The 71738-nt window shown below is 42.9% G+C and overlaps 3 protein-coding genes and 3 pseudogenes across 4 annotated transcripts in view; 4 read left to right on the top strand and 2 right to left on the bottom strand.

The window, feature by feature from the left end:
- The window catches only part of LOC136455947 (uncharacterized), a 12244-nt gene extending 308 nt beyond the window's left edge, over positions 1-11936 (top strand). The window contains exons 2-5 of one of the 2 annotated variants that reach the window (XM_066455676.1): positions 1-79; positions 2899-3491; positions 6697-6872; positions 11169-11936. The exon at positions 1-79 is cut by the window's left edge and continues 5 nt beyond it. In XM_066455676.1, coding sequence (XP_066311773.1) covers positions 58-79; positions 2899-3491; positions 6697-6872; positions 11169-11652 — 1275 coding nt within the window. In that variant the 5' untranslated portion in view covers positions 1-57 and the 3' untranslated portion in view covers positions 11653-11936. Of the gene's footprint in view, positions 80-2884; positions 3492-6696; positions 6873-11168 lie in introns of both variants that reach the window. The other variant, XM_066455677.1, reaches the window with a different exon arrangement.
- Positions 6890-11158, bottom strand: LOC136455948 (uncharacterized; annotated as a pseudogene).
- A 1927-nt stretch (positions 11937-13863) lies between the features above and the next one.
- LOC136455946 (probable glutamate carboxypeptidase LAMP1) lies at positions 13864-19602 on the top strand (annotated as a pseudogene).
- Positions 19603-33933: 14331 nt separating this feature from the next.
- Positions 33934-38425, top strand: LOC136458100 (leucine-rich repeat protein 1-like). Its single transcript, XM_066458097.1, has 6 exons — positions 33934-34343; positions 35507-35578; positions 36530-36673; positions 36794-36865; positions 36957-37028; positions 38039-38425. The coding sequence occupies exons 1-6, from the start codon at positions 34123-34125 to the stop codon at positions 38106-38108; spliced, it is 651 nt and encodes a 216-aa protein (XP_066314194.1). The 5' UTR covers positions 33934-34122; the 3' UTR covers positions 38109-38425.
- Positions 38426-39007: 582 nt separating this feature from the next.
- LOC136458099 (probable anion transporter 1, chloroplastic) lies at positions 39008-43085 on the bottom strand. Its single transcript, XM_066458096.1, has 10 exons — positions 42488-43085; positions 41828-41935; positions 41595-41750; positions 41016-41231; positions 40692-40901; positions 40465-40602; positions 40127-40228; positions 39929-39994; positions 39667-39751; positions 39008-39577 (listed from the first exon to the last, which is right to left on the bottom strand). The coding sequence occupies exons 1-10, from the start codon at positions 42830-42832 to the stop codon at positions 39480-39482; spliced, it is 1524 nt and encodes a 507-aa protein (XP_066314193.1). The 5' UTR covers positions 42833-43085; the 3' UTR covers positions 39008-39479.
- Positions 43086-52874: 9789 nt separating this feature from the next.
- Positions 52875-57600, top strand: LOC136460504 (protein ZINC INDUCED FACILITATOR-LIKE 1-like; annotated as a pseudogene).
- Positions 57601-71738: the final 14138 nt, after the last annotated feature.

Below are 71738 nucleotides of genomic sequence, written 5' to 3'. Positions count from 1 at the left end.
GTGGCGCCGGGGGAGCTCTGATCCGGATGGTGCAGCGCCGCGGGATCGCCCACGGCCATGATTGATCGCGAACGAGCAGGTCAGAGATCTCTTACCCTAGATCTTGCTCTGTAACGCCATTTCCAGTATCGAAGGTCGCGTCTTGCGAGTGGTAGTGGCGAAAAGATGCGATTTTTCGTGGGTTTTCAGCGGAATTCTCTCTTTCTTTGTGTGGGGCTCCGGTCTTTGCAGTCTCACTGAGTGTGTAGATATTTAAGTTGCAGTAACTGCGTGAAATGCTATACTAGAGATGCCATTGTGCACGGAGGTGGTTTATTTTGCTGCAGAGTTTGGTGAGTTTGGTTGTGTGCTGGTCTGAGAGCTGGTGCTGCTGGGATTGGTAACTGATGGTAGCATAATATGTGATGGAATTCACTGAATGTAGTGCTTCTTGCGTTTTGAGTGCAAGTTTGGTAGGAATAATTTTACGTTGCTGCTCACTGCTAATGGGGATATGTTTCAAAGTTTGTTACATTCAGGACCATAATAACGTTTCAGGTTTGTTACATACCAACAGATCAATGGCCACATCCGACACCCCTACCAAAAACACCCATCGGAGTTTCAAAGTTTGTATATAAAAGAAACATAGCCCACGTCACACAGAACACCACGTCCAAGGCTATGCAAAGTAAACCACGCTAGGAAAACCAAAGGTATCATCCATGCTCAGATCGGTTCCTCATCATTGATCATGCCCCATCCATTGTAACTCTTGCTGGTCTGGTCACCAGAGTCGATAGCGACAGCTCTGAACTGCTGTAGGTGGCGAGTGGGGCACAGTTACTCCCAAGACTTGACCAACGAGAAGATGGATCGCTACAACTTTTGCATACCGCACCATATGCCATCCTGAAAACACAAAATGTCTGAGCTTCCAGAAAGGCCCCACATCGCTGTGGAGCTAAACACATTTAGCACCCCATATGCCTTTTCTCACAGATCCAACGTTTTGCATCTGATTTAAAGTCACAACACTTCAGCTAGCTCCATCCACACTTAAGAGGCTACTAAGCATCCAAAAAATAGGTGGCAACATTGAAGTCAGTTTGTACTAATGGTTATCTGAAATGTTCTTTAATAATTTTTGTCTTGCTGGCTTGCTGCTACTATGCTATCACTGATTTCATCAGAGTGTCCTTGTTTATTTGTTATGATGTTTAGCACTAGTAGTGTAGCTTCTGCATCATGTTAAAAGAAGCTTGCACTAAAACCTGTCCCGAGGATGATTTCTCATGCAAACAAGTGTTCTTGAGTTTTCATACGCAGCAAAATCTTTGTATTGATTTGGGGGAAATGTGCTGGCTTTAGTGTTTTTTAGCGCCATGCTTTAATTTCAGAATTATGTGGTAACTTAACTAGGTTTGGATGAATGTTTGAATTGGTTGTTTCAAATCATTTTGCTTAACCCTGTATGCAGCCGAACAAGCATTAGCAATATGAAGGCCTCTTTGCTAACTGCTATGCCACTTAGCTTTTAGTGCGTTAATTTAATATATGCGATTCTTGCAGTTTGTGAAAAGATATACTATGCTCAAAAAAATTATTGGGTGTGCGTTGACACAAATTGATATGAAGTGTAGCTGCTTATAGTACTTTTTTTTCTTTGATAGAGAAATTGGTTGTATAGTGTCATATAATAGGGATGTGGGTGGTCATTTCACAATGTTTTTTTTGCTTGATCTAATATTCTCATGGTTAGGGTGCATGGTGGGTTGTGGACAAACATAATGAAACGGCGGGAGTAGTCAGCAGTTTGTCAGCATTAGCAACTACATGTAGCCACTTTCGGAACACATTGCTCATTGCTTTGAGGTCCAGAATTCCCCTGCTTCTACCTCCATGTTTCCTACAAAAGGATCAGTAGCAGTTCTGTTTCAATGAGTTTCTGGCCCAAATGTTATAGGTGGGAACCACAACATATCTATGCTACTCCTTCCAAAATACTTTGATAACCCCATGATGATCCAAATGATCCTTTTTATTTGAGCGCTTAACAATTGACCTGTGCTTCTAAACTTAACCTGATGTTTGTAACATTGAACAGAAACTTTTGGATGCCTCCAGAAAAATTGTAAAGCTCTGGATCAAAGCTTCACAAAACTCACATATTTTGCTGACAGAGCTGAAGCTTTAGCTAACATACTAGAGTTCAAATACTTGAAACATCACCTAGGATCACAGCATAACTCATCAATTACCTTTTGTGATAGAAGCTGCTGCTAGATATTAGCCACCAAACCTTGTGTTGTGGACCGGTCATTGTTACAGTTGACTTTGATTTTATGATTCTTTTGACTTTCCTTTTGCTTTGACAGCCATATGTGCTTGGGCCTTGGTGTACCAAGGGCAACTTTAGTGTTTAGAACAATCTCTTACAAACGTAGGACCCATATGAAGGGTGCTAGCTTGGCAAAATTTCTCCGGTGTTTAGAAATTCAGTTGGTTTTGGAATAGGATCCACCCAAAATGATATTGAAAACAAAAAGTTGTATCCTCTCTCATCCCATAAAGTCTACCGACATTAAAAGGCGGGCCCTACAAAATTTGATTCCCTTGCATCGGTGCCTATTCTAGCTTAAGGCGCTTTCTTAGGACATAATTCAAACTTTGCTTTTTAATTATAGTAGAGATGCAATCATCTCTATTTTGCACCTCTCTTGCAACACTGTCGGAGCTGCCCTAACAATGCCTTTCTATTCTTGGTATTATTTTTTTTCTTTGGTTGAATCTTTAAATATCTGGTCGCAACCTTAATTATATGCATATTAAATGTTCTGACTTCATGCATGGTTTTATTTCACAATCTTAATTGCACTGTTTCATCATTTTCTTATGTATGTAGTTTATTTGATGCAGAGGAAATGCAAGTCAATAATGAGGCACCACTAGGGTGCCTCAAGCCAAATATTTCTCAGTATAACTCTCCAGAGCAGAGAGGTGGAGTTGAAGGGTTTCCTGAGAATAATGAAAAAAGGAATGATATCGTTGCTGCGGAAAAAATCTGGGAGGCGTCTCCTATTCCAAATCAAGGCCTTAGCAGGCCCTTCTACCGACAAGAATTTTATGCCTGGCCATATATTTATTCAGATTATCAAATGGTGCGTCAGCCACTACCTTATGGTTTTGACAACCAATTTTATCAGATAAATAGGGACCACGGTTTCCCTATTGAGAACAGAGTTCAGTATCTTCCATTCAAGATGCTCCCTCAAGGTCACCCCCATGATGCGCAGCTTCAGGAATTTCAGTATTTCGTGGTTATTGACTTTGAAGCAACCTGTGACAAGGTGAACAATCCATTTCCACAAGAAATCATTGAGTTTCCATCTGTCTTGGTTAACAGTGCAACTGGAAAACTCGAAGAATGCTTCCAAACATATGTTCGGCCGACGTATCATCAATTTTTGACCGATTTTTGCAAGGAGCTTACTGGCATACAGCAGATTCAGGTCAGTGCATAATTTGAATAATCATGAGGTCATAGTTCTGAATAAGTGTCATCATGATAGCTTAAGCTAATAGAATTTTGTGTTTTTGACTGACTAGTCATATATGTACTCAAGTGTATAGAAAGCAAGGAACCAGTTATTTTCAATGCAGTCTCGATTGTACAAGTTGTATAAACACACAAATAGCTTACTCTGAATTTCAAGCTACCTTTGGAAATGCAGATTATGTTCATCCTTTAGATGCTTGCGAAGTTAAAGGCCTGTTTATGACCCATAGTTTGTATGTGTGGTGTGGCAACAGGTGGGACCAGGAATTTGAGATAATAGGGGCTAAACAAATCAAAGAAACAACATTAGATGCATGGCCGCATGGGGACATATGGTGCATAAACCAACAAAATTTCTTGATACCATAAGGACTAAAGTGCATAGAATAGGAGCATGAGTGGGGCCACGGTCCAGCCAGCAAGGCTAAGCAGCAGTTGTTTCCCTTGTGGCTGTGGCACCAGTGGCCAGCTACAGAGAGGGCGTGATGCATGGCTACGGGAAGGGGCGGGAGAGGAAGGGTCATGGACTTGCTGGCGGAGTGGCAGGCTGGTCCTATCTTGCTCTCCCCCTTCCCCCTTTCTCCTTTTTCTTTCCTCCCTACTTTAGCATCTCGTTTTCTCCATTTCCTCTTTATGTTAGTATGGCGTTACCTTGCCTCGCCTCACAAGAACAGTGTTGTGAAGAGGGTAGGTTGCCATGCGTCTCCTTATACCTCCTTAAGGGCACTGCTTGGTAGCTAGTGAATTTCTTCAGAGGATTTTGCTAATGCTTTTGAAATGATTTTTGAATCAAGACTCGGGACTGACCTATGTAGGCTCACATTTGGATTTGTTAAAGAAGATTTGCTAAGTCTTTTTATTTGCTTGAGAATAAAAATAAAATAATTAATATTCTGTTAGCCAATTTGGGTATAACTCAGTCAGAATTTATAATCATGCGACTACATGGTGAGGTTCAAGTTCTTGTAGTTCCTACTAATATATGGGAACACGGGATGCCTTTTGACCTATATGATCTGGTGCTACGCGAGTTTACTCTGATTCGTCTTTTCTGTTTGAAGCTTTATTACCTTTCTTTGGTATTTGAGATTTAAATTTGGCTACTATAATTATTCTGTACTCTACGTCATTATATATACTGACTACTATAGTTTTATGAAAGCGTTTCTAAAGACAAATCAATGAATCATATATACTTATGGTTTTTATGTACCCCACCTTGTGGAAAATATTAATGTTCATACTCTAGAAATCTCACGCCTAGGCTAAGACGGCAAATAAAAGAAAGAGTTAAAGGCGATGGTGTGTGTCGCCACACACTACTAAGTCGACACGCCATCGTCATTGCTCGTGCCGCCGTTAAAGTCGATGTCCCACATCAAGCAAGCCTCTGCCATGCAGGGCAAGGGCAAGTCGCTGCCAGTAGCGGACGCATGATTTCAAGATCGCGTGTACATAGATAACCAACACATTGTCATATATAAAAATTTAAAAGATCTGAAAGCAAAGGGTGAAATACAAAGAGTTCTTTAATCCATACACCTAAAGTCTCAACTAACTAAAATTACAATGAAGTCGATGAGGGGGCTTTTGAAAATGAGAGATGTTTTCATTCGTATCATGTAGGAAAAATTCCTTCTCTATAAATATAATCAAACAACCATTCAACGCCAAAAATGCTCTTTCAACACTTGCTGTTGGAACTAGTAGCCGCAGGACTAAGGGTTTATTTGTACCTCTACTGCATAAAGATGTTAGAATAACTACATTTTTTTGGTTGATTGAGTTCCTACAGTTAATCTACTGAACTGACCACACCAAGTCATTAACACATGAATCAATAGCATCAAGACAACAAATATGAACTAGAATTAATGAATTGCCAATGCGCCCTTCACATGAATCTTTGGTGCCAACTTGCTAAGTTGTGGGCTCCCATGCCGCTTACAAGGGCAACGTGGGGTCCGTGGAAAAAGGGTCAGCCAACTTGCTAAGTTGTGGGCTGGTGATGCATAACTCCTTCAAAGCAGCCCTAAGTCACTTATTAGGGGGCCTTTGGGCTTTTGATTTTTTGTTGTAGCCATAGTGACCAAAATTACTAAGGAAATCTTGAAAGATGCGGCAGCCTGTGGGGTCCATCCTTAGTGTGGAACAGTAGCCCCTTTTTCAGGGACAGAACTTTTGGACTTTTTTTTGTCATGCTTTCAAGATGCTACCAATTCTTGCCGCCTTTAATCCTCCGTATATTGTGACACCGTGTGCACTTCAGCAGTTCAGCTCAACCTATGTGCTTCTAGTTTATGACAAAATGAGCTTTTGCGGTTTGGTTGTGGACATGTGGTGCATGTCAATGCCATTTGCTGTTATATGGAGTATGGACCTTGTGAAGAGGTTGTGTGTGGTAATTAACAGTTTTTAGCAGATGCTGGTTGCTGATTGGACAAGCCAGCCATGGTAGCCCATACTTGACATTTAGGATATTAGTGGTAGTTGGTGCTGGAGGAGCAAGTACTTTGTGTCCTTTTCTGAGCAATTTGTAGAGTGATGTTATTCAATGATGGTACGATTAACTAAGGAAGTTGTCTTAAAAAAAGGAGCTAAGGAAGTTGTCTTAAAAAAGGAACTAAGAAACAATTGACCATTATGATCATGCAATTCATAGTGTTCGTTTTGTACCAGCCACTGATGGGTACATAACAAAAAAGTAATTAAGTACTTGTCACAGTGTTCAATGTAACATATAGATATCTTTTAACTAGAAATTGATCCAGGAAACTTTAAACTATATGGAAGTCTTCCTTCCCTCTTCTGAAAGAAAAATATAGCACATTAGATTTGATGACGATGTAGCATGCTCCTTAGCATTTCAAGGTTAGCTGATAATAAGTTCTTACTAACTGATCAATTTAATCCTTCTATTATTTCATTGAAATATTACTATTATAGTATTATTTATTATGTATTTTGGTTATTTCTAGTTGGAATGTTGGTGTTGGAGTTTTGGAGTTCAATATTTGTATAGTAAATCCAGTCGACAAATAAAGAGGTCACCTTTGTTGAACACAATGGATATGCGAAACCACTGGTTCCATGGCATTATTGTTGTGCCAGTTTTGAATATTACTGTTGTCATATGAACACGATCCATGCATGTGTAGGTGGACAGAGGTGTGCCTCTAGGTGAAGCCTTACTCATGCACGATAAGTGGCTAGAGGACAAGGGCATCAAGAACACAAACTTTGCTATTGTGACCTGGTCTAACTGGGACTGCCGTACAATGCTGGAATCAGAATGCAGATTTAAGAGAATCAGGAAGCCCCCTTATTTTAACAGGTAGCATATCTTGTTTATACATGGTAATAACTTAGTCAGTTGAATTCTCAATTTTTATTGATCATTATTGAGGAAAATTGTGTCTTTCTAGTGATGGATTATGTGCACTGTCTGATGCAGTGTGTATATCATAGATTTAGGGTTATGGGTCATGTAGGATATGCTAATGACTACTATCCTGCTTCCACGTGTGCTTTATGAAAATTGCAGATTTGGCGTAAATTGGCATCCTGAACTTGAATTTTGGTGGGTTGCCACTCCAAATTTCAATTAGTGCGCTAGCCACCAATTTTGGTGCGTTAGATTTTTTTATCCAAAAAGTCTGCTGCCACACAGTGAACTGTACTAATGACAAATTGCAGAAACTGGAAAAAAATAGAGTTTTTCCAAATTGATCTCATTGATATTCATTTCTCCTGTCTCATTTCGAGCACCACGACTTCCAAGTAGGTTGTGAGTGTGGATTTTGTATGCTAGAGATGTGGCATCCCTATTAGCAAATTCGGCATGTTGCAATGTTTCAAAGGTTAATCTAGAGACCACAACTGTAGCGCATACAAAGCTAAATAAACCTGCAAAAATTCAATTTCAGATTCATCCTTGATGCTCAGAAACAAAATGGACAAGCAGTCAATCCAGCGTTGTTTGTCATGTAGTAACAATATCCCTTGTGGTGTTTGATGAAATCTTGAATCAAAGATGAATGAACTTGAATTTTTGCAGGTTTACCTAACTTTATGTGTACTACATCCACGGGTTTGGTAGATTTTATTGAACATTGCAACATGTTGGATTGATCATATGTTTGTTAAAGGTGATCATGATGCCCTGGTCACGAACCCCTAATTCCCACATTATGTTTCATTCACATGAGATATACATGACATTTGGATACTATAATATCTAAATGAACTGTGTGAATTAGGGCCCTGGGTAGTAATAGTGTGCAAATTTAATCTGTATCTTCTATCTTTTCATGCTTTGTAACATAAAAGTGAAGATGCGCGCTGTTTATTTTCGTCTTTGACAAGCTTGAATAGATAAGAGCCAGATTGTTAGATGATCTACATCAATTTTCAAAAAAGTGGGTGAGTGGTTCATGATTGTGGTTTCTCCTTACCTTCTGAAATATAATTTTTTTCAATGGGATTTTTATCTATGTAATTCAAAAGCTTCAATTTGCAATAAGGTAACACTTCCCAGCACCTCACACCACAAATGTGTGCAAGCTCACTACTCGTGCTAGAGGTTTTGTGGATACTTCAGGGCCTCACATAGCACAGGTACAGCTAGATGGCAAACACCAGACAGGCTCTGATGTTGGTGCACAGTTAGTGGTGTACTGGTATGTTATGAAACCTGTGCGCCTGTCAATGGTGTCAATATAAAATTCCCAAACCACTTAAACTCTGGTTGTTCTGAGTCCTGTCAAATTGTGCATTTACACTTATATACGTATCAGGTTGTGCATTTACCAACCTCTACAATATTAATAATCTAAAGAAATAAATTACACTACTCGATCTCCATGAATTTTATGATAATGTATATACAAATTTGTAATAATTTGCAAGGGAATTTCATTTAATCCCCCGAAAGGTAGCTTTGTTTCTAATATACGCTGCTAAGTTGAAAAACTGTATTTAGCACCCTATATCTCTACTAGCATTGCAAACCCATAGTTCTATTTTTGGCAGGACATGTAGCTTGCAAAGTTAAAATAAAAACCCAAGCCATTTTATGCAATGTATAACTTATTGAATTGAAACCCCTGTGACAAAAATTGCACTTAAATGAAAAATGTAGCATCATTTCTGTCGCCTTGGAGCTCATCCTGCACCATCCGTAAACCCTAACACTATTGCAACAACCCAATAAAACAACCTATTAGGGGAGCCGTGTAAGGTTTTTCTGCTGTCCAATCTGCATGTCTTAGCCACCTTTGCCACTGTTCGAATCCCCAAGGTGTTGTTTTGCAATGGGAGCAGATATGTGGGGAGTGTTAAATGAACTATTTTAATTTATATAGGAGGGTGTTGCAACTGGTACTGAAATATAGGCTGGCATTTTCAATTTTCTGTATTTTGTAAGGACATTTTCAGGCATATCTACACAACAACAACAACAACAACAACAACAACAACAAAGCCTTTAAGTCCCAAACAAGTGGGGGTAGGCTAGAGTTGAAACTCAGCAGAAGCAAAAGGTTCAGGCACATGAATAGCTGTTTTCCAAGCACTCCTATCTAAGGCTAAGTCTTTGGGTATATTCCATCCTTTCAAGTCTCATTTTATTGCCTCTACCCAAGTCAACTTCGGTCTTCCTCTGCCTCTCTTCAAGTTACTATCCTAGCTTAGGATTCCACTACGCACCGGTGCCTCTGGAGGTCTCCGTTGGACATGTCCAAACCATCTCAACCGGTGTTGGACAAGCTTTTCTTCAATTGGTGCTACCCCTAATCTATCACGTATATCATCGTTCCGAACTCGATCCCTTCTTGTATGACCGCAAATCCAACGCAACATACGCATTTCCGCGACACTTATCCGTTGAACACGTCGTCTTTTCGTAGACCAACATTCTTCACCATACAACATAGTAGGTCTAATCGTCGTCCTATAAAACTTGCCTTTTAGCTTCTGTGGTACCCTTTTGTCACATAGCACACCAGATGCTTGGCGCCACTTCATCCACCTTGCTTTGATTCTATGGCTAACATCTTCATCAATATCCCCGTCTCTCTGTAGCATTGATTCTAAATATCGAAAAGTATCCTTCCTAGGCACTACTTGACCTTCCAAACTAATATCTTCCCCCTCCTGAGTAGTAGTGCCGAAGTTACATCTCATATACTCAGTTTTAGTTCTACTGAGTCTAAAACCTTTGGGCTCTAAAGTCTCCCGCCATAACTCCAGTTTCTGATTCACTCCTGTCCAGCTTTCATTAACTAGCACTACATCGTCCGCGAAAAGTATACACCAAGGGATGTCCCCTTGTATGTCCCTTGTGACCTCATCCATCACTAAGGCAAACAGATAAGCGCTCAAAGCTGACCCTTGATGTAGTCCTATCCTAATCGGGAAGCCATCCGTGTCTCCATCACTTGTTCGAACACTAGTCACAACATTTTTTATGTATTTTTATTAAAAAATGGATAGTCAAATTTTAGAGACTGTTACTGCATGTATCACAAAAGGTAGGGATATATTAATAGTGCAATGGCAGGATGTACCTTGAGTTATAATATCACTTCATACAGTTTACTGCAGTGTGAAATATGGCCCCTTTGGAACACAGGAAAATTTCCTGTCCTGCGTTTTTCCTGTGAAAATGAACTGATTTTCCTGTATGATTCCTGTGAAATCCCTGTGTTCCAAAGGGGCCCTAAATCTTTTGGTTCCCATGGCATTTTGAGCTTATAACCATGTTTCTCACGTTTTCTTCACCTAATCTTCTGGTTCTCATATCATTCACACTTATAGTCATAACACAGAGGATGGCAAAAATTTATGTGCAGTGTGCTCAAATACATGCTAACTTGAATTGGGTACCGATAGTTCATTGTAAAGCAGGCGATGAAATGCAAGGCACATTTTATCGGTCATCCTTCCTGGATTTAATGACCAGGAGTGATCCTAAGATATATATGCTTAGAATATGTAGTCCATAGTAAGATTTCCAAAGTAATCAATAAAGAAGAGTATTTGTAATAAGTGAGATAGGGAGTGAAGTGGTCGCCCTGGTACTGGGTACCCAAAACCAGGGGCTAGCGGTTTTGTGGGGTCTCTCTACTATACTAATTCTAGAAAGAAAAATTGGATCAGAAGCTATTATGCTGATCTTTTCAGGGCAGTCCTTGGTATTTTTACAGGAAATGTTTTCTCACAATAATATCAGGATCCTTTTTCAAAAAAATGTCAGGATTGCTCACGTATTTTTTTTCTGCTATAACTAAATAATGAAATATGCAGATAATTTAACTTGGTGTAATATAAACCTAGTGCGAGACTACATTTTAGTAACGATCTTATTTGATCTGGATTGTCAATTGGATATTTTTTTGCTTGTTATTTTATGTCTATTTGTTGTATAGAATAGACATCAGTTAGAGCTAAACAATCTGGAGCTTTCACGCTAAAGGTGATTATTAACTTGTTTACCGCCATTGTGCCGTCTCATGCTAATGAAACTTTTGAACTCATTATGAGTGAGGCACATCTGAGGCCATGATCTGAATCTGAAGGTATCTTGATTATTATTCTAATTTTATAAGTCTTTTGAACAAATTTTGATCAGGTGGATCAACTTGAAGGTACCTTTCCAGGAAGTGTATGGGGATGTCCGCTGCAACCTGAAGGAGGCAGTCCAGTTGGCTGGCCTTACATGGGAGGGGCGTGCTCACTGCGGGCTTGATGATGCCCGCAATACTGCTCGCCTCTTGGCACTTATGATGCACCGGGGTTTCAAGTTTTCTATCACCAACTCACTTATGTGGCAACCTGCTCCACAGTCAACAACTTGCCAATTATCCCCCGACCGCTCTCCAGATCCAGTCCAACAGCAGCACAAACCAAAAGAGATGCTGGGATCTCCTGTGCAGGTTAACCCATACGCCACCTCTGCAGGGAAGGACAGAGCGATGTACTGTTACTGTGGAGCGCTGAGCAGGTGGAGCGTTGTGCGCAAGCCAGGACCCATGCAGGGACGGTACTTCTTTGGATGCGGAAACTGGACTGCCACGAGGCGGGCGATCTGCCCATACTTTGCATGGGCCTCGTGAAGGGGGCTGCAGTGCAAGCAGATCTCAAGGGCAAAGGACCTGGTGCTTTAACTAAGGGAGGCGCTGCTCATCCGCTGCGCCTCCCAATCCGTATATATTATGATATAAATTTGCTCATAAGACAATGGAAGTTCTCTAGGTAGTGTCTAACCTGTCATACTGACTTCTGTCGATAGAAGAGAATGGGGGCCAGATGCTGCTTAGGTGTGATCTATCCATGAATAATCTAAGTTTGTGGATTGCTGTTTTTAACTTAATGGAACTCGTAGGTGTGGTTTGTGCAACTTGAACTTGAAGGCTTGGTTTGCAGTTGTTCAGTGAGTGTTGAAAATATTGATCAAATTGAAGGTGGTTTGTTGCTGAAATGGTAATGGAAACGCACAGGAAACAGGATTACGCGGACATGACGATGAATCGGTATCTGATTGAGCTGAGATTGGAGCCTTATCGGTTTTGCTTAGGCCTTGTTTAGTTAGGTGAATTTTTTGGCGAAATGGTACTGTAGTACTTTTGTTGTTATTTGACAATTAGTGTCTAATCATAGTCTAATTAGGCTTAAAAGATTCGTCTCGTGAATTTCGTCTAAACTATGTAATTAGTTTTATTTTTTATTTATATTTAATGTTTTATGCATACGTCTAAAGATTTGATGTGATGGAGAATTTTAAAAAATTTTATAAAATTTTGGAACACACTACCTTAGTGTGGTATCGGTTAACGGGGACTAGATTGCATGAAGGTGGAAACAAATACTCCATTCAGAAATGGTAATCATATTTGACTTGAGGAAAAGTCACTTTATATATTTTAACCAACAATTCGTCAAATTGTATGAAAGTTTAGAGCATAAAAGTTACATCAATAGATTTGTGTTAAAAGTGCCCTATATAATACGATTACCACTATCAAAGTATAACCTGGTTTTGGGCAAGTGTTCACATGCGAAGGAATTAGGTCTGGTTTAGTTCCTCCCCTAAAGTGTAGTTCCTATCACGTCGTTATGTTTACACATGCATAGAGTATTAAATATAGACTAAAAAAAATAACTAATTGCATAGATTGCGACTACTTTGTTTGATGAATTTTTTAAGTCTAATTAGTTTATGATTTGACAACGTGGTGCTACAGTAAACATGTGCTAATGATGGATTAATTATGTTTAATAAATTCGTCTCGCGGATTACCAAGGACTTCTGTAATTTGTTTTATTATTACTATCCGAACATTTTCATATGATACCCCTATGTGACACCTGGTGTGACACCTCTAAACTTTAGTCTATGAATTTAAACACCTCTTGCTGGCCCTGTTTTATTCCTGGCACTCGTTTAATGTGGTGGATCAGCCATATGCCTGGTTAGATGTTACTGGCAAAGCAATATGTTCATGCTAGTGCTCCTACCGAGTGAACAAAAATCCACCGATCAATTGACTCTTTACAAAAAGGAGGTTCAGCGATGATCTTTAAATGCTATAGAATTGATTTTATCTTGGAAAAGAAACTGCACACTAAGGTTATTTTTCAGTGAAGGGTTTTATGGCCCCGTTTGGCTTACTCTATATCCGACTTGTTCGGCTTTTTTTTTTTCAGCCGGAACAGTGTTTTTCTCTCACAACATTTCAGTCAGAATAGTGTTTTTAGCCAATTTCAGTCAATATTCAACAAGCTGAACAGGGCCATATGAGGTTGTTTCCCAAACTACCACATCATGTAAAATGAAATAAAAAATGAATAAAACATACTATCCTGAATGTATAGTTTCATCCACAAGTTTCATAGACATTTGATTTCATGACTTATGCAGAGTTAGTAATCGTACCCAGAGGGTTTTGTTTAAATAAACTCACTCGTCTCTTCCTAAAAACGATGCTGTCATAAAAAACACCTATGTGTAACGAAACTCAACTCAGACTGACCTAACATGTCGCATGTCGCATGTCGCTGAGGCCTAAATCGCCTTTTAAACAGGGTCAACGGTCCAGCCAGACACACACGTAGTGGTAGCACCACGTACCACTATGACACCTGCTTCACAACAAACCACAAGCATCCCGTCAACGGGGAACGGAGCACGCTCACTGCTCACAATGTGTAAAAGCGAAAACCGTGGAGCACGAACGCGAACGGATCCTCTGCATCCAATCTACGGCGATTTCCTTTTCAAAAGAAGAAGGTACCGCGATTTGCATATTCTCCAGTGTTGGCTTGACAGCAACAGTCCAGCGGAGTGAATTCCTGTCCGGCGTGCGCGGAGTGGACAGCACCCGCCGCTCTACCTGCCTAGCCGCCGCTCGCCACAGCAGAGCACACCACCCACCAGCTCCGGCGCCATGTCCCGCCCCGACACGGCCTCGCTCCTCGCCCCCTCGCCGCCGCTGGCAAAACCCCACCCGCGCGGCCGTTTCCTCTGCCTCTTCTCCATGCTCGCCGTCCTCGGCGCCTCCCTCGCGGTGCTCCTCTTCTGCGCCCAACCCGGTCCCGAACTACGAGGCGCTCTACCTCTCCCTCGGATCCAACGACACCGCCGCCTCGCACCTACGAGCGCTCACTCTACACCCGCACGTCGCGGGGACCAAGGCCAACGCCCTCACCGCCCGCTACGTGCTCGACGCGCTCTCCTTCCCCGCCCACATCACGCCTTACTCCGTCCTCCTCTCCTACCCCGTCCACCGCTCCCTCTCCCTTTCGGCGCCAGGCCGCGGCGTCGTCACTTCCTTCTCCCTGAAGCAGGAGACCTACCCCAACGACCCCTACGCAGCCGCCGCGGCGGAGACCATCCCGACGTTCTACGCCTACGCGGCCTCCGGGTCGGTCTCCGCGGAGGCCGTGTACGCCAACTACGGCCGCGAGGAGGACTTACCTCGCCTCCCGCGGCGTGGACGTCGCGGGTAAGGTCGCGCTCGCGCGGTACGGGAGGATCCACTGCGAGGACATCGCGCACAACGCGCGCGCCGCCGGCGCCGCGGCCGCGGCTGTGTACACTGACCCGCTGGAGTACGGCGGCGCACCCGGTGAGCGGTGTTTCCCCTACTCGCGGTGGCTGCCGCTCAGCGGCGTGCAGGTGGGGAGCCTGTTCCGGGGCGTGGGCGACCCGACGACGCTGAAGTGGGCGTCGTCCGAGGGCTGCGAGCGCGTCAGCGTGGAGGAGGCCATGAACACCGATGACATGCCGCTCATCCCGGCGCTGCCGGTGTCGGCTCAGGACGCGATGGAGATACACAGAGCCATGGGCGGGGCCGTGGCGCCGGCGGACTGGCAGGGCCGAGAGGGCAGCCCCGTGTACCGCCAGTTTTGAACCTAACGTATCTGGTTTGTACAATTCGATTCGAGGCACCTCCGTCTTTTCGGTTCATTGCCTTGGGGCTTGACGCTATTGTTTTGGATTTTGCAGGGGAATGATAGGGCAGCCTGTTCGCTAGGTCCTATTTGGCTTATAAGCCATGGCTTATCAGCCAACGAACAGTATTTTTCTCTCACACCAAATCAGCCAACTTTCAGTCATGACTTATAAGCCAAACCAACCCAAACGAACAGGGCAACGATGGCAACGATTGAGAATGTCTTTGCCATTATCGAAGGCGCCGAAGAGCCCGATAGGTAACTAATTCCTTTTTTTTATCTTGTTATTATTAGGTAACAAATTCTTGGTGGAATGTGACGTTGCATCTTTCTGTTTTGTCAAACCTGTGAAGTTCACGCAGCATACTTGGGCAGTTGAGAGCACTACTTTTGTAGTGCTGTCGTTGACCTTATATACTAGATTATAGAAGGTTAAAGAGGGGACTCTAAATTTAGGTGTCATTTGGATCTACGAACTTTGAAAATGTATTTCTGAGTCTGTAAAAGTGATATGAAATTGTAAAATGGTACATGGTAAGTCTATTTGTGGACCATAGCGACCATTGCGGTGCATAACTTAACAAATTTAGAGACTAGAAATGTATTTTCAAAGTTTATGAACCTACTAAGTGGCATCCTTGACAAGTTTGTGGACTGCTCATGCATTTTAACTCGTTGTTATACAAATATAAAAAATGGAAGTATCTGATAAGGAATTATAGAAGAGAAAAGAAAGCTAATAAGGAATTTATTATATATAGAAGAAAAAAAGGTGTCCTATCAAGGTGTGCACGGCATGGACGCGTGGTACTACAAAATTCTATAATCATGTATACTCCTTAATTTTTTAAACCTGTTAGCATATCCTATAGAGGATAGGGTCCACTTGCAGATCGGAAAGTTCTGCAGGTACATCATTATTTTGGAAAAGACATATACTATGTCATTCAACCACTCCGACTTTTCATACATGTTCAGGTTGGCTTGGGATGACCATTTGTTGGCCTTCCTTGTAATGTACAGTAGCTATGAAAATCTTTGCTTCAAGAGAAAAAAAATAGCTAAGCACAATTAAGAACCAGATGCATAAGGTCAAGCTCTTTTATTCTTTTAATTTATTGGAAACTCTTTCACTGAAGGCTCATTTTAGATGGGTAGCTCTTGTAGTATCTCTCAGCCTCTCATGACTGTAAAAGGATTTCCTTGAAAGCAAACTTTTTTTTAACAAACAAAAACAAACAATTAGACTCAGTCCTAGCCTCCGAGGTACTCAGAGTTTAAACAAATATTGAGGAGTATCAATCTGCTTATCTGCATATAGGCGTTCGCACAATTTAACCACACTGAATATTTTTTTTTTTGAAGGGCGGGCCTGGTGCAAGCGGTAGAGTCTTACCGCCTGTGACCAGAAGGTCCCGGGTTTGAGTCGTGGTCTCCTCGCATTGCACAAGCGAGGGTAAGGCTTGCCACTGACACCCTTCCCTAGACCCCGCACAGAGCGGGAGCTCTCTGCACTAGGTATGCCCTTTTCTGCCAAATATGTGACTGAACTGAGAATTTTTAACATTCTGTGATCCAGATATGTCATTCTTGGTAACCATCATGATGTTTGGACGTTTGGTGCATCCGATCCCAACAGTGGAACAACAGCTATGATTGAGGTAGTCATTAGTTACAAAATGTCTTCGGTATACTTTAGTACGCTTTGTTTTTGTTTACCTACTATGCCAGAATACTGATTACAGTAGTTTAGAGCAGGTACTAGCCATGTCCTTGTTTAATACCTAGCGCTAGGTGTCTTGCCTAGGTCTTCATTTGTTGCTGGGGCTTTAACCCCTCCCCTTCTGTTTTTGAGGAAATCTGTGGCCCAGGTCTTCTGGCCGTGTCTTGTACATAAAACTGCTTCCTCTTAATTAAAAGGCAGAACTCCTGCCATGTTCGTTTTTTTTAAAAGGCCATGTTCTCTGAATAGTTAGCTGAAGTGACTGAACCTTAGTTCCATTTCATGTTTCTATGCCTGACCTCAATATTGTACTGTACAGATACACAATCTGCTACTTATCTGGCTCATAACATGTTATTTCACTCTTTGTCCATCTAGTTAGCTCAAAGGTTTTCAATGCTGCAAAAGCAAGGGTGGAGACCTCGAAGAACCATTATCTTCTGTAGTTGGGATGCGGAAGAATACGGACTGGTGTGTTTCTATCTCTGAACCACTCTTGTCCGTCTTTAAAACAGCAAGATTGATCACATTTGCATTTAATTTACTCAGACAGGATCTACTGAATGGGTTGAAGAAAACCGGGAGATGTTATATTCTAGAGCTGTTGCTTATCTGAATATTGACGTTTCAGTCGTTGGTCCAGGATTCCTGCCTTCTACTACTCCCCAACTCGACGAGTTACTTCAGCAAGTAACTAAAGTGGTATGTCCGTCCTACCTGAAACTAGTGATAATAGCATACCCAGGAAGAGGGAAAACATGATACTATAGTTAACTTTGTTTGCTTTTGGTCTCCATGTTAGTAGTCAACAATATGAATATAGTATTTTCCTTGTTAAGATGCCCAAAATTTTAACTGCTCTTTGTCAAATTGTGAAGGTTCAAGATCCGGATAATTCATCTCAGACTGTGTATGATTCATGGATTAAATCGAGCATTCCTCCCCAGGTGAGTTGTTGCAACTTGCTTATCCAACAGTCTACCCTCTATGTAGTGCTGAGGACCCATTTAGTTGTCACTATTATATAGTGATTGCATTGTTATCAAGCTACAAGTTCCTTTGAGTGTCAGTTCCATCCCTCAAGAATTATGTGGTTTCAGGAGGGGAAACCACTTTTACTTCCTGACAAATTATATAACATTACTCACTATTCACTACGTATCTCCTGCATTAAGGTTCTAAGACTAGGTGATGGAGGATCAGACTATTCAGCATTCGTCCAACATGTTGGTATTCCTTCGATGAATATAATTTTTGGTGAAGGTAATGCCCCTGCTATTTGCTATTTGCTTGCTCAGTGACTCTTGTATTTTTCAATGAACTTTCCTGGGCACTTTTGCTTTTGTAGGACCAGGATATCCGGTTTACCACTCCTTATATGATGACTACATATGGATGGCAAAATTCGGAGATCCTGGGTTCCGTAGGCATGTGGCAGGTCTGCTCAATGATACTGTTTTTGTGCAGAATATTAGTTGAGGTGTTATCTGCGCCACTACGACACGATAAACCAAGATTCTTCATCTTGCAGCTGCTAGCATATGGGGAATGATGGCTTTGAGGTTGGCAAATGAAGAGATCCTACCCTTCAATTACATGTCCTATGCAATTGAGCTTGAGGTAAGACAGTCTCCAGTGTTCACAAAATGCTGCTTCTGACCTTCTGTAGGCCAGTAGAGCCACTCAGACACAGGGGACAGAGGAAAATTAACATAGATGTCCTTGTTGCTATGGAAACATGACGAAGCCCTAAATTTCTTCCGGTGGCAGGAATACACAAAGACGGTAGAGAATGAAGTGAAGGGAACAACTGTCACTTGTTCCCCACTGTACAACTCAATCAGAACTCTCAGAGCGGCAGCTACCAAAGTGAATAGCGAACAAAAGGTACTTTCACTTGAGAATTGCTGCTCGAGTTATGCAGAACTTACAGTCTACCATACTGCGTTTTGTGCACTGTGATGACTAAGAGACATGGGCACTTTCAGGAACTTAAAAAGCAACTCTTGAGCAAGCAGCTGAACAAGGATTCACTGAAAATCCGACAGCTCAATGACCGGCTTATGCAGACCGAGCGAGCATTCACTAGCAGGGAAGGCATCTTCAAGCTAGAATGGTTTAAGCATCTGGTGAGCAGATACTCATGCGCAAAGCACTCACCTTCCTCTCTGGAAATTGCATAAGGCTCGTACACACGGCTTATAGTTATACTAACAGTAAGTGTTCCCATCCATAGGTGTATGGACCTTCAGATCAGAATGACTGGGATACTGCAATCTATCCCGGTATAGCCAATGCAATAGCCAGCGCTCGGAGCAGCAACACTTCGGAGTCGTGGAAGTTTGTACAGCATGAGGTCTACAGAGTGGCCAGGGCCGTGACACAAGCATCTGCTATACTGAGTGGTCGTCTGACATGATAGGATTCAAACCATCTTCGTTAAGAAAAGGAGATTGGAATCATCTATTAAAAAAACAATCCGACAATAGAACTGCTGATTATATTAAAAAGTAGTTTCCTGGGTTGAGTCTACAACCGAGCAACAATAACCTTAAGGGCCCGTTCGGTTCCGGGGAATGAGGTCCCGGAACTGTTTCGGCCAGGAATACCTATTTAATTTGTATGTAACAGAGTTGAGCAGGATTCGTTCCGGGGCGGAAATGACTCAAACAAACGAACCCTAAAAGGGTCAAGCAGCAGCATCAGTAATGTAACACCCTAGGTGTTAGGCTGGTATAATTGCACATTGCATTAGCATAAGCATCAAGCATTCCTATATGAGCTTTCACATATGAAACATGTGAAATATGACCTGTTATTTTATGTTTTTCCTATGGGTATGCTTATGATCATGTGTGATTGAGTGCAAGTGGTTGATGTTGGTCATTAAAATACCTTAGCTACACTTAAGATACTTAATGGAACAATGTTCATGTGGATCACTTTACCTAATTAAGCTCCTAAGTGATGATATGCTAAGTTTGACCTAGGATTTACATGTGATCAATGTATGAGATGATTGTGGAACTTTAGGAATGCTTCAAACATGTTTAGAATGTCATTAGGAACCACTTTGGTATTCATAACTAAGGCTAGTTTGATCTCTAAGTCATCCCTATAGTGTTAAGTACCCATTTTATGTGGTATGTTTGACTGGAGTTGAGCTGCATTTTAGAAACTTTGCATGGATGTGCACCCTAAAACAAAGTTGTAGTACCAGAGTAGTGTGACAACTTTTATTTTTGGGTCATAGGCTAATTCAGCTCCTAATATGCTTGAATTTGGATCACAAAAATCATTGAAATGTTGTTTTTCAAACTTAGAAAATTTTCTAAGTTATAACTGAGTTTATAGTTTGACGTGGCTGACTTTGGGTTGATGTAACTCTTAATCCTTTGCGAATTAGCTGATGCTTTTTAAAGAAAAAATGTAGCTCTACAACTTTGTTTTAAGGGGATTTTGCTAACTCGCCACCGATTAGGATTTAGGAGGGGGTGGGGGAGAAATACCTCTGTCAGTCGATGTTGCTGGCTCTGATGACCGTCGTGTCCACGCCGTCATGGCCGACCGGCGTCAGGCTGCTCGCACCAAGTGGAGGCCGTACGCCGGCGTTGCCCCCACTCGTCAGGCCGTCGCGGACACCTCAACCCCATGCGTCCTTTGGTTCAGTTGTTGCCTTCATTCGCATCTCATCGCCTCGCCAGTGCACGCAGAAGCCAAGCGCCATGCCTCCGCCATTGCTGTCGAGCGCGTCGCGGTCGCCTAGCTCCCTCGCCACCGCGCCATTGTCGCCTCCAGCTAGCAAGTAGACTCACCATCTTCCTCTCTACCTGTTTGACTTAGTCGCTGGGCCAGACGAGCTACAGTGAGGGCTAATTTTGCCATTCTCGCCTCGTCGGAGTTCGCTGTCTTCTTGGTTGTCGTCACGGCGAGCTCGTCGCCGCTCCGCTCCCTTCCCCATTCTCTTTCCTGCTTCATGTTAGCACTAGCTTAGGATGTTATCTAGCCTCGGTGATGACCTCACGGTGAGACGTAGCTTCGCCGACATTGAACACGACGGACAGCGCCGTCGTGCTCTCGCCACCGCACCGCCGTGCACGCGGGCAACCTCGTCGGTGCCTCCACCCTAACCCTAGAAAGCCTAGGTAGGTCCGCGTAGTCACCGTGGTGCTGTAGCGCCTCTCGCCTGGACTTGCCATGGCCGGAGATGGCCGGCGCACCGCTGTGCCGCCATGGCCGGCGACGAGCTGTCTCCGGTGCACCTCAGCTCCAACCACCTACACGTATAGATGCGGGAGGGTGTGAGGAGCATCACGGTGGGGTTGGTTTCGCCGGAGGGTTCGCCATCGATGAGCTACCGCCGGTCGATCGCCGTTCCCTGCCCTGGTTTGACTGACTAGTGGGGTCCACTGATCACTGGGCCCCGCGTGTTAGTGTCTGTAGTTCTAGGTTTTGTTATTTCTTTTTTAGATTTTCGTGCTAACTTTGGAAAATGATATATAGGGCTAGGAGTATCCTATTTGAGTGAACCAAATGTTGTTGAGTTCCTCATGAAGTGTAGTATTTGATAAAAATATGAAATGCACTAATTATTGTATTTTTCTAGGAGAATCAAATAGAGTTTGATAAATGTTTTTAAATGGTTTCGATCTTGTAAAATCTATAACTTGAGCTAGGAAAATGCTAAAAATGTGATTCCAATTTTGTTAGTCTTGTATTGTCATGTACTACCTAGGAAATTTTTTTTGCACTGTGATCTTGCTGGAAATAGGAGTTTGCTATTTATCTTAAATAAATGCTAGATTCTTGTGCTATTTTTATGGTAAAAATATGTATCCTTTAAGCATAAAACTTTTTGTACAGTGTTCTTATGCTGTGATTAAGCTAAGAAAAATATGAATACTATTGTTTGACACCTTTTAATAGGATTTCCTATTTATGCTATTTTAAGCTCTGCTAGCTTGTTATTTTCGTGTAGGATGTTATACTTGTTCAAATGCTGTGAAATTTATACAGTGGACTATTAGGAACATTTATAAGCTACTGTAATTTTTATGGAATTTTCTGTATATTTTGGCTATGTGTTTATTATTTAACCTAATTATCTAAATAAATTAATAAAAGCTTGAAAAGAATTTATTTAGGAATGACCAATATGTTTTCTAGTGTTCATTTGATGTATGTTAACTATTGGTAACATTGGTAGTGCTCAAAGTACCATTCTTGTATGTAGTGAAATATTATTTTCACTATAATTCACTTATAGTGAATTTCTGGACAGATTTTAGAGTTAAGCAAATTACATGGTGAAGATGTGGTTTGCTATGAATCTTGTCTATAACAAAGTTGTAGATACCTCACTTAACTAGCTTGTGTTAAATTTTCATGGTATTTGTCCAAATAGTTTGTGATTTATGACTGTTCAAAGTTAGTCTTCAGAACTTGTAGTTCTCTGGAATTTTAGGACCAGATTTGATAAATGTGCCTGTTTGACCTTGTTAACTTGGGAATTATGCTGAGATGTTTAAATATGAATTGTAGACAATTTCATAAGCTTTCCAGATTGTTTTGTTTCATGTCTTTTGGATTAGTACAACTCCATTTATGAGTTAAACTAGCAGCTGCTGTTTGCAGCCTTGAATATGTGAATGCAGTGAAGGACTTGATTGCTTTATATGAGTTGATGTGATGATTTAGAGGCTTAGGCTAATTAAGATAAATTGTTAGTTACAGGTGCTAGACCTCTTACTGAAGATGAACAACTTTATCTTAGGTTGTTAGAGTTTGGTGAGTGGGTAGTTCTTGCTTTCATGAAAAGATATGCATATACTCAGTAAAATAAATATTAATCTTGAATCATTATGTCATTCATGTGGCCGTCTTAAAATGGCTGTACATTTCATCATCACCTTCCATCGCTTTTGCATGCATGACTCTTATGCTATGCATATGCATGCAATATGTGTTCCGGAGGGAGTCACGCTTCTGGAATTCGAGCAAAGCCTTCCGGAGGAGCAGCAACAAGCTCAGGAGCTGGAGGTGCAGGCCCCAGAAGAAGGAGCCAACGAAGAAGTCCTTGAGTGTCCCGATCACCAACCTTCCTCATTTCTGAAAGGCAAGCCCCGGAGCATTCTAAGTCTCCTATGTTTTGAAAATGTTACTTTGAGTATCTTATATGTTTGATGCATTAAGTGATAGGAATTGGATGCAAGCACTTATTGCATATCTATCTATTTCTTGTCCAGTAAACGTACCCTGAATCCTATTTAGGTCCAGGAGCGAATCAAAGCTTAGCCACGCTTAGACCGGTAAAGTCAGGTGATTTCCTGTCACCTGCAAGATAGGATGATGTCTGTTCATGGTTGGCTATATTTGCTACCGTAGAAATAACCATGTGTTAATAATGAATGGAGATCGGGCGGGATGTCGATAGTGAAACAACAAGGCAAGGAAGTCTTGGGTGTGGATCTATCCCTGTCTGTGTCAGTTAAGAACCGATTCGTTGTACGTTCTCATGTCATGTTGAACGCATGCCTATCACTTAGTTGGCCAGATAATTCGTTCCGACCGCGAAGCCGAGTAGCTCAACTCAGGCCGAAAGCCGAGAAGTGAAAGTGCGCACTCTGGCGGTAGTAAGGATGTGCGGGGAGCCATTGGCGTAAGTCCAAAAGGAGAGATTAGAGATTGACTTCCTGGCAGAGTGGACTCCCTAAGAGTGTGTCGCTGCGCGGACCCACAAATTTGTTCCTGAGTTGTACCAAAAGTGACCCGAGGCAACCACTGATCAGGTTGATTGGGTTTGTGTTAGGAATAATTCCCTAGCTGGGTAGGAATCGATTCGAATCGCCGTCTCTTCTGGATAGTGAGAACTTGACTGAGCAGCGGCAACATAGAGACACTTAATTGAACTTGATAGTTAAAATGATGATGATGTTACAGCATTATACCGGATATGGTTACTAATGTTTGGAGTTTAATCAAGTGCTTGCTCTAGTACATATGCTAATCTAGATGACAGGTTAATATTGATAACTTGCTGCTTAACTAATAATTTAAATTATGCTCTTGTATCATTAAAGCTTTTATGCAAAATGGTTGTCAAGCGAGATCCACTGATAAAGCCTTGCATACTCCTTGATGTCATTTATTTTTGGTTTACGACGGGTAAGTCTAGTTGAGTACATTCCCATACTCAGGGTTTATTCCCTCTTGTTGCAGATGACGTGCTTTATAACGGCTACTGCAAGTATTGTCTCCACCCTGCTGGGGATGAAGACTAGATCATGGGCATGATCTTCTATGTTATCTTATCATGTTGCTTTTGTTGGATATGACTATGGAACTGGCTTGTATTTGAACTAAGTGTGTGTGATGGTCTCAAATTACTTTGCTTCTGCTATTTGTGAACTCGTATTGTAATAACTATGTGAACTCTGATGTATGAGATACTTGTGAACTACTTGTGAAATGGATGTAACATATGGCTTGTTATGTTGAATCACTACAATCTTAGTTGTATGCAAGTTGGTATGAAATCCTTCGTGGTTTTAGTTGACTACCGGGGTTATATGGGTTCAAGTATGACAGTTTGATCACTCCGATGATTGCTTTCATACTTGCGCTCTTATAAATTGGTCGGTTCTGTTACAAACAACTAACTAAGCTAACAGCTATATGCAACTAACCATGGTGGCCGAATGGATTGAGGCCTCAACACATGCCAAACAACATCATCTCTTCATAGCTCTATACCATTTCTCTCAACAACTTATGTGTACAACCACGACCACGCCATAAGGACCAACCACCCCTAGTCGTTTATCATGTTGTACCACTATCACCGTTGTCAAGGCGATAAGCCATCTTCACTGCTCACGCCGTTATTACCAACAGAGGCAACGATGTCCCACACCGCTCTAGTCATTTTGATGTAAGACTAGATGTCGTAGTTCGCTGCAAGCTATATAGGTAGCTACCATGCCATCAGTAGAACAACATTTACACCATATCGGCCCAGAATAAGTCATCGTCATGCTCGCGTCGTTGTATGCCCCACACCGCTATGGCCATTGTCGTGCAAGACTAGATATTGTAGTTCGTTGCAAGCCATGTAGCTATCATGCTATCAGCAGGACAACATTTACAGCATATAGGCCTAGAGAATAATCATGCCATGCTAATTAATAATCCTTCGGGTAATTTGATCCCGGATGGACACAAAGATGATATAATTATGGCAAGGTATACTATTGCGATGGATTACGCATGACAGTAATTAGCATGCTACTTGTTAGATATTGTTAGATATTATGGGCTTGGCCCATTTATTTAATATCTCTATTAAACTCTATGGTCCGTACATGTACATTAATGGTTTTGTACCATATGGAAATTTAATCGAGAGACGACTCTACTTAAATACTTGATCATTGATCGATCTATTTGAGAAGTAAAAGTGGGTCACCTGGATGCCACACACGCGCGCGCGTGCGCCGCCGCCGCCGCCGCCCGGCCCGGCCCGAGCCCGTGCGCGTGGGCGTGGCGTGGCGTGGCGAGGCAGGCAGGCAGGCGGCGAGCGAGCGGACGGGCGGGCGAGGCCTTTATTTTTGAAACTGACGAATTGATTGGAGGAGTTTCTGGTAACTCCCGTGACTCCTGGCTCTTCGTCTCCGTCTCTTCCACCGCAGAAGGGAGGTGTGACCCCTCGGTGCCGTCGGCTTCTCGTCTTCTGGCCTCTGCCTATAAAACAAATCCTCCCCTCTCGGTTAAGCTCTCTTGGCAAAGTACACCACCCTCCAGCAGCACAAGTTCTTCCCGTTCCACCTCCGGCGAGCACCAGAGATGGAAGAGTAGGCCTCCGGAACGCGTCTCCGTCGTGGGCTTCACCTGCTCGGGTGAAGACGGGCGATTACGTTTTTGGGGAGTGTCGGTGGTGGCACGACTACTCGCTGGTCAACCTGTAGCGGTGCTTCTTCACGGCGTCCTTTTCTGCACTGCATCGAACGGGACGACTACAACAGCAAAGCACCACCATGACTTTTCCTGGTGCGAGCGGCTCCGCCGCAGGGTATAATCTTCTTCACCCTTTTCTGAGTTTCATTATCGATATCATGATGTTCCTAGGCAATACTGCTTTCATGTTCAGCATGCTCTGTTTGATTGATTTGGATGATTATGCTAGTACTGGTTTTCTGGTTCCTTTTAATTTTGTGATTATCATGATCTTGATATTTGAGAACACATCTTTTATATTTGTGATCATGTCTGTGATGTTTCAGCTATGTAAAACAATGTTTCACATATATTTCGGCTCTATAATTTGTCTTATTATCATGTTAACATTTGTCATGAAGTGTTTCTGTCTTGTTATTCATGACTTCACTCTCCTTTTTATTGCGTTATTTTTATGGATTAAAATAAATATGAAAATGCCTTATTGTTCAACAATCCAAAAACGTAATTTCAGGCCATTTTCATCTGTTGGCTTTGCGGGCATGCTAAAGCCTACGCCGTTTGAGGGCACTCACTACAAGAGGTGGCGTGAGAAAGCCCTTCTGTGGTTGTCGGCCATGCGCTGTGGTCATGTGCTCAATGAGCAGTCTGCTACTGTGAGATCCGATGAGGATGAGCAGGCTTGGGGACATGCTGAGACCATGTGCAAGGCTGCACTGTTGAGCATCATCAATGATTCTCTGGTTGATGCCTATATACCACTCCCGACTGGCAGAGCTGTGTGGGAAGCCCTTGAGGCCCGGTACGGTCTTTCCGACGCCGGTTCTGAGCTGTACATCATGGAGCAGTTCCATGACTACAAGATGGTGGATAACCGTCCTATAGTCGAACAGGCTCATGAGATACAGGGACTGGTGAAGGAATTGGAGCTGTACGGCTGTCCTCTCCCTGACAGGTTCGTGGCAGGTTGCATTATTGCTAAGCTGCCACCTTCCTGGACTGATTTTGCTACTACCTTGAAACACAAGAGGCAGCAGTTTAGCATTGCTGAACTTGTTGGCACTCTTGATGTTGAGGACAAGGCAAGAGCAAAGGATGTTAAGGGAAAGAGCAAGGGCGGGAATGGTGAGGCGACTACTAGTGCACATGTGGTGCAAAAGTTTCGTCCTAAGCCACAAAAGAAGAAGCCCCAGCAGGAGCTTAAGCAGAAATCCACTACCTTCTTCAAGAAAGGTAATATTAAGAAGATGGGATTAGACAAGGCAAAGATGAACTGCTTCACTTGTGGGAACACTGGGCACTTTTCTAGAGAGTGTCCTGAGGCTAAGTGGAAGCCCCCACCAAAGGCGAAGACAGTCAACACCATTGAGACTGATGCAGACGCTGCTGGGTATGGTAATTTATCTGCATTTACAGTTTGTTCCTCACCTGATTGGTGGGTTGATACAGGTGCAAATATACATGTGTGTGCTGATAAGTCCTTGTTTTCTTTTTACCAGGTCAGGAGGAGTGGAGCCTTGCTGATGGGGAATGGCGCGCGTGCTGGTGTTCATGGTGTTGGTACGGTGGATCTGAAGCTTACTTCGGGGAAGACCGTGCAACTCAAGAACGTGCATCATGTCCCCTCAATAAGGAAAAATCTTATTAGTGGCTCTCTGCTATGTCAAGACGGTTTTAAACTTGTGTTTGAGTCGAATAAATGTGTTATGTCAAAGTATGGAACCTTTGTTGGAAAAGGCTATGAGAGCGGAGGCTTGTTCCGCTTGTCTTTGGTTGATACTTTACCTCTTGCAGTGAATAATGTCGTTAATAACGTTAATGTTGAGATGAATGTTTGGCATTCTCGATTATGTCATGTTAATCTTGGTTGCATGTCCCGCTTAGCTGGTTTGAATTTAATTCCTAAATTTGACGTTGCCAAAAGCTCCAAATGTCATACATGCGTTGAGGCAAAACAACCTCGCAAGCCTCACAAGGCAGCTGTGGCGAGAGAGTTGGCACCACTTGATCTCATCCATTCCGATATTTGTAAAATGAACGGAATTTTGACAAAAGGTGGTAAGAGATACTTCATAACGTTCATAGATGATTGCACTCGATATTGCTATGTGTACCTAATTAAAACAAAAGATGAGGCATTACATTATTTTAAAACCTTTAAAGCCGAGGCTGAGAATCAACTTGAAAAGCATATCAAACGGTTGCGGTCCGATCACGGGGGAGAATATTTCTCTAATGAATTTTCTGAGTTTTGCGCGGTGCACGGTATAATTCATGAGAGGACACCTCCATACTCACCACAATCCAATGGGATTGCTGAAAGAAAGAACCGCACTCTAACTGACTTGGTGAATGCCATGTTGGAGACAGCTGGTTTATCTAAGGAATGGTGGGGTGAGGCAATTTTAACTGCGAATCATGTCCTAAATAGAGTGCCCACAAAGAACAAAGAAATCACTCCATTTGAGGATTGGGAGAAAAAGAGATTAAATATTTCTTATCTTCGCGTTTGGGGTTGTTTGGCCAAAGTGAATGTGCCAATAAACAAAAAGCGAAAGCTTGGACCAAAAACTGTAGATTGTGTTTTCTTAGGCTATGCCATTAATAGTGTGGGCTATCGTTTTTTAATAATAAATTCTAGTGCTCCTGATATGGCTGTTGGAACGGTCATGGAGTCTAGAGATGCCACATTCTTTGAGAATGAATTTCCAATGAAAATAGGTGCATCTAGAATGTCTAGTCATGATTCTATTCCTGAACTTCATGAATCAAATATACACGCTGATGATAACACTCATGAGCTTGAGCAAAATCCTGAGGAGGATGATAATACTGTCACTCGAAGGAGTAAGAGGCAAAGAGTTGCAAAATCCTTTGGAGAAGACTTTATTATATATCTCGTGGATGACACTCCCACAACCATTTCTGAGGCATACTCTTCTCCTGATTCTGACATGTGGAAGGAGGCAGTGCAAAGTGAGATGGACTCCATTATGTCCAATGGGACGTGGGAAGTGGTTGATCGTCCATTTGGTTGCAAACCTATGGGCTGTAAATGGGTGTTTAAAAAGAAGCTGAGGCCTGATGGTACAATTGAGAAGTACAAAGCTAGGCTTGTTGCTAAGGGTTATACACAGAAGGAAGGTGAAGATTACTTTGATACTTACTCACCTGTTGCTCGATTGACGACCATTCGTGTGTTGCTATCCCTGGCTGCCTCACATGGTCTTTTCATTCATCAGATGGATGTTAAGACAGCCTTCCTAAATGGAGAGCTTGAGGAAGAGATCTACATGGATCAGCCTGATGGGTTTATTGCAAATGGTCAAGAGGGTAAAGTTTGTAAGTTATTGAAGTCCCTGTACGGCCTAAAGCAAGCCCCCAAGCAGTGGCATGAGAAGTTTGATAAAACTTTAACATCAGCCGGCTTTGTTGTGAATGAAGCTGATAAATGTGTATATTATCGGTTTGGTGGTGGTGATGGTGTGATACTATGCTTATATGTGGATGATATATTAATATTTGGCAACAATCTAAATGTGATTAAAGAAGTAAAAGATTTTCTGTCGAGTAACTTTGAGATGAAAGACTTGGGAGAGGCTGATGTTATTCTCAACATTAAGCTTTCAAGGGAGGAAGGAAATGGTGGGGTAACTCTTATGCAGTCTCACTATGTGGAAAAGGTCTTGAACCGATTTGGGTACAATGAGTGTACGCCTGCTCCTACTCCGTACGATCCAAGTATTCATTTGAGGAAGAATCACAGAATTGCAAGAGACCAATTGAGATATTCACAGATAATTGGTTCTCTTATGTACCTAGCTAGCGCAACTAGGCCTGATATCTCGTTCGCTGTAAGCAAACTGAGCCGGTTTGTGTCAAATCCGGGAGATACTCACTTGAATGCTCTTGAGAGAGTGCTGCGCTATTTGAAAGGGACAATGAGTTACAGCATTCACTTTTCCGGGTATCCGAGGGTACTAGAGGGTTATTGTGATGCTAATTGGATTTCTGATGCGGATCAGCTGTATGCCACGAGTGGATACGTGTTTCTACTTGGAGGTGGCGCTGTTTCTTGGAAGTCTTGCAAGCAGACTATCTTAACGAAGTCTACAATGGAAGCAGAACTGACCGCATTGGATACCGCTAGTGCTGAGGCAGAGTGGCTCCGTGATCTCCTGATGGATTTGCCGATTGTTGAGAAACCAATCCCGGCAATTTCCATGAACTGTGATAATCAAACTGTGATCACTAAGGTAAACAGTTCTAAGGATAACATGAAGTCCACAAAGCATGTGAAGAGACGTTTGAAGAATGTCAGAAAACTGAGAAACTCCGGAGTAATTGCATTGGACTATGTCCATACATCAAATAATCTGGCAGATCAATTCACTAAGGGTCTATCATGCAATGTGATAGAAGGTGCGTCGAGGGAACTGGGTTTGAGACCCACATAGAGCCATCAACAGTGGTAACCTATCCTATGTGATCGGAGATCCCGTGAATTAGGATGGCGAAACAAGCTGTTGATTGACTGAGGGAGAGACCCCTTAGATTATAGCTCAGTTCGTTGGAGATGCACCGTCTCTCCAATACTGTTAGGCAGGATGTTTAAATTCTTAATGTGATCCGAGCGGCTTGGTATAGCGGGGATGTTGTCCTACAGAACATCCTATAAGGAACACACCTATATGAGCTCGATTGCTAGTCACAATCTATGAGATGTGGGTAATCTCTAGATGCTCATGAAAAGGCCTCGAAGTGTGACTTATATGCTTCAAAACAGAGGGAAGGCACTTGGCAGCCTAGTATCAGTTAAGAGGTTATGTGAAACTCATCTCGCACAAAACTGTCAATTCAAGGTTCTGTCCATTGTTCAGTTGTGGATGAGTGTAGCTAGCTTTCTAGATGAATGTTCAACTTAACAGTCTCCATCAAAACACTGGTATATAAAAGGAATGTGGTTCTGAGAATTTCAAACTGCGTACCCTAGAGTTTGGTGGGGATTGTTAGATATTGTTAGATATTATGGGCTTGGCCCATTTATTTAATATCTCTATTAAACTCTATGGTCCGTACATGTACATTAATGGTTTTGTACCATATGGGAATTTAATCGAGAGACGACTCTACTTAAATACTTGATCATTGATCGATCTATTTGAGAAGTAAAAGTGGGTCACCTGGATGCCACACGCGCGCGCGCGCGCGCGCGCCGCCGCCGCCGCCCGGCCCGGCCCGAGCCCGTGCGCGTGGGCGTGGGCGTGGGCGTGGGCGTGGCGTGGCGTGGCGAGGCGAGGCAGGCGGGCGGCGGCGAGCGAGCGGACGGGCGGGCGAGGCCTTTGAGGAGTTTCTGGTAACTCCCGTGACTCCTGGCTCTCCGTCTCCGTCTCTTCCACCGCAGAAGGGAGGTGTGACCCCTCGGTGCCGTCGGCTTCTCGTCTTCTGGCCTCTGCCTATAAAACAAATCCTCCCCTCTCGGTTAAGCTCTCTTGGCAAAGTACACCACCCTCCAGCAGCACAAGTTCTTCCCGTTCCACCTCCGGCGAGCACCAGAGATGGAAGAGTAGGCCTCCGGAACGCGTCTCCGTCGTGGGCTTCACCTGCTCGGGTGAAGACGGGCGATTACGTTTTTGGGGAGTGTCGGTGGTGGCACGACTACTCGCTGGTCAACCTGTAGCGGTGCTTCTTCACGGCGTCCTTTTCTGCACTGCATCGAGCGGGACGACTACAACAGCAAAGCACCACCATGACTTTTCCTGGTGCGAGCGGCTCCGCCGCAGGGTATAATCTTCTTCACCCTTTTCTGAGTTTCATTATCGATATCATGATGTTCCTAGGCAATACTGCTTTCATGTTCAACATGCTCTGTTTGATTGATTTGGATGATTATGCTAGTACTGGTTTTCTGGTTCCTTTTAATTTTGTGATTATCATGATCTTGATATTTGAGAACACATCTTTTATATTTGTGATCATGTCTGTGATGTTTCAGCTATGTAAAACAATGTTTCACATATATTTCGGCTCTATAATTTGTCTTATCATCATGTTAACATTTATCATGAAGTGTTTCTGTCTTGTTATTCATGACTTCACTCTCCTTTTTATTGCGTTATTTTTATGGATTAAAATAAATATGAAAATGTCTTATTGTTCAACACTACTTGTTCAACATCAATGTGCACTCTCATGTTTCGCTGCAAATCAGGGGCATACAGAGTGAGAATTTTACAGCAGCTGGTAATAATAACATCACGAACCATGAACTGAACAGTTAACTACATGGCTAAGCAGCCTAAGCTACATGAACACCCCCTTCCATTTGGATTATATAGTATGTGCAGATATGTCCAAATCAAGTCTGTGGCAGCCCTGTCAAATCTCCTGATAAGATAACCATTGAAAACCAAATTGTGAAATAGTATTGCAGTCAAATTGCATGTTCTTGCTACTCCTTCGGCCGAGCAAGCCAGAGAGAGCTTTTAGGGCACGGAGACGTGAGGAGTAATCACTTATCACAAGTAGCGCCCGAGCTGACTGTCTAGTGGTCAGGATTAAAAATGGCAATGGGTAATTACCCGCTGGGTATGTGTTACCCATACTTTTACCCACGAGAAAATATTTTACCCGCTAATTTATCCATATGCATGCACGGGTAAGAGTTTTTTTTTTCCCATACCCTTACCCATGCGGGTAACCCGTGGGTTATCCTTACCCATGATTCCAAGAACGTTTGCAAAGAAAAATTACATGTTTTAATACCAGGCTCCCAATTTCAACCAAAGCATCACAAATCAATAATAAAATCATCAAACATACGAGCTACATGAACACCTAATCAAATAATCTAATAGATAAATCCATCATTACTGGATAACAAGTGACCAATTTCACATGATTCTAGCATATTGAATCGGGTTCAATTTACCCATGGGTTAACGGGTACGGGCAATGCAGTCCCATACCCTTACCTGCTTTACCCGTTGGGTAAGGCTTTTTTCCCATTATCTTACCCATGGGTAAAAAATATAGCCATATCCTTGCCCTAATGAGGTAATTACTCATCGGGTTTCGGGTAAAAATTACCATCTTTAGTCAGGATCCTTTGTAGGGTCTGCAGCCACAGGTTGTCAGCCTTAATACATACAGCAAAGAAAAGTAGCAGGATTTAGGATCGTATTCACATACTCTCTATTTCTCTAGTCCCCCCCCCCCCCCCCCCCCCAAAAAAAGCATATCTCACTAACTTCTCGAGGAGTCAAACATTTTAAAGTTTGACTAGATTTATAAAAAAATAGATCAACATTTGTAGGTCCAAATAAGTTTTTTTATAAAAATATTTACTCATAATATGGGCAGCAGCGTCGGCTGCGAGTGCCAGAGCCGGCGATGACGATCGGTGTGACGTGTGTGGCAGGGTAAGCCTGATTCCATATTGCCCAGTTGGAGGGGGTGGTGGCCAACGCAGCTATGCACCGGCACATCGATGCTCCTCTGGAAGGGTTTCTGTGGGATGGCAAGGCAGCGACGATGGTGGTGACAGCAGGCTAGGGTTTGGAGTCTTGGCCGGATATTTGTGCTAGGGGTGCTAGGGGATCTTTGGACAAAAGCCTTGGCGACGGTGACGCCCGTGGGCGCCGCTTTTCCTGTTGATGGCGTCGTTTCCCAACACTTTCTTCCATGAGTGAAAGCCTAGGCCATCTTGGACGAGCGACGTTGGTATATCCGTTCTGTTAAAAAAGAGAAAAACTTGCTTCGTAAAGAATTAAACAATTTTAAGTTTAAGTTGTTTTATAGAAAACAGTAGTAATATTTACTACCTCCATCTCAAAAAAATGTACTCAATCTCATTTTTTAAGGAGTCAAAGAATCTTAATTTTAATCAAATATATATATAAAACATTGATGTGTTAAAATGCATGATAAGTATCACTAGATTAATCATGAAATATATTTTCATAATAAATCTAATTGGAGATTCAAATGTAGATAATATATTCTATAAATTTAGTCAAATTTAAGATTCTTTGGCTCCTTGGGAACCAAGATTTACATTATTTTTAGGACGGAGGGAATATATCTTTAAACTGATTTATTATAAAAATATATTTTATAATTTAATCTACTAATACTTATTAAGTATTGTAAATATTAGTAGGCTTTAGTCGACTAAATTCGAAATTGTTTGCTTGATAAACAAGACTTGAATTCCTTTTGTGGGATGGAGGGAGGGAGTAATAGATAGCCCACGCCGCAGAAGATCCAGCCATCCAAGGCAGCAAGAAGCAGCAGCAAAGAATCTCTTTACCCGTTCCACTTCCGAGCTCCTTGTCCCAACTCTCGCTAGTCACTGCCGCCGTGCCGCGCCCCACCGCGCCACTTTCCCCACGCCCCTTCCGGCCTTCCCCTTCGCCGCCGCCTCCCGGGAGTCGAAACCCTAGCCAGCCAGCTCATGGCCGGGGCGGCGGCTGTGGTGCTGATGGTCGCGGCGGCGGCGGTGCTGTCGCCTGTCTACGTGGCCTTGGCGTCCAACTCGGAGGGCGATGCGCTCTACGCCCTGCGGCGCGCGCTCGCGGACCCCCGAGGCGTGCTGCAGAGCTGGGACCCCACGCTCGTCAACCCCTGCACCTGGTTCCACGTCACCTGCAACCGCGACAACCGCGTCACCCGCGTGTGAGCTCCCTGGCCCCCCTCCTCGGTTCCCTGACATCGCACGCGGCACGCCCGGGTGCTCCTGTTAATCTTGGTTCCGTTGTTGAATGTGCTTGCAAATAGTAATGCTATTGGGTTGGTAGGCTCATCCCATGGCCCTCATGTTTCTGCAAGTTCCGTGATAGAACTATGCATTAACCAACCCAATAAATTTTGGCTGAGTGACTGACCACTTGCTTGTCAATAATACTCACATTCTAGTCATGCAATCATACAAGAGCCGTGTCACCGATTCCTAAGGGCCCTGGACCTCCTTGTCTTGTTTCATTTCTGCCTTTTGGAAAAAGAACACTCACTTCAATGGCTAGATGCTAGTCAAATGGTAATTTTACCCTCACTATAATTGTCAAAAGTATACTCAGCTAGATAGATTTTTCTTGTATGTTGGTTCAAGATCTACTGTAATCACACGCTCATGGCATGCTTATAGAATGATGCTGATGCAACTGTAGCTTTGGGTTTACCTGCAGCTTGATGCTGCCACTTTCATTGTGCACATAAATTGCCTACTGCTACATTCAGGTCCAAAGGCTGCTATCATATATTTTGGGTTGCTGAAAGCAATTGCTTCATGGAAATGGTTTCATTTAATGCAGCTTTCATATGTCATCATTTATCTGTAGCAAACTAGGAACTAGCACCTTCTTTTTTGGTTTGTGTTTTAATGACTACTGGGATCAATGTATTAGTTAGTTTTCTCTTTATAGAAAACAAAGAAATGACCAGACACTGTGACTCTTCATTGTGCTGTCTATACAAGTTCATATCATATATAGTACATCACAATGTATGATATATGCCTGGGTCACTAAATTTGCCATACAAATATTTCTGTGTAGTAGAAATGTATAATTAAGCACCAGCTACTTGTAAACATTATGGTAAAAGGGTTTATGGAATTGCTGTGCTGCTGCTGACATAATCTGTCTTAAGTTACCAACAAATTGCCTCCATGCTCCTAATTGACATCTTATGTTTTTTCCCACTCAAATAATGCTGGGTCAACCAGCCACATGTATTTGTCTCTGTATTTATCTGTATGAAATGAGTATGACATGACCACTGGCTATACTCTATTTGTTTCATTAAGTACATTTCTTCCTGACACTTTGTGTATCTTGTAGGGATTTGGGTAACTCAAATTTGTCAGGCAGTCTTGTTCCTGAACTAGGTCACCTTGAACACCTGCAATATCTGTGAGTATGACAAAACATTACTTTTTAGTTTTACAGTCAAGGTGTGCATAAAGTTGATTTGCAAAAATAAAAATAAAAATAAAAATGCTATGACAACAGATAAACAAGAAAATGTCATGGTCAATTTGCATTTGATGGTGAGTGGATTTGGACTTGGAACTTGTTATACTGTTGTTGCTGTGCTAACAGTTACATTGCGTCCACCAGCAAAAGGGCTGATTGAATACTTGAGAACTGTCCATCTCTAATTTTTAGTTTAATCCATTGTATAAAAATTGCTCAGTAAGTTAAATTAAGGGAAAGTTATACTAACTGATATTTTATTGTTCCTTATCTGTGGTAGGTGTGGGATTACATAGGATATTTATTACAAGATCTGTCTTATTACATCATATTCCACTATTATAATTCCTTTATGAAGGGCAGTATAAAAGCACTGTAGCTCTCAATTTCGAACTTTAAGGAAAAATGCTGCTGATATTTGATAGCAGAGAAACCAAACCAATTTAAGAAGCTGGCAAGTGGCAAAATGTCATGTATTTCTTAACATGCATGCAGTGGTACCAGTAGTAGCCAAAAGAAAAAAAAATCCTCCCATTTGTCCCTTCATGTCTGCAGTTTAGCTGGCTGGTATATGGGCATTGCTCAATCCCATTTGTGGAAACCAGAGTTTTGAAACATTTGAAACAGAAAATTCAGTAGTTTTTCCAGGAGTTGTTTGTTTACAGCTATTGTCATCTGATATTTCATTACTCAGCATTTAGGTGGTGCATTATGATACAGAAATAGTTTCATCGTGTTCTATTGTATATATGCTTAATCTTTTAGTTAATGCTCTCTCACTGCACTGATCATCCACTAAACTCTCAATAGTGTTTTAAAATCCACTGTGGTTGAAATTTGCATTGGTATAAGTGTTCTGACATCATTCTTACATCTTAATTGTTGCAGAGAACTCTACAAAAATAATATTCAGGACACTATCCCAGCTGAGTTTGGGAATCTGAAGAGCCTTATCAGCTTGGACCTGTATAACAACAACATCACAGGGACCATACCGAAAGAACTTGGCAAGCTAAAATCCTTAGTATTCCTGTGAGAACTGATACTTTAGTTCGAACGCAATGCAACCACACCTTCTATATTTACAGTCTGTGGCACTCGGTATAATTTTAATCATGTCTTATGTCATCTTTTCACGTTCTTGCATTGTAGGCGACTTAATGAAAATCGCTTGACTGGTCCAGTTCCACGGGAACTGACAAAAATCTCTAACCTCAAAGTGATGTAAGTCTTTCAGCTTCCTGTCATGTATTTGCTGAATTGCATGTCTTTCTTTACATGTTAATAACCTCATCCTGTATGTGCATGCTTCCAGAGATGTCTCAAACAATGATCTTTGCGGCACAATCCCAACTAGTGGGCCTTTTGAGCACATGCCATTGAGCAAGTATGATCTACAAACTCCTTGTAAATTCACCATTAAATACTGATTTTCTTGCTTCCCGCCCTCTGCCCTTTCTGCATATTCTTCATATTTTAGAGAACGAGGACCATTAGCATGGAGCCATGCTATTATGACAACCTTAAACTAATACCACTTGAATTTACAAAGTCGTTTTTATGAGGAACCTCAGTTAAGTTTATGTCTGATATGAGGTTTACTGATATCTTTTATGTTGCTGAATGTTAGATAGAAAATATACTCAGCATCTACCGTGATCTTTCTTGGATTATACCATCTGTGTATCAGACTTAGATATATAATGATTGTCTCCTCGCAAAAAAAGATATATAATGATTGTCTCCAATACCAAATTGTTACGGCGTGGGCGTGTACGGTGAGGAGATCGCAGGGGAGAGTGGAGTAACAGGCTGGATTGGGAATTGGAATGCAGGGGATAGCGAGGAAGTGGTGCAGCGGGTGGTTCGCCGGCGGCAGCGGCAGAAACGCTCGCAGCCACCCTCGAAGGGGAAACCCGCCCACCTTGGGAGGTTTATTCCTTCTTCGATAATTCTGATTACAAGACTTGGTGTCCTTTATAGATTAGGATCACCTTCCTAACAAACCCAAATCAATCTCCTAAAAATCCTCCCCTTCCTCTACTTTCTAAACCGCCCAGCCCTCCCTCTAGCCACGGCTGGGCCTGGGCCGGTGCCTATATTGGCACCCTACGAAGGCGTCCACAACAGATTGCCCACTTGATTTATTTATATGCCCAATGAAGTTTAAGTGACACATATGGTTTACGATGTGTTTATTTCTTTTGATTTCTTGAGGACATGTATGGACTAGTTTCACTTGCTCACTTGGTCACTGTCACTTAGAGATAGCTGTAATGTGATTATGTGAAAGTTTACAAATCACTCAAATAATTAACTTATCTATGTGCAAAACAAGATAAGCAAAACAAATGTCCTACCCGTCATCTTTTCTAAACCAGTCTTACCTCACTGCAGCTTCGACAATAATCCAAGGATGGAAGGCCCAGAGCTACAAGGGCTTGCAATGTATGACACAAACTGTTGAAGGTGCCAAGCAGCTCATCGCACACGTGACAGAGACATCAGCGGATCAAAACTTTATTGGAGCACCTGGTAGAAAAGCATGCCAGATTGCCAGGTAGCCTGGTATTGGTAGCTTGTAGCATGCTTGCAAGTAAAAAAACTGGGTGGCAACTAGCAAGTGGCAACTCACGCCTTGTAAATAGTCTTATCAAAGTCTTGTAGCTCAGCTGAGACCTCTTGGACTGATGATCCAGTGAACCGACACTGCAATGTACGGTATGGTTTATCTATGAACTAGAACCGTGTAAAATGTTATGTGCCATTTTGGTAGTTTCAGTTGATTTTCGCTTTGGTCTGTAATGCTTCCCTTCGGGATAGGATAGCCAGGTATACACTACGTACTGAGGGAACTGTACTTCATCTTTGAGGAACTCAGGTGCTGTTTAGTTCCCTTTCATTTTGCAAAATTTTTTAAGATTTCCCGTCACATCGAATATTTGGACGCATGCATGAAGCATTAAATATAAATAAAAAATAAAACTAATTATACAGTTTAGACGAAATTTACGAGACGAATCTTTTAAGCTTAATTAGACTTTGATTGGACACTAATTGTCAAATAACAACGAAAGTGCTATAGTATCATTTCTCAAAATTTTCCGCGAACTAAACAAGGCCTCAATTCCTATGGTCAAACATTTCTAAGTTGAACGACACTGCAATGTACGGTATGGTTTATCTATGAACTAGAACCGTGTAAAATGTTATGTGCCATTTTGGTAGTTTCAGTTGATTTTCGCTTTGGTCTGTAATGATTCCCTTCGGGATAGGATAGCCAGGTATACACTACGTACTGAGGGAACTGTACTTCATCTTTGAGGAAATACCAAACAGTGGTACAAATATTGTAACAATTTGCCATAGTGAAAACTGAGACCACAAATGGATAAATATTCATTAAATGTTTGCATTAGTAGTAGCCCCTTCCCCAGGTTTCCTTATTTTGATCTACGTCGGGCTGTTACAGGAACAAGCTATTCAAGAGGAAAAGAGTGTATACAAGTCAAAAAAGACTACTGTGTATGGTGAATCTTTCTACTATTCTGTACATGATGCCTATGCAGCTATGCTCAACACACTATACAGTGGCATGTCCAGAAGGGGTGCATCGCTCAACTCATCCATGCTTCACCTGGTCTCGTGCTGGGATGTCGAGACTTGATACTTCTCGTGCTGGGCATTGCATGTATTGATATTAGAATAATGTTGCCTCATCCAAGAGCTGAGCTGCACGATGACACATTTGTTGCCTTGAAGTGTACTGTCTCCAGGGGTTAAGTTGGCCATCCGAAATGAATGTCACTTCAAACTGTAAGCACACTATGTACATCCTTCAATCAAGAATCTTCTCGCCAGTTGAGAATACATTCCATACCAAAGTCCCTACCAGATAAAGCACTACCGATAACTCGAATACGTTATCCCAAGAACCTGCATTTTTAGGTGGAGTTCATCAAACGATCTGGGTTTTAAAAATTGGTTGCTAGTGTGAAATGCACGAGAGTGAAATTAGGCCATACCATGCTGCAAGATGTATCCTGTTGCTGCTGTGCCAAATACACCGGCTAAAACCCCAGCTGTGTTGGAAAGACCAAGCAGTACACCCTGAAAGACAGGAGGAGACCAAAGATTATTGCCTCATGGATTCAGTTACATTTAGGGTAAAGTCCAATTTTCAACCTTCAACTATCACGGTAAAGTCCAATTTTGCACACAACAATAACGAGTTTATAAATTTTGCATGAAATAAGACGCTCTATAGAACATGGAGGAAGAGATTACTGCATATCGAGGGCCTATATCTTGATGGTTCGAGTATAGACCAGACTGCGAGAATGCATCGGTTCCCTGACATTGGAAAAAAACATAATGCAATCAACATGCTATGCTCAGAACACAATGGTAAATCTTAAAGAAAGGTTGTTATATGAAACCGTGTTGTTCTCTCACCCTAAAAAAATGGCTAAGATGGATAATTACCTGGCTACAAGCCATGCACAACACCGCCATGGCAGGCGAGTCGACATGGCTTAGTTGAGTTAGAAAAAATGCTGGCCCCAAGAATCCGATTGATTGCATGATCTGTCAAACGTGAAAATACATATGACACAATGGAAAGAAAATTCTTCAGTATGCGTGAGAGAAAGAAATTTCATCAGGCCACTGGATGAAATTTCATCACCCAGGATGCATAGTGATTACTAACCTTTTTCATTATACAGTTTCAGTTTGATGGTTCTATGTGGAGCGTAAAATTCAGGATCTGTCTAAAATCTGGTGCCCAATTTTATGAAGTTGAAGACAAGGGAGCACTTTACCTTCCGAACAGTTGTCACAGATACTCCTCTACTGACAAGTGTGTCTGCAATCCAACCACCAACATTTGCAGAAACTGCCATCGTGAACCAGGGAAGAACACAGAAAAGGCCAGATTCCATAAGGTTGAATTTCAGAACCTATTTTCAAAGTTTTCAAATTAACTTTTTAATGCACGAACGGCAAAAGTTCATGATCTCAAGGTGGAAAATTTGATGTTTAGTGTTACCTGGTTGTAGTATGTGGGCATCCATGTGAGTAAAATGAAAGTTCCCCAGCTATGGCAGAAATGAGAAACTATAAGTGCCCAAACAGGTGGTTTTGATAATATTAATCTCCACGGAATTGTTTTAACAGGCTCGCCTGCTGTGCTCTGACTAGCAATAAGCTTCTTTTCTGCAGTGCTGATTCCAGGATCTTCAAGTGGGGAACTATATGCCTTAAAAAGAAAAGTGCAATAAAATTCAAAGATGATACAATGAGATCAGAGGACAACATTTGCATCACTGGAAGAATTTCATATATATAATGCAACACCTGAAGATAAGAATACCTTGGTTGCCCATGTCGTGACCCAAACAGCCCCTAGGGACCCGAATGAATAGAAGACTGATGGCCAACCGAACTTATGTATCAGCAAGGGGGAAAATGCAAGTCCTGTAACTGACCCAAGGTACATTCCACTATACACAAGAGCCAATGATCTGCTCCTCTCTGATACAGGGACCCATTTTGAAAGAATATTGTTCATTGCAGGCATGGCAACCCCCTGAGGTAAGAATGTATATGTTTTATCAGACAAGTGTATCAATGATGTAAATAACAAAACATGCAGGTTTAAGCAACTGGAAGAAGTTCGTGGGCAGGATGAGTTCTCAACAGTGAGAGAACAGGACTGCAGGAGTGCATAGCTCCCTGTGAATCTAACTTTCAAAGGTCTACAACCACTAACTTAAGCACAACAATCATTTTAAGGAAGCAAAGGTAATTCCTTCAGGCAAAAGGAAGAAGCCTAGGGGAGAAGTCACTGTACATTGAACTCTACTATCACTCATACCCTCAGGAAGTTTTTAAACTTGGATGATAGAGGAATTGGCGAGTTGCTGTAAATCAGTGAGTAATCAAGGCTTACCTCACCAATTCCCATGAAAGCCCGCACAACAAGAAGAAATGGCAAGCCAAGCTTGGCTGCAACAGGAGTAAGAACTGTAGCTATGGACCACCAAACCACACCAAAACCAAGGACAGTCTTTCCTCCAACAGTATCTGCCCATATCCCTCCAGCTATCTGCAATGAAAACGGGGCTATGTGTTTTTATTCCTAATACAGAGTTGTTGCACGAAGCAAGAATTTCTGTTACCGACCTGAGTTAGGAGATAGCCCCAGAAGAAAGATGACTGGATGAGACCAACAGTCTGTGGGTTCCAACCATACTCTGCGGACATAGGCAGAATAGCAATGCTCATATTTACCTGCAAGTGATGGTAATATAAATGTCTCACAAACAAAGTGACACTCCAGTTCATGCACTCCATGGAAGCAATTCCAATGCATTTTACCATTGGTTTCCCGTTGCTGTAAGTGACAACAGGTACAGGAATAAGACTAGAAGTATTCTATATATGGCAGCAAAGGCTGGAATGGGTTGGGGACTAGTACATGCCAAGAAAGATGAAGAACAAGCTGTGCACACTAGTTACAATGGGTGGTTGATTTGCCAAAGCACTTGGTTACCTGAAGAGCATAGAATCACCCCTCAGCTTTGAATAAGTGAGGTAACCAAACAAAGGACACCATTCAAGAGCGATACTAATGTGACATTGAACACCCCATCTCACACACTATATATATTCTCAAGGTAAGCACTCGAAACAGTCAAATTCAAATTAGTGCCGGATTCTAGAGCATGCATCCTACTGGCTTGATCGGTTGTGGGGCACGCACTATCAATCATGCAAGCAGGCGATACAAAGTAATAAGTGCAGAGAGAGCAGGGGTAGCAGCGCCCCAGCAGTGACACGTACGCGGTCCATGTTGCAGAGCAGGAATGCGGAGAAGCAGAGGAAGACGATGGCCCAACGCTTGGGGAAGTGTCCCTGCTCCTCCTCCTCCGCCGGCGCCTCGGAGAGCAGAAGCCTCCTGACCGACGCCAGCAGCGCCCCGGTGTCTCCACCGCTCCCAGCCGCGTGCGGATCGTGGTCGTCCTCGCGGCCGCGGCGCCTTCGCGGAGGGGTCTCCGGCTCCACGTCCGTCCCCCGGAGCGCCCGCGTCCTGGCCCTGCCCCCTGCCCGGAGCCGCGGCGAGCCGCCGGCCCCGCGCAGGTGGAACGGCGACGCGGGGCAGGAGAGCGGAAGCAGGTGGAGGAGCATGGCTGCAGAAGGAGGCCGGGAGAGAGAGGGGCTCTGCAGGCGTGTGCGCGCGGGCGGTGAGCAAGCGGCGCACGCGAAGCTCCTGGTGGTGGCGGAGATTTTTTTTTTGCCCCCTCCTCCTCCTCCTCTCTCGAGCTGCAGCGGTGCCGCGTGGTGGTGGCGATAGGCCGAGCGCGCGCGCGCGGGCGGGCTGCGATTCTTCGGAGCGGAGCGGGGGCCGCGGCCGCCTCGGGATACGAATGGCTATCGCGCTCCGGGCACGGCTCGGCAATCCGGGTGCCTCGTTATATCTGCCTACCTGGCGGCTGACGCGTGTTTTTTTGGCGTGGCGTGGCGTCAGCTCCAGCCGGCTCACACAGTCAGACGTTGGGCCTCTCCTATCTGTCTGCTGGAGATGCCAGTACGCCGTTTCCGGGCTGTTGGACCAAGAAACCAGTGGGCCCGCCGTTGCCGGGCTGTGCGACTCAGATGGCTTTCGGCCTGTTCGCTTCCGCTGCTGCGGCTCCAGCTGCTGTTGTTCGTGTATTTTTGGCCGTCGCGCGGAAATAAATTGGGTACGGACTACGGATGGTCCGACCTGGGCACCGTGCGGACCTCCCGTCCACGCACGACGCGTGTCCCAGGCGCACGGCTCGTAGCTCAGCTCGCTGCCAACTCGACAAATTGGCTCGGCTGTTCTACCGGTGGAGACTCTCTGAGATGAACTCGAATAAAATTTGGAAAGGTTCGCCCAGACTCAGCGAACGAGAATCTGATACGGTAGCAGCAGTAGGCTATTTCATTGATAGAGGTAATTTCCACCTGAGGACATCACTACGATGAAATACTGCTACCACCTATGCTTACAGGTTCTTCCTTTCGATCTGATCCTTTTATATGGGCAGATGATAAGCTTCACCAAAAGGCTAAGCAGTACTTAGATTGCAGTCTTCGAATCAGCTAGAGTGGATTACACTCTTTGGTCCTGTTGAGCTTTAATTAATCTACAACACTGATATGGTTAATTCTCACTCATCTGACATTTTATTTCTCCCTAAAATATGCAGCTACTCAGTGTGAAGAAAAGAGAAGTGTCTGTAGGCTTCCATTCTAAATTGAGGGATATGGTCGTAGCTGTGATCACCGATCATGTCCTTGTGGTGTTTGTATGCCTTTCAACTATGTCCCTGTTGTGCCTGCAGAGTGGATGATGGCTTCTATCTCAGAATGCTCAGTCGCTTTGAAGAAACAATCTGTGCAACTTATCATTTCGTTTTCTGAACTTGCTTTGTAGGAGTTAGTAGCACAGTTGCTTTGAAGAAACAACAATCCGTGCAACTTTTCATTTTTTTTTTCTGAACTTGTTTTGTACTAGGAGGTAGTAGCACAGATGCTGTAATACGCAGAGATGATTTTTTTATCTGAAATAAATATGGCATTTTCAGCCCCTTTGAACTTTATAGTGTGACGATGGATGTGTTACAAAAAACAATACAATCGATTTACAGTGTTGAAGTTCCTATTCTACTGCATCTGAAACATCAATAATAGCAGCAGAACCACCACCCGAAGGCAGCCTTTGCCTCCATGGCGCCGGCTCGGACTCCAGCGCCCGGTTCCCTGCCCCCCAAGCGCTCGTCACGGAGAGGACCTTCAGTGATTGTCGAGTTGGGCCTTGAGCGTGCTGTCGTGGATACAGCACCACAATCAGACTTCCCAAATCAGAAAACGAGAAAGATCGCGACTACAGGGGCGCCGCCGTGGCTACCAATCGCCGATTGTGCCATGGCATGATATAGCCGCACAGGTGAATCGAATGTCGAGCAAGTATCTTCACCATTAACTGCAGTAGCAGTCGCAATGAAGGCTAACATTGCCCATTCAAAGTCATAGGACTGAGATTTTTGTTAGCTATGTAAGACGTTCACAATTTCAAAATCTACCATTTCCAGAAATCACTGAAGTCAACAGCAAGGCCAACTTTTCTGATTGTGAACCTGTATAAGCAATTGTATGAAGAACACAAAGAAGATATGTCAATATAGAACTGGGAAGGATATGATCATAAACTTATTTCAGAACATCCAGATGATTTCAAACAAAAATAATATATTTCATAATAATCATTGTTTTTAAGCACATCCATCCAGTTGATCACTACACTAAACTTGACTGAAATGCTACTCCAAATTACATAGTACATTGATCATGTCAAATCTCTCTATGCTAAAAATCACATTGTTTGCTGTTTATTACAAGGCTGGTTCAATCTCGCATTCTTGCCATTGTAGAGTCCACCTCTGCATTCTTCTATCTTCAAGTAGCAGCATATAAGGCTGGTTCAGTTTGCGCGACATTCTTTGCCAAAATAGATGGTCAATCGGACACAGCCATCACCTTCAATGGCAAGATTGTACATTATTCATGACTACAAGAATTTGGTACTGAACACATCTCATCTACAATGTGTAGATCAATTCTCAAGTGACAAGTTCAGAAATGAGATACAATTTGCAGTTTCTGGCTATAGCTATGCCACAGAGGTAGTAGCGTAGTACTCTTATCTTACTGAACACATCTCTTTTTCCACACGAATGTCGTTAACATTTTTTTATACCGCTTGTACAAGATCAAATGAAAAATCAATCAAGTCGGCAGCCATGATTTAGCTACCGGTTTCTCAAGGGAGAAACAATTTTCTCTTTTTTCTTTTCTTTCTCTTCATTAAATCTCAATCGAAGGCTATGACCGTTGAGGGAGACTCGGGAGGCGACCCCGAGGACCTCGACGGCAACGGAGGCCAGCGGCGGAGTGACGCCGGCGATCTATCTCTTGATGGAGATCGGCTTCTCCGTGTTGCCGGAGAGGGCCACGTTGTCGCGACCGATGGCGACCCACTGCGCAATGGAGATTGGCTTCTCTATGTTGCCGGAGAGGGCCACGTTGTCGCGTCCGACAACAACGACACCGGGAACAGCGGCGCCACCGGAGATGACTACGTTGCGTCCGACAACTGCGTAGTCGGGAACAGCGGCGCCGCGGGGCAGTCCCTCCGCATTGCCGGAGCCGGCCATGTCGTCGCGACCGACAACACCGTGATCGGGAACAGTGGCGTCGCTGGGAGGAGTTCGAAGGAAGCCTTCGTGCTCAACAGCGCTGAGTCGTGTCTTTATGAAGGCCGACGTTTCCACGAATCCGTCGACCATGACGGCGAGAAGATCACTGGTGTGCCTGGCAGATCTTTTGCAAGGTGTCCTCGCATTCCGGTGATCTTGGAATCTCGCAGGAGTGCGGCAGATCGGGCTGTTGAAAACAAGGGATGGGCGGACCATGTGAACAGCGACATGCGGGTTCGGTCTTCTCAGCAGGAACGGGTGGGCTACGTGACGCCTGCGATTTGAGTTACATGCGAGACGAATGTCCTTGCCGCCGATCCGTTCCAGGCACAGAGACAGGTGGGTCTTCTGAGACCCAACGTGGGCTTTGTGTGCTGGACAGATGCGGTCGTAGAAGGGGTCGTACAGGAAAATTAGCATCACATTTCCTGCTTGCCTCCTGCGACCTTGACGAGATCAACAAGCTAACCCTAGCAGCCACTCCCTCCTCAGTTCATCCCTCTTACGTGCAAGTCATGCGTGCGGGCATGGCGTCACCAGGTGCAGGCGGGGTGGGCAATGATGGGGATGGCGTTGGAGGAAGAGGTTACGGAACCGGCCGTGGAGGAGGGCGCACAGGCGGTGGAGGTGGTGCTGCGCGCGGTGGCCGACATGGATATGGCGCCGGCCTTGTGTACCAGGAGGTAGACGATGGCGCACCTTTCAATGGTCATCGGTTCAATCCTAACCTCGGGGCTCAACCGAATTATGGCCCAGGGTGGGATTATGAACGGGGACAACGAGGGCGCTTTGGCGGCAATGGGGATCGAGGCCGGAACGGCGGGTTCCGACAGGGGCACAAGTATCAGCGTCACGTACCTCACCGAAATCAGCAGCAACTTCAGCAATATGGTCCATAGCAGCACCATGTGACTCACCACCCGCGGAACCTTCAGCAGCAACTATAGCATCAGGTGCCACCGCAGCATCAACAGCAGATTGTGCAGCAACGGCAGTACGTGCAACAGCCTCTTCCACAGCAGCAGGTGCCATCACAGCAGGTATCGTCGCAGCAACCTGTGCCGAACCCTCAAATCCCGGCGCAACAACTTGTGAATCAGCAGCAGTACACGTCGCAAGCTCCTCCAGTGATGACCACGCTATCTACGGCTTTGCCGGGGGTGGGGATCAATCAACAGCAAGGTGTTATTGCAGATCAGCAGCACCTGAAAGGAACGGGTACAGGTGCGGAGTAAGGTGTTAATGCTGGATCTCAAATTCTAAAGGGTTCTTCTTCGGCAGGTGGACCAACTGATATGCAGGTTGAAAATTCAGTGGTACAAACATTGAGCGTGGGGGTTGTAGGTGCTTCACAGAAGACAGGCACCACTAAGGTTTGCAGAAGATGTGGTGTAAAGGGTCACTTGATGTTTGAGTGCACCGCGACGGTATTTTGAGAAATTTGCAGAAGCTCTGATCATGCCATGAGTCGATGCTCGATTCTTAAGCAGCCGAAACCAGTAGCCCAGTTGGTCGGTCAAGCGGTAGATGCACTAGCCAGTTTTCTTATTCCACATGCACCAATTTAGCCGACAAAGAGAGAATCGAGAATGGCTCTGATCTCCACTTCTGGTAAAGATTTGTCAGAAGAAGATGTTGCCGCTTTTTTGCGGGTTTTGGTTTCTGACACTTTTGCTTGGGAAGTAAAACGGCACAGTAGCTCTGAGTTCAAGGTGCTTTTTCCTACAAAGGGTGATCTAGCAAAGATGGCAAGGTTCAATGCGGAAATGAAAGAAGGTGTGACTCTCAAATTTCAAGAATTCAAGGAAGATGAGGAATATTTCGGTCATGCTCTGCCAGTGGTGTGGATGAGAGTCTTAAATCTTCCGACAATTTTAAGGGAGTATTTGGTTTTGTGGGCTTTGGGAACTCTTTTTGGAGTTACTCAAGATGTGGACATGGTGACAACTAGAGCGAGTAGCTTTGGAAGGTTTGCAGTGGTAGTACTAGATCCAGAGGCAATTCCAACCAAACCAGATGTCATTATTGGTAATCGATACTTCCAGTTGCTTTTTGAAGTTGAACCTTATTTACCAAACATCGGGCTACGAAGCATTTGGAACACCAAGAATAATGGGAATGAAGATCATGGTAGTGGGGCACCAAAGGACAGTGAAATGGAGGAGGCACAAAATCATGGCAAGGTTATCAACTCAGGTGCAAGTGCAGCAAGTGCAGTAGTTAGTAGCAATTCAGGAAAAGAAGCAAATAATCCAGAAGCACATATGGATGTTGATCTTGAAGAGGATGATTTATCAGATGAGGAGAATGATCTGAGTGATGCGGTACGCGATTTTGTGGGAGTCAAGAAAGGTCATTCGGTGGATGTGCGAGCAGCAGCTTCTCTGGTACCTTCAGGGTCCTCAGCTCCAGCGTGTATGCAGCAACGTTCATCACAGTTATCAAAGTCGCGTGGCAAGTTGGTCTCAGGAAATTTACTGAAATGGAAGGAGAAGGGGCAGCAGCAGCCGCCTTCGGCAGGGATACAGGCGTCGGCCGGTTTGGGGGCTGCTAGTTGGGGTTCGCAAAAAAAATCATAACCAGCCGCCTTCCACACTAGTTGGAGAATCAGTTGAGGCAAGGCAGGTTGATGGGACATTAGATGGAGTGCTTGTGGGTGAGGATCAGTACCTTGGGGCTGTTCTTGAGGCCATGGTAGAGGCCGGAGTGTCAGTGGATGGCAATGTATTGGGAAGTGTTATGACGATGGTGGTGGTGTCTGACGGAGAGCTTACTCCAGTGCGGCGCAGCAAGCGGAATGCGGACATGGCTGATGTACACTCTCTTGAGAAGGCAGAAAAAAGAGTTGCCATCAAAAATCTCGAGGATCCCTAAGGTAATGCTAAGGCAGTTATTAATTCAGTATGTTCTTTTTCTAGTGATCGTATTGAGCAAAATTTAGGAGGGGTGGGGATCAGTCTGGGTGGTAGAGAAAACTTAATTGCTGGTTCTATAGCTTTAATTAAAGATGTAGAACAAAAGAGATTGAAACCTTCGTATGTTGGTAATTCAATTGATAAAGAATGTGAATCAGAGGAGGATGAGGTCGATCCTGATACTTCCACCATCGATCGACTCTATGGTGACTTGACGGAGGAGGTGATGGACGATAGTAATGTGGGCGTTGATGGAGTACTTATTGACATACCCATCAAAGTGGCAAAAAATTAAAAAATTTAAGAAACTCCTTAATAGGAAGGCGTCTGCAAAGAAAAAATTGTTCCAATAAAAGGGATCTTCTGGGATTGCAAAGAAAAAATTGTTGTTAAAGCAGCTCTGCCTCTTCTCCAACGCCGGCGACGAGGATGCGTTGTTCTTGCCAGACTTACGGCTGACGACTGTCTCCTTGGCCTGGCGGAGATCTCGCGCGCGTGCTCCTTGGCCACCTTCTCGTCCCTGCGTTAGCGGCTGCAGGCAGCATCCTTCTTCGTCTTACCGGAAGAGGCAGCGGCGGACAACAAGGACGTGCGTGAGCTGGGCATGGACAAGTAGTGCGCAGGCCGGTCGAGGACGTTCTCCTTGAGCAGTTGAGCGCCTGCAGCGACAGCCTGGGCCCATCCCAGGTATGTACACGAGAAGATGAGCCCTCCCTTAATTTCTTGGTTGCTTCGTTTTTCGTAAGCGCGTGCTGCACTGCGGCTATGCGTTACTAGCTCCTGCGGCTTTGCGTAGGAGTACGTACTATCTTCTTCCATCTGCATAGTCTACTGTACTAGTAGATAGTGGAGTATTATATTATTTTATTACATTATTATATTAATTATCGTGGGACTTTAAGATATAGCTAGAGACTGGAGCGAGTTAGCAATTTTAGGGGGTGTTTGGTTCCTTCTCCTAAACTTTAGTCGCTGTCCTATCGGATGCTTAACACATATATGGAGTATTAAATATAGATTAATTACGAAACTAATTGCACAGTTTACGATTAATTTGCAAGACGAATCTTTTAAGCCTAATTAATCCACGATTTGACAATGTGGGTGCTACAGTAAACATATGCTAATGACCGATTAATTAGGCTTAATAAATTCGTCTCTGTGGAGTACTGACGGATTATGTAATTTATTTATTTTATTAGTATCCAAACATTCCATGCGATATCCTCATATGACACCTCCTTAATTTTAGTCACCGGATCAAACACTCCCTTAGACGGGGGACGGTCTTTTTCTTTTCCTTTCTGATTCTGAAAGGCAACATTATTGAGCTGCTTTTGTATCACCGAATAGGAGTACTTTTTTACAAATATTTGAGACATTAATAGAAATCTGAAGAAACGGCAGCTACTATCAGAGCGCAATAATTAAGAAAAACAATAATGTACTACTACATTCATTATATTACCACAAGGGCAACAGTTTTCCAAAAGGGAGGCAGAGGAATTAACCGCGAGCGCGCTGCGAATGCCAGGAACATGTGCCGAGAAAAGTTTGAGGTCGCGGTGGTTGCTCTGCTAGTGGCCGGATGCCCGCGTGGCTCCACCTGATTCCATACGTATCTGTACGTACGTTTATTACGGCCGACGGATGCCAAGGGATACCTCAAGCTAGTAGTCACTGTGGTACTATGTGCTTATTACGAGGGACGGGATGGTGATGGGTCATTCCACTATTCTTATCTAAACCAAACACGTCACATAATTCTCTCCCCTATCTCAAAAAAGAATTTAATTTTAATTTTAATAGAGTCAATGCATCTCTTGTGTTCTTGCCCCTACTTTGTTGTGAAATTATGATTTTTTTCTCGTTTTTCTAACTTTGTGATTTTGCCCTTAACTGTTCATAAGTCAACGCGATTTTGCCCCTGGTCAACGGTAAAAACAGGGGCAAATTCGTGTTGACCAGGGGCAAAATCGCGTTGACTTATGAACAGTTAAGGGCAAAATCACAAAGTTAGAAAAAACAAGGGCAAAATCACAATTGCACATCTGTGTAAGGGGCAAGAACACCATTTTCCCTAACTAAATATACCAAAACACAGATACTATCATACTAACACATCATATTATCGATATGTATTTTTTTGCAATATAACATATTTTTATATTATATCGACTTGTAGTTATGAATAATCTTGGTAATATTTTTAGTAAACTTAGTCAACTCAACATAATTTGAAATTTAACTAAACTTAGAATTGTTTATTTTCCTTGGAACAATGGTAAGTATATATTGACTTCAGGGTTAGCATTGCATGAATTGAGGGTCAAATTAGAGTGTGAGAAAATGAGTCGAAAGCTCAAGAGACGTGCACGCGCTAAGCTGGCTATAACTCCTACACACTTGGCTCTATTTGCACCAGCGGCGCCACACTGGACCGTAAACTTGACGGAGAGCGTCATTTAAGTCTTTAAACTCCTAAAATACATATACCTAGGCTCATACTACGTCAAAACGGGTACAAGCTAGTAGACCTGTTTACTGACATAACTCGTTGCAATGGCACTCTTTGGCCTCGTCCACGACGAGAGTAATCGTGTCGCCATCAGTTGGGGTCGGCATCGTGTCACCACTCCTCATGGTCCTTGTCGGCAAGCAAGTCTGACAAGGTCTCCGTCGGCAACAGGAGCTTACTGTCGGCAAGGTTTCCAGCATTGGAGATCTCTGGGAACCAGGGCCGTCCCTGCGGGTGTGCAGCCAGAGCGACGGCGCAGGGCCTCCAGTTCTAATAGGGCTCCAATTTTCTAGTACCATAACTTATATAGCTAAGCAGATTTTGTTTCGTTGGCCTAAAACAGGATCACCCACGGGCAAGCTTAATAAAAAAATGGTTTTTCGGAGGCTGCACGACGTCGTTTTGTCTCCCGACTCCTGCGATCCCAAACCTGTCCGTCTCTTATCGGCCATGTATCGCGAGTGATAGCAACGGCGAGGCACCGAGGCAAGGCCCTGATGGCTGAAGGTAATACTAATCATTCATATTTCTTTTTTTTTCTTCCCAATTCATTCACATTGAACTATAGCGAGTAGCGGATCAATCTCTAAATTTTGTTCTTTTCGTCTAGACTCGCCTAGTGGACTAGTGTTTGAAGATTGAAGTCATATCTTCTGTAAATCGGTCTAAAATTTTTGAATCGAGTTGGCAAAAGCGTAAAAAAAACAAAGAATAGATATTTTTTTCTAGACTAGTAGGCCTCATTTTTTAGTTTTCTACAGGGCGTCGTATCTCCTCGGGACGGCCCTGCTGGGAACCCACCTCAATGCTTGACCATCGGCGATAACATTGGAGCGTGCAGTGCGCGCCGGCTGTGCATTGGCGTGGAGGAAGAGAATGCATGGTTAGCCAGCCATGCGAGAGCAGACAATAGAGGGCTATGTAATAGATAGATGACGTTGAACGCATGGGAGAGAGAACAGTGTGCCCAATGCATCGTACTGCTGTACATGCTCATGTACATGTACATGGTAGTAGTGAAACCGTTTCAGGACCCGTTTAGTTACAGCGGAACGAGCCTAGAAATTATTCCAACTGATAAAGCTTAATAGCTTATACAAATTTAGCTGGCATTCTAGCTTGGAACTCTTTCGGGTAGTCATTCCAGGGAATAGGCCTCAAACGGGACAGACTTAGGCCAGCCCCCTCGATTCCGCTACCTAAGGTCCTTGCTTGAATTTATCATCCGGCTTATTACCTAGAATCTATAGCCGGCTTATCAACCAGCTTTAATACCAGCTGAACATGCCATAAATTTAGCCAAACAAACGACAAAAACCCAAAAACCGAGGAAGAAAAAGCCCCAGAGGTCAGAATTCCTACTAACGCATCACACCTCCGATTTGAGACCAGCAGCTCTCGTTTGCCAGCATGCGGATCCGGACAGGGACAGCCACACGACGTGCACCACCGCGGCCGTCCTCACCAAGTCGCTATCCAGTTCCCGACGACGTTCGTCAGGTGCTCAGACCACCATGGCCAGCGGCGTCGGCGAGGCGTCGCTGCTCGTCGGCGGCGGCGGGAAGGCGGCCGTATGGCGCGAGCGCTGCCCTGGGTGCAGGCAGGAGAGGAAGGTGCAGGCCATTGACGGGATCCCATACGCGGACTTCCTCTACATTTGGATCGCCTGCCTCTGTGCCTGTATGAATAATATATAGTATCCATCTGTTCTTCTGAATGATCACCACAATATAATGGACATTTTCGCTGATCTGAATGTCGAATGAATTAAAACATCCTGTGATTGTTCAGAAGAACTGCTTATGCTCTATAGCAAGACAACGATGAGTGTTTTTTAGCAATATAGGCAAAAGTGATTCCTGCTATCAATAAGCGCCAACAAGCGCGTATCAATAAGCGCCAACATGGTGCTTATATTCATAGTACATAGGACTCTATATGTTGAGGTTGTTTCGTCAGGATCGTGTTCTAGTACTCAATTTAGTTGATATTCATTTTGAGCACTTGTTTTCATCCATCTCACTTGTGAAAGCTAGTAAGTACACCTATGATTGACCTGCTAATTAAACTTATAGTGATATATATAATAATAGTGCAAAAGTATTCATTTTGAACAATATGTGCACGTGTTACTTGCCTCGTGTATATTTTCGGTTCAGTGACTTGTATGTCCAAAGTATATCTCTATTTTCTTATCAGTTATTTTACTGAATGGACTTGTCAGTTTTTTTTTTTTTTTTTTGGTTCAGTGACTAATACCTCACTTTTTTTCTTTCCAGCTCTGCCGATTCAGTCGTTGTTCCCTTATCTATACTTCATGGTACGCATGCATGTTTTAGTTTAGAATCTTTACTTTCATTAACGTGCAGAATACTTGCTCTGTTCCATAATTTGTTTATGCAAAAAAAAGGAATGGCTATCAAACATTCACCTTTATTGCAATCAAACAGATCAGGGACTTGAAGGTGGCGAAAGAAGAGCAAGACATTGGATTTTATGCTGGTTTTGTTGGTGAGCAGCGTCTTCTTTCACGATTGGAGTTTCAAGGCTCAGTTTCATAGAAATGTTTATATATACTCTTCACATAAAGTCACATGTGCATTTTCATCGAATGGTCTAGTACACCTGCAGTTATAATCATCATTTGACTATGGTTTATTATCGGTGCTGTTTACTGTCTCAGTGGCTGTATTTCATTTCTTTGTTAGGGGCTACCTATTTCCTCGGAAGAACCATAAGTGTGGTGCCTTGGGGCATGTTTGCTGACAAGTATGGAAGGAAGCCATGCATTGTGATCAGCATCCTCTCAGTGTACGGATCATGAAGTCAAATTGGGAGATCAGGCTTAGCATTCAATTTAACAAGACCTAGTAAATATTGTTTTGGTTCCCTTTTCAGGATTGTGTTCAACACACTTTTTGGACTTAGCACAGCTTACTGGATGGCAATTGTAACTAGGGGATTACTTGGGTTGCTATGTGGTATACTAGGACCCATCAAGGTAACTAACTATATGGATTGCTAGACCGATATTTGTAAATGATATGTTTTAGGTGCTCATGGTTGCATCTGCATTTTCTAGGCTTATGCTTCAGAAGTCTGCAGGAAAGAGCATCAAGCTCTGGGAATATCTCTTGTAACCTTTTTCAACTTTTAAAATAATTCTTATTTTTTTGTGTTTATTGTTTACTTGTAACTAACTTGTGTCTGACATTATGTCATAGGTTACATCTTCACGAGCGATAGCTCTTGTTATTGGGCCAGCTATTGGAGGCTTTCTTGCACAGGTGAAGATCAATTATGGAATTTCGATAGCAATATGAGTTAAATTTGAAATGCTAATGAGTGCCTTAATCATGTCTCCTTTAATCATAATTGACCTCTGATGTGTACAAAAGAGGATAGTAATTAACAAAAATATATAAATTGAAGTCAAGCATTTCATCCAACACTATATTGTAAAAATAGCCCATATATATGGAACACACATTTGGTGTATATATACTCCCTTTGTCCTGAAATGTAAGGTATCAAATTATTCATTTTTTCTTTAAAGTTATAAGAGATTTTAGGTGAAATAACTCACCCTAAATCACACACGTACCTATTTTATTGCCAACAACCCAACTACTAGGCTCAAAATACGGTAATCATAATACATTCTATTATTAAGTGAAGATTACATGCGTCATTTCCTTTACTTAGTAATCTATCCTAGATTTCCTAGGATACTTTGTATTTTAGGATGGTGGGAGTATTCTTTGGTTAATCTCACACTTTTACCAGGTTGCTAATGACTATGATTATTGTCTTTAACGAGTGGGGTGAATATTTTCATCTTATGATTAAATGAAGAAACTATTGCAAAGATACACATGACTAACATTGTCTATGCTCTATCATGTTTTAGCCTGCACAAAAGTACCCAAATCTTTTTTCCGAAGAGTCCATATTTGGGAGGTAAATTATTTCTCTTACCATTTCTATCATATAACTATTTCATTGTTTTTACTTTTATAAACCATCAAAATTTTGCATCTAATTTTCAGGTTTCCATACTTCCTCCCTTGCTTCGTAATATCATTACTAGCAGCAGGATCATGTATTGCATGCATTTGGCTTCCGGTATGCCACATCATCTTCCCTATTATTTTCATCTTGAATCCAAATAGTTACATCCTCTCAAGGAAAAAATAAATGAAATATGTTTGGACTTATATTCCTTCATTCAATACATCTTTTTTGTAGTTAGATAAATAATCATTCTTTTGAAGCTCTATTAAGATATTGAAAAAATTCCTTAGAATTTTATCCCATTTCTTAGGAAACGCTACACTTTCATGATGATGCCAAAGTAGAAGCTATTGACGAACTGGAGGCACAAGTTCGTGGCTCCGAATCTACAAAAAATCTGCTAAAGAATTGGCAATTAATGTCAGCAATAATCCTCTACTGTATCTTTTCTCTGCATGACACACAGCTTATCTTGAGGTAATCTCTATCATATATTTCTCAACCTCAAGATATATATCTTCAAAGTAACTTCTTCATTAAAACATCAATAAACAGGATGTTTTCACTCTAACCCTTGAAGTAACTACCAATAAGATGTATATGTTAATGCTAATATCGTTTGTAAAAAAAACATTTCTAGATATTTTCACTCTGGGCTTTGAGCAGTAGAAAATTTCGGGGCCTTAGTTTGACATCCCAGGATGTTGGTACAGTGCTAGCCTTCTCAGGTATGTGGTATTTTCCCAAGTTTTAAGCTAATAAATATTTAACATGAAATACCTTGTAGAAGGAGTAAAATCAGCACATAACCACTTCTAGCAAATAGCGAAATGCTTTTGAGTATTACTTAACGATGGGTATATAAATCATCCAATGCATTTAAAATCTTTCCATCCATGTGATATTATTAGCCTTGAGATGTTGAATTATAGTTCCAGTGAAATGGTTGCACATGTAGCAATGCTAGAAAGTTATTGCTATTGAGATTATTTATATGACAACAATTCATTTGATCTTGGTAGGTTTTGGTGTACTCGTATACCAACTTGCTATTTATCCTTTCCTTGCAAAGTATTTTGGACCAATGAAGACATTTCGGCCTGCGGCGGTACGTGAGAAATACATCTTTGATGGTTTCCTTGTAAACTTGTAAAGAATGAAGAATCTTAATTAAAATATATAGTATGGGGGAGAGACAAATATTCAACTGATAAATTGTATCAAATCAAAATTGTTAGATATAGATCTAAATATTAGGACGGGGAGAATATTTATTAATTATTTTCATGGAAACTGTAAGCGGTTTCCCTAGTTTTTTTTTTCTAAAAGGGATGTATGAAACATATATTTGTCTTTGTTGGATAACTTCTTTAAACCGAATCATCTTTTTTAGTGCTGAATTCAATTGCATGTTTGGTTTGCAGATCCTGTCGATCATTCTCCTCACTACGTATCCCTTCATGGCCAATCTACATGGCCTGGAGCTCAAAATACTTATCAACATGGCATCAGTTTTGAAGAACATGTTTGCTGTGAGTCAAATTTGTTCCATGTCTTTTATCGCCATCGACAACTAGCATAGAAAAAGGCATTTCTGATGTAAATAAGCATTTCCAAATTCCAATTTGGTGAATCTTCTGAAATGTATAATTAACTATCATCATTCAAAAGTAAATTCTATTATGAACAAATGCTAATGTATTATTTAAATGAAACAGGCTACTATTACTATTGCGTGCAACATTCTACAGAACATGTGCAGACACAGGAGCAGAGAGGTGTTGCTAATGGCATCTCTGTTACTCTGATGTCCATGTTCAAAGCTGTAGCTCCAGCAGCAGCAGGAATTCTGTAAATATTCTTCTTTTTATCTTTTATATGGTTGGAAAGTTACTATTTTTGTCTAGAACATTAAGATAATGGATTAGATTTTCTTAATTTATCTCTTGGCTTTTTATAGGTTCTCATGGGCTCAGAAGCACATAAGCGGACTGTTCTTACCAGGTAAACAACTCATACATGGCTCCTCCAACTGTGCCATTTTCTTTCCTTTACTTAGGATTTTAGGAAGCTAAATATAATAACTAAGTGCGTATATTGGTTTCATTTACAAAAAATGCAGGAGATCAGATCTTGTTCCTAATGCTGAACATGGTGTCCGTGATTGGTCTGGTGCTGACGTTCAAGCCATTTTTCTCCCTACCATATTCAATGAGGCATTCATAACTCTGGGTATATGAAGTTTGTTCCTGTGAAGTATATCGGGGCACTGTCTGACTACAGTTGGGTTTTGAACTGCAAGAGTTCATGTATTGTATTGGTCCATACTTTTAGTCTTATGATGAATTAAGTAATCACATGTAAAGGGTTCTCTAAGTTTTTGCATAGACACCGAAGGGTCAGATGTTTTATTGATTTCATAAACTGGAAATGTGATCTTGCTTGCCATGATCCTGACGTAGAGGTATATGGGTTAAACAATCTGGATTCTATGTAGATCAGCTCTGGATTGGGGGCAAACAGTTTCATATTGACCACAAGCTGAGCTGATTTGGGGGTTAAGGGATCAATGGATTAGTTTGGTTTTATAGGAGTTACAACTTTTCAAAGTTCCGAGTGGTTCCAACCCATGGTTGCAAATGGGACGTAGTGAATGGTTTGTCCTTCTGATTTGCTCTGGTCCTAAGGCCTCTCTATGCCTCACACATGGTTGCCAGCTTCGATTCGCACATGCACTCGCCGCCGTTTTGTGGTGGCTGCGTTTCTGCGACTCCGCGTTGGCACACGGTGTGGTGGAGCAGAAGAGGGAAGGTTTGGAGACGGAGAGACGAAGCTGCGAAGGAGGCGCGTTTGGCCCAATGCAAACTACTGCTAGTACACTTCAGAGAAATGGGGATGGGCCCTAGTAGGATTCAGAGGCCCGGAGGCTCTGCCCCGCTCAACCCACTCCGCCAGGGCCGGGCCTGACCCCTGCCTGATCCGAGAAACCCGCTCCATTGCAGGCCCACCTGAGTCTACTTATAGCTACTAGTACTCCTACCTAGGGTACCACCACTCTTCCGATCGATTATCGATCCCCTGACCCCTCCCACCTTCCCCACGAGGGCACGGCGGCGGGCGTCGTCCATCGAGGGAGCGGATCGGAGGCATGGACCAGGAACAACCAGCAGCTGGCGACGCGGCGAACCGAGGCCACCGCAACGACTTCGTCACGGCGGTGGCCGGCGCGCGTTCTGAGGATCAGCTGCCACGACAAGGGTCTGGGAACTCCGGGCCCCGCAGCAGCAGGGCGCGCACCGGAGCCACCACGGCGTCGGTGGCTGCCGCGCCCGCGCGCGTCCGCGTCCGCCAACATGAAGGGGCGGGACAAGCGGCCAGCAGGTCCCTCTTTGAGGGCTTCAGCGACGACGAGGATGTGAAGGCGAGGGATATGCGCGAGTTCGACTACTATATCAAAATGCAGCTGCAGCAGCAGCAGACGCAGCAGCTTCCTACTCGTCTCCAGCAGCATCCCTCTCCCTCCTCGATGGAGGGCGGCGGCAGCGAGGTGGCGCCGGCGCGGACATCTCTGGATGAGGAGGGCGGCGGCCGCGAGGTGGCGCCAGCGCGGGCATCTCTGGATGAGGAGGGCGGCGGCAGCGAGGTGGCGCCGGCGCGGGCATCTCTGGATCTTGAGCTCAGACTGTGAGCTTACTTGACCAAGTACATGGACGTCCTTGCATGGCGAGACTGAAGATCCACAACCGGTGATACAATACAACTCTTGTCGACGATGTTATGCAGTATGAATCTTTTTGCAACACAACTACTATGCTATATCGAATTAAGTCTTAATAAGTTGTTCATCAGGCTCTGTTTACGGCGAATCTAGACTAAACTGTTACCGGGGTCGCACAGATTCATAAACTCAATTTGATGGGGTCGTAGCTGGTCGGAATACGCGGGGTTCCACTGATTCGTACAAAGTTATCGGGGTCGCATGACCCCGACAACTTTGCACTGGCTTCGCCGCTGGGCTCTGTAACTTGCAGTGTGTTTTTTTTTTCTTGAATACGCAAAAGATTTGCGTATCATTGTAATTAAGAAGAAGAAGGTCTTACGGTTGTGACTGGACCATCATAGTAGACTGTGTGTTACTTACTCAAATCCTTATCCTGTGACATGTTCTTATACTTAGATTCATTTGCCGGATTAACGCTTGATTACGAAATCCAAAATAGCTGCTTCAGAACGGGCGTGCTTGAGAGTTGAGACTCGAGAGTTAGCCCAACCGCAACTCCATGTTAATTATAGCACAGCAATGTTGGTATCTCATCTTGCCTCTCGCATGCCACCGCATTGTGGAATTCAGGGATATCAGTAGTCAAGTCGCCGTTGCCGTAGGCATCCGCTGTGTACCTGAGTACTGCACCTGAGCAAATTGAGCCCGGCCCGCCGGCCTGGCCTGAGCCTGATGGGTTTTCGCCCGTCGATGAACCTTTCTGGACAGGGTCCGGGCACAGATCCCACTGCCCAGAAAAAAAAATCTCAGCCTGGAATACTGTTTTTTGCTATTTTACACTATATAAAATATGCAGGTGGCCCGCCCAGACCTAAGCCTGGTCCAAAAAAAATTAGGTCCGACCTGCCTAGTGGGACAGTCATGGGCGGAATTTTTTTCAGTCCAAGATAACTGGGCTTTTTCGGCTCGGCTCGCAAAATGCTTAGGTTTACCGAGTACCTCCACCTCAGTTGTCCTTTCTGCCCGGAGTCTAGAGAAGGCATGGAAGTTACCAACTCCTTGGTACTGATGTCACAACGCTGTTCGCCAGGGTTTGAAGTTTGAACATACTCCATCCGTGCCTAAATAATTGTCGTTTTTTGTTTTCGTGTTACAAGATTGACTAGATTTATAAAAAAATATGTGCAACATTTATATCTTCAAATAAATTTATTACGAAAATAAATTCAATGATCTATCTAATAATATTAATTTTATACCATAAATATTATTATATTTTTAATTATATATATTTAGTCAAAGTTGTTTCTCGGGAAGCGAAAATAACAGTTACTTAGGGACGAAGAGAGCATACCGACAAGCTTGACAGACTCTTTTCATTCAAAACTTCTTATTACAATTTATTTGGTGGCCCTGTTCGGCTTACCTTATATTCGGCTTGTTCGGCTTCTTTTTCAGCCGGAACAGTATTTTTCTCTCACAACAATTCAGCCAGAATAGTGTTTTTCAGCCAGTTTCAACCAAAATTTTGCCAGCCAAATTGTTACAGCTAGAGGTGGGACTTGCACGGCATTGCCCTCTCGTGGTTCGCGCCGCTTCAGGTCATGCCCTCCAGGCACAGCAAGACACGTCGGTCGGTGCTGATATGTTAAAGTAAATCTTTTCTTCAGTCCAAGCACGGCCCGTGGCACGCCTTCGGGCAAGCATGACCCTTAAAATATATCTGTTAGTTTTGTTTTTCCGCTTGTGATATATATATATATATATATATATATATATATATATATATATATATATATATATATATATATATATATATATGGAGAGTATATTCAGTAGCCAGCTACAAAATAAGTTATTCAGTAGTCACCTCTATTTACAATAATTTTATATATTAATTTACGATAAGGTTAATACATATTTACGATAGTTAGGTTACTATAACACATGGAGATATTTACTATAACGTTATAGTAAACCACTTAGTAAGAAGTTACTATAATCTCGTAAATTAACATAATAATTATCGTAACTCAAAGTGACTACAGAATAAGTTATTTTATAGCCAGCTACAGATAGTATAATATATATATATATATATATATATATATATATATATATATATATATATTGTGTGCACTATTTTGATGAAAAATTTAATGGTTTTATAATCTATTCAAGAATTTGATGAAATGTAGTATAATAAATGCTAGAAAATTGCACGCACTGTAGAGTTGTATACGTGTCTACGTGCTATTTTCGTATCGTGCCGGTCCAAGCATGACCCAAAATACTGGCTGGGCCATATAGGCCGCCAAGCTGAGATCCTAGGCACGACATAGCCCTCGTATTCGTGTTGTGTCGGCACGGCCCAAAATACTTCATGCCGTGCCGTGCCAAAAGCCCATGCCATGACCCGCCCTCAAATGGCATAGCCCAAGTCCTAGCTCTAGTTACAGCCGCACATGTCTTCCATGTACATACTCCTTTCGTATCAAACAAATCAATCCCTAGAATTCGTGTAAGTCAAACTATCTTAAATTTAACTAACTTTATAGGAAAGAGTAAAATGGGCACATTATGAAAATATTCTATGGTATATCTAATCTAACGATACTAATTTAATGTCATAAATTTTGATGAGATTTTCTAGAAATTCGGTCAAAATTAAAAAAAGATTGATTTAAGACAACTCTAAGAATCTATTGAATCTATTTATCTAGGGATATCGAGAGTAAAACATTTGTACCAACAACACTTTTTGGATTTTCAATGTCGTTTTTGTAAACCACTATTGTGAAAGGACTCCATGTGTGTCCTGGTGCGCTGTGTCTTCCGCTTTGCACACTCATGGGCTGGCTAAATTATCAGTGTCATCCCTGTCTCCCATTTGACTCTGTGCCTCCCTCTCTCTCTCTCTCTTCATCTCCCTCCCTCACTCTCTACGGTTCTCGACTTGGATCTGTCCGCCTGCCTCCCCCTCCTCCAGAGGTGTCTTCCTCCCTTAGCGGTGAGGCAATTCGCCCTCGCGAATCTTCACATGATTTCATTCGGATTTTTCCTCATCTAAGTCAACCTTCTTCTCTGTTCTGTGGTCCTCAAGGGGCAACGTCCACTTGAGATAGCCTCGGCGGAAATGCTTTGGCGGACACGTCGGTGACACTGGTAGAGAACCGAGCTTTACTCTCGGTGGGAAACCCCCTCTAGTCCCGGTTCCCTACCCGGGAGCAAGCATCCGGGACTAAAGGGGGGTCCTTTAGTCCCGGGTCAGAAACCGGGACTAAAGGAGGACCTTTAGTCCCGGTGGGTAACACCAACCGGGACTAAAGGTGCCTCCTGACATGCCACGATGGCCGGCACCTTTAGTCCCGGTTGGTAATACGAACCAGGACTAAAGGTTTTTTTCTTTTTTTTTTCTTTTCATTTTTTTGTTTTCTTTTCAAAATAGGTTTTCGAAGTCGTATTGTACGCTGCTAATTATACATTTATACGCGCATATAGTATGTTTTGGTTCAAGCACAATGAACGTATTAAATCACACAATTTAAGCATAGAAATATATATATATATATATGCATGCATGCATATGTGTATTTTACATTATATTATTTCATGTGCATATATTACAAAAGATTGCATTATAGTTGTTGTGACATAATAAGTTTCCTCTCATCCTCTAGCTTGGCTTCAATGGTAGTGTTGGGTCGAAGTAGAACTCGCCCTTGGAATCGATGACCTGCTCATTAAAAAATCCGGCTATAGACTCTTGAATTGCTTTGATTTGGTCTTGCCGTATGACCTTTTCCTCCAACCATCGAGTCTACAGGTTTGAATTAAAGGAAAATAAATTAATATATGTACATATATATATAAAGACATAGTAACACAATCAATAATAATAATTAAATGAATATATAGTGTATTTTTAACGTACTTTGAGTCTCTCTGTAGGAGTTCTTTGGGAGAGCACCTTGATAAACTTGCAAACATAGTAACCACAGTAGTTGTTCTCCTGTTTCTGCCTCAGACACCACTTTACGAGAAAAAGATTTGTCATCCAATCTGGTGATCCGGTGAAAGCTATATGTTTAATTAATAAAGATGATGCGATTCAGGGGACTTACTTTCAAAGGGATTACATTCAGTGGCGCTTTGCATTTTTCCATGTGTTGCTTCTCAATAAAGGTTTTCCAAACACTGCCCAATAAAAAATTTGCCACGTCATCAGATATAGTTAATCATCATGTTTGTGTGTATATATAGTTGCTAGAGATCCTAAAATTACCTCTGGATAATATCTATCATATCTTGGTAGTCTTGTTGTGGTTTTCTCATCGAGTCATAGATTATCAAGTGACTTTTCACCAGATCGATGTCCATCAATATCCAGTGATTGCTGTATGTGTTTATAGGATATAACGCATAACACTCATTAATTAACTAGAATCAACATATGAGCCATTAAGGCTATGATCGACATGATTAACACTCACTTGAAGTTATAGGGAAAGAGTATATCCTTCTTGTGGCGTTGGTTCACTAAAAAGTTCATGAGGTTACTCTCTGACTCAGACTTCCAATTAGTCTTTGGAGTAATTGGGTCTTTGAATACTATATGGGGATCAACAAAACCAATTTCATTGCAGCCTTCCTTTCTGAGCTCTGTCATTGTAAATCTGCATATATATAGTACTTGTTAGGATAATTTATATGCATATACACACATATGATGAGTTTAATAATGGGGCTCTTGTGTTCTTGTCCCTACTTTGTTGTGAAATTGTGATTTTACCCTTGTTTTTCTAACTTTGTGATTTTGCCCTTAACTGTTCACAAGTCAACACGATTTTGCCCCTGGTCAACGGTAAAAACAGGGGCAAATTCGCGTTGACCAGGGGCAAAATAGCGTTGACTTGTGAACAGTTAAGGACAAAATCACAAAGTTAGAAAAACGAGGGCAAAATCACAATTACACATTTGTGTAAGGGGCAAGAACACTATTTTCCCTTTAATAATAGATCAAAAGAATTATTACTTACAGGCAATAGCAGCTAATGATAACTTTGTCCAGAGAGGTCAGGTGGCATAGTTGATAAAATTCTGCAAAGTCAATATACATAACATCATCGCCACGGAATCAATGTTCGTCTCTAATTCTGACACCAACGCAGAAGTCTCCACTGGTAGACGCCTGCATGTACCACTTGTTTAGCAGGTACATTTGCGTCCCCAGATCAGATAAGGCTTGAGGGTTGTATAGACTCTGGCCTAGTACAAATTTTTTCTTCCAAATATCAACCTCCGCCGCACTCTCAATGTTTCCATCACCAAACATCTGGCAAAGGTCGAGACCAGTCTCATCAAGAAATTCACCAAGGTGATCCAAATCGACATCCGGAGGTATGTTTGCCTGATGCATTAATCCTAAATTCGAACCATATTCATTACCAACAACTAGCGGGGGGATTGATTGGTGCGCTTGTTGTCCGAGTTGGGCAACTCCTTTCCCTGCCCGCTTCTTTTTCTGTGCCGCCTCAATTGACTTGGTGAGAGTGCGGTCATAGTCTGATAACGTTGATTTGGACGGCTTACGAGATTCCCGCTATTGTTGCTGGTAAGAAGTCACCTTTTTTCTTAGAATATCTGGAGCTATGAAGAAGTACGGTTTCTCTGGGTTTCTCCTTGCTTCTTGATTCATTTTAAGTTTGTCATAGAATCTAGACATATCTTTTTTATATGCATCAGTTTCTTCTTCCTTCTCTTCAGACATTATTTTGGGAATAGCCCTTGGTTTCACAGTGGCTTTCTTTGCAGGCGGGGACTGGTTCTTCGTTTGAGGGGCTGGCCTCTTGCTAGGCTTCTTGGTAGGCGGGGGCGAGGGAGGCGTTGGAGACCTCCTTGGAGGTGTTGGCAGTGGCGTTGGAGACCTCCTTGGAGGTGGCGGCTACGACGTTGGAGACCTCCTTGGAGATGGCGTGGATGCAGCCTCGTCTTCCAACACAATATCATCGTATAGAGCACTATGATGATCTGGCGATTGAACAATTGGATTTAGGTTGGGGGAGAATCTGCTACAAAAAAAAGGAATGACATATTATTATGAGCAGATTATTAATTATTTAAGCCAATACAAATTAATGATGTAGTGTTTTCATCCGCACGTACCTATGGTGAGGTAGTTCAGGAGGAGGTGGAGCCGACATCCCTGGAATGATGATGTAGCGCTTGCGCCATAGAATGAATGTCTTCTTCGCTTCTCCTAGAGTCTTCTCGTCATCACCTCCAGGAATGTCAAGAGGCAAATCACTAAAACCTTTTTCAGCTTTATCTACCGAGATGGTAGCATATCCTTCTTAGATTATATTCCCATGAATCCTTGGTGTCTTAGTTCGGTCGATAGGATTAACAAGACCGATAGCCACCTTGATTGTGGAATTCTCCTTCGGAATGTGTAGCTCACACGTTGTACAAGGTTCAGTGACGTCATCCACAGGGAAGCGCAGTCCTGTGTCCCCTTGATTTGGTATCTCCATGGAAGCGCAGCTGCTTTTCAACTGAACAGATTGGCTAATGTTGATTCCTGGCTCTGATGCCTGCTTGCTTGCACTCACTGCTATTTGCACTTGCCTTCTGATTTCCTTCTGCATTCTCGCTTCAAGGTTTTTTTCCCGCTCCTGTGCTTCACGCACCGCTTCCTCCAACCTCTGGAGCCGCTGTGCCTCTTCTTCCTTCTTTCTCTGGCGACTTCTGTAGGAAGGTCTGTCCTGAGGGAATCCATGCTCCCACGAGACACTTTCTTTGCCTCTAGTTCGACCACCATGTTCAATAGTCCCGATGGCGTATGTCAGCTCATCCTTCTCTCTGTTGGGCCTAAACGCACCACTAGCAGTAGCTCTCTAAGCATAAAACAATCTTTCTGCTGCTTTTTGTAGTCTTGGGCCATAAACGCACTTCCCTGTCTCCTGGTCTAGTGTTCCCCCATGACCGAAAAACCAATTCTTTGCACGTTCTCCCCACTCGAGTGATTCTGGTCTGATACCCTTGGTAAGAAGGTCTGCTTCCATTTTGTTCTACTTCTTAATGGCAGTCGGGTAGCCACCTGATCCCAAGGTATGGTGGTATGTCTTCTGTTGGGCATTACGTTGGTTCTTTATCACCCGACTCACACCCTCTTCCGAAGTCTTGTACTGTACAAACTCGTCCCAATAGGGCCTCTGCTTTGAGATCGGGCCTAGGACAGTAAAATCTGGTGCTATGTTCTTCTTGACATACGTCGTGTATAGGTGTTTCTTCCAAGTCTGAAACTGGGTGGCCATCTTCTTCATTGCCCAATCCCTAACTCGCTCCTTCAATTCATCACCATCTATTATATCATCATAACCATCTGTTTGGAGCGTGAAATGTACCAAGACATCATTCCAAATTAACGCCTTGTCACGATCGGAGACAAAACTGATATGAGGAGCATTGGTCTTCTTCTTCCATTCATGGGTACTAATCGGGAGTCGGTCCCGTACAAGGTAACCACAGTGGTGCACAAATTTCATTTTATTCGGCCCCCCGGTTCTCCTGTATCCACATTGAACTCCGAGATGATGAAGCGACCCTCCAATGGCTTTTTGGGACCTCGAATATTTTTACTCTTCGTTGTAGTTGTTGATGTCGATCCAGAGGGCTACAAAACATAAACATTATTTTTAATGTCATGAGCACACATAAGACATATGATAATATATATAGCTAATAATAAAAAATATATACTTGGCCAATATGTTGTTGCTCATTTTGTTCAAGAGCTAAGTACTGACTCCCGTCATCTGCATCCTCTTGCACGTTATTTTTAGCACCATCATCGCCAGCAACTTGAGTGCCAGTGTTGATCAAATTCATCATCAACTCCTCCTCATCCATATTTCTCGGGTCGGCCATCTAGCTTCAAAAAACAAAACCAATATATAGTACGTCAAATCTTTGCTTATTACATGCGTAAAATCTACGAACAATATGCATTATTAAATCTTGCCCCTCGGTCACGGACGCAATTCGCCACACTAGGACGAACTACGTCGGTACTAGGGCGAATTAGGGCTATACATAAACGGCCGAGGGCAAATTGCGTCGGTGACTAGGGCGAACCACGTCGGTGACATCAACAGCGCGGTTCGCCCTGGTGTGATTGTTTAGCATTAACGATAACGATAATACGAATGTTGATCAACTAGGCCACGAGAAAGGGCGGTGTGACAAGAGTGGCGGTGCTCCACTCCGCCGTATATATGTCTGTACACATGGGTGAACGAGGGCGGCGGTGCTCCGCCGTATACATAGAAACACATGGACGAAATGCATATGAATACAAATGACGTATATATACGTGTCGGCGCGGTGGCCGGTGTGCTGACGACGATGACGTGAGGCGGGCCAGGGCGGTGTCGGTGCGTGATGTTGTGATCCTATGTACCATGTGAACCATGTAGTCATTCATCATATGAGAAAATTCTATGTTAATAATGTAAGTATAAGTCATTATGAAATGTAAGTATATGTGTCTTATTGCTCATATAACCATTACTATTTCTGAAATGATAAGAATTTATTTTCTTCTTCTACAGGCGATCTCTGATGCTATGATATGAAGTTTGAAGATAGTCTTTCCGGAAAAAAATATGTAATGCTCATATTACTTTAGCAACATTAATATATTATATCTGTATATTCAAAGTTCACAAATGAAGAAACGTTGAAGTTTTCCTTCATTTGTCTGTAGCCATGCATGCAAGTCCAACCAAAACTGCTAACATCATCACATGTGATATTTTTGATAAACTAAAAAACGCTTAGTTTACAAACTGGGTATCAAAATTGAATTCCTATTTGACCAGGATTTACAAATAATATATAGCGTGTTTATTATACAAGCCATGGATTTACATCGATCTAATTAATTTCTAAAGTAATTTCATTGGTGGTCCTTAATTAAACTTGTCATGAGTTCAGGTCCCAGTGATCTTAAAATGTATTTTTGTACCATAAAATGCAGTTTTTGACACTCTAATTAAACTTGCTAATTTATCCATATAATATCCAAATATTCAAAACTTGCGTTAAGATATGTTTTTTTATTTAAAATCATTTAGAGTTCCAAATATCCATTTTTAGTTCCTAGATTTTGTGATTCAAAATTTGGAATTTTCAATCGACCTCGAGCGTTGACATGGCTTACACCAAAGTTGTAGTTTTCGACGTGATCTATAACTCGGCAGTGGAGGGCTCGGACGAATGTACAAAGAGATCGACGAATATATCACCTCGATCGAGCTCGGCAGTGTGGAGGGCCTCGGACGCGGTGGGGCAACGTGCGGTGGAGGGCCTCGGGCGCGGAGGAGGGCGCGGTGGAGGGCCACGGGCGCACGCGGAGGAGGGGCACGGGCGCGCGCGGTGGAGGCCACACGAGGAAGAAGAGGGCGGCGCTGGTGTCACGGAAGGCGAACGGACGCGGCGCGAGGAAGAAGAGGGCGGCGGTGTTCGATGAGGAAGAAGACGAGCGGATCGATCTGCGCCAGGCGCTGGAGGTTATATATCAGAGAGAATTACTCCCGGTGCCAGCCACCAACCGGGAGTAAAAACCCTTTACTCCCGGTGAGTATTACCAACCGGGAGTAAAGGTACCTTTACTCCCGGTGCGTGTTACCAACCGGGAGTAAAGGTATACCTTTACTCCCGGTTGGTAACACGCACCGGGAGTAAAGGGTTTTTTTGGCGAGCCACAAAACTGCAGCCCACCTTTACTCCCGGGTGGGCTTTCCACCCGGGAGTAAAGGTGGCCTGCAGTTTCGTTTCCCGCCTGTTTTAAGCAATAGTCTTGTTAAATGCAATAGAAATGCAATAGTTTTTGTTAAATACATAGTAAATTAAATAAAAGGCATAAAATTATTTTGTTAAAAATATGAATTTTCTTTTTGTTTATTGCACATAGGAAAAATCTATAACCTAACTTTTTTATTTTTTGTTAGAATTATAAAACATAATGTAACTAATATTTATTATTTCGTTAATGCAAAAATGTAGTGTTTAATTAAAATTATTAAAACTATTGGTTTTGGACAGGAAATTTGTTTTCACATCATTTTAACGTTAATATTTTAATTTTTCATCACTTAGTATCCTAATTTACCTTTTTGAGAGAGAAATCCCACCAAATCAAACATTGATTTAATTTGAAACATGACATAATAAACATCTGAATTCATAATTATTATATAATATCTCAAACACACACTATATTAAATCACTATATCATCAAGTGGGCACAGCAGTAAACTTCTTCTTTACGTATGTCCCTTGGTTATGATCGCTTCGTAACCATGGAGTGTCCTCATCATTTACCAAGATGCTAGGGTCTTTGTTCACTTTGAAGGGCGGAATTCGGTCATCCTTTTCATATTCTTCTGACATGTCTGACTTGCCCTCAATTCCCACGATGACTCTTTTCCCTGAAAGAACTATGTGGCGCTTTGGCTCTTTGGTTGAGTCATTATCGTTTTTCTCTCTTTTTGGTTTGGTAGACATATCATTGACATAGAACACCTGATTCACATCCTTGGCAAGGACGAATGGTTCGTCTTTGTACCCAATATTACTAAGGTCTACTGTTGTCATTCCATACTCGTTGTCTACTGTTACCCCGCCTCCGGTCACCTTGACCCATTGGCACTTGAACAATGGGATCTTCAAAGTAGGTGCATATTCTAGTTCCCATATTTCATCTATGCGTCCATAATATGTCTGCTTATTCCCATTCAGGTCTGTGGCATCTATGCGGACACCACTATTTTGGTTGGTACTCCTTTTATCTTGGGCTACTGTGTAGAATATGTTCCCATTTATCTCGTACCCTTTGTATGTGACGATATGCCATGATGGTTGCATAGCCAATAAATACAGTTGCTCATGGATGCTCTCATCACCTTGACATTTTTTTCGCAACCAACCGCCGAAAGTTTCCATGTGCTTATGTGTAATCCAAGCTTCAGTCTTCCCTGGAAACTCGGATTGTAAGAGATCCTTGTGTGTCTCAATATACGAATCTACCAAAGAGGAGTTCTGTAGAACTATATAGTGCGCTTTATTGAAATAATCATCATCCATACCAATATATGTTTTCCTCCCTAGTGTCCCCTTTTCGCTTAGTCTCCCCTCATGTCTCGATTCAGGAACACCAATCGAGTCAAGGTTGGGAATAAAGTCAACACAGAACTCAATGACCTCTTCTGTTCCATAGCCCTTGGCGATGCTTCCTTCTGGGCGAGCACAGTTGTGAACATATTTCTTCAGGACTCCCATGAATCTCTCTAAGGGGAACATGTTGTGTAGGAACACAGGGCTGAGAGTGAAAATCTCCTTGACTAGGTGAACTAGGAGGTGTGTCATAATATCAAAGAAAGAAGGAGGGAACACTAACTCAAAGCTGATGAGACATTGAACCACATCATTCTGTAGTTTAGCTAGATCATTTGGATCAATTGCCTTCTGAGAAATTGCATTGAGGAATGCACATAGCTTCACGATGGCTAGACGTACATTTGGAGGTAGAATTCCTCTTAATGCAACTAGAAGTAATTGCGTCATGAGAACGTGACAGTCATGGGACTTTAAGTTATAGAATTTCTTCTCTGGCACATTTATAATACCCTTTATATTCGAGGAGAATCCAGATGGTACCTTGATGTTGTTTAAGCATTCAAACATGATTTCCTTCTCCTCTTTGCTTAGAGTGTAGCTAGCAGGACGTAAGTAATGGCGTCCATCATCTGTCTTCTCTGGATGCAGGTTGTCTCTTTCTCTCAAACAACGCAGGTCCTGTCGTGCTTCAAATGTGTCCTTAGGCTTTCCATACACACCCATAAAGCCTAGCAGGTTCACACAAAGATTCTTCGTCAGGTGCATCACGTCGATCGAGCTACGGACCTCCAGGACTTGCCAATAGGGTAGGTCCCAAAATATGGACTTTTTCTTCCACATGGGTGCGTGACCGTTAGCGTCTTTCGGAATAGGTTGGCTTCCATGTCCTTTTCCAAAGACGACTTTCACATCATTGACCATATCGAGTACATCCTCACCGGTTCGGTTGCGAGGCTTGGTCAGGTGGTCTGCCTTCCCTTTAAAATGCTTGCCTTTCTTTCTTACGGGGTGATTTGCAGGAAGAAATCGACGATGGCCAAGGTACATGACCTTTCGACATTTTTTCAAGAATACACCTCTAATATCATCGAAGCAGTGTGTGCATGCATTATATCCCTTGTTTGACTGTCCTGAAAGATTACTTAGAGCAGGCCAATCATTGATTGTTACGAACAACAATGCTCGCAGATCAAAGTGTTCCTGTTTGTACTCATCCCACACACGTACACCTTCTTTATTCCACAAAATGAGAAGTTCATCAATAAGTGGTCTCAGGTACACATCGATGTCATTGCCAGGTTGCTTCAGGCCTTGGATGAGCACAGGCATCATAATGAACTTCCGCTTTATGCATAACCAAGGAGGAATGTTGTAGATACTTAGAGTAACAGGCCAAGTGCTATGACTACTGTTCTGCTCTCCAAAAGGATTGATACCATCTGTACTTAAAGCAAACCTTAAG

Source organism: Miscanthus floridulus, chromosome 6 (genome assembly GCF_019320115.1).
Source record: "Miscanthus floridulus cultivar M001 chromosome 6, ASM1932011v1, whole genome shotgun sequence".
NCBI lineage: Eukaryota > Viridiplantae > Streptophyta > Magnoliopsida > Poales > Poaceae > Miscanthus > Miscanthus floridulus.
The sequence above is the reverse complement of the archived record's forward strand: the minus strand, read 5'-3'. Positions and strand labels throughout refer to the sequence as shown.

What these genes read in the sequence shown, in the direction of transcription:
- LOC136458100 (XM_066458097.1), top strand. Translation starts at nt 34,123, where the DNA reads ATGGCCGGGGCGGCGGCTGTGGTGCTGATGGTCGCGGCGGCGGCGGTG. An exon ending in CTTGAACACCTGCAATATCT is followed by an intron (nt 35,579 to 36,529) that starts GTGAGTATGACA and finishes TAATTGTTGCAG; the next exon opens with AGAACTCTACAAAAATAATA. An exon ending in CTAAAATCCTTAGTATTCCT is followed by an intron (nt 36,674 to 36,793) that starts GTGAGAACTGAT and finishes CTTGCATTGTAG; the next exon opens with GCGACTTAATGAAAATCGCT.
- LOC136458099 (XM_066458096.1), bottom strand. Translation starts at nt 42,832, where the DNA reads ATGCTCCTCCACCTGCTTCCGCTCTCCTGCCCCGCGTCGCCGTTCCAC. An exon ending in GGGGCTATCTCCTAACTCAG is followed by an intron (nt 41,751 to 41,827) that starts GTCGGTAACAGA and finishes TTTTCATTGCAG; the next exon opens with ATAGCTGGAGGGATATGGGC. An exon ending in TCACGACATGGGCAACCAAG is followed by an intron (nt 40,902 to 41,015) that starts GTATTCTTATCT and finishes TTTCTTTTTAAG; the next exon opens with GCATATAGTTCCCCACTTGA.